The sequence below is a fragment of the Tetrao urogallus genome (genome assembly GCF_951394365.1).
Source record: "Tetrao urogallus genome assembly, chromosome: 6".
Lineage (NCBI taxonomy): Eukaryota > Metazoa > Chordata > Aves > Galliformes > Phasianidae > Tetrao > Tetrao urogallus.
Genome location: NC_136819.1, coordinates 44,710,335 through 44,776,612, shown reverse-complemented (window position 1 = coordinate 44,776,612; position 66,278 = coordinate 44,710,335). Strand labels below are relative to the sequence as shown.

General features: G+C 40.1%; 1 protein-coding gene across 1 annotated transcript; it reads left to right on the top strand.

The window, feature by feature from the left end:
- Positions 1-12,774: 12,774 nt before the first annotated feature.
- Positions 12,775-53,904, top strand: FBLN5 (fibulin 5; the record flags this gene model as incomplete). Its single annotated transcript, XM_079537917.1, has 11 exons — positions 12,775-12,847; positions 14,953-15,007; positions 16,699-16,750; positions 17,873-18,115; positions 40,529-40,651; positions 44,477-44,593; positions 45,473-45,592; positions 48,252-48,374; positions 48,913-49,039; positions 51,661-51,856; positions 53,743-53,904. The coding sequence occupies exons 1-11, from the start codon at positions 12,831-12,833 to the stop codon at positions 53,902-53,904; spliced, it is 1,335 nt and encodes a 444-aa protein (XP_079394043.1). The 5' UTR covers positions 12,775-12,830.
- Positions 53,905-66,278: the final 12,374 nt, after the last annotated feature.

Here is a 66,278-nt window from a genome sequence, read left to right as displayed (position 1 = left end):
AAAATTACGGTAGCAGTCAAAAAGAATGCAATAAGGTAGCAATATAGTCCCACAGGCTTGTTTGTGATAAACTGAAAGTAAATTAATCTGATTTGCATGTTAATCAAATGCATGTTAATCAAATTCCAGGTTAGTTACCTTGGCAAATTCAAAACCATTAATTATGCTCATAATAAGATCCAAGAACGATTCCTATTTTAAAGATACAGTATCTGTTACTAGGGATCAAAGCCTTTCGACATTAAAAAAAAAAAAAAAAGAAATTTGGCATCTGGAGCCTGAAGGAACTTGGCTGAGTACACAAATGAGGGAGCTTCATAGCTAAGATTATGCCTTGTAAACCTGGTTTCTGATCACCGGTGGCAAGAGCTGCACAAAGTTCTGTAGTGGTGTTCTGGTTTGCTTTGGGAGGGCGGGATTTTGCCCTAAATTGACACAGAAAGAAGGAGATGATTGTGGTTTCTGACTCAGTAATATGGCCTGAGCTTTGTTTCCTGATCTGTGATCATAAAGAAGGAGTCTCTTGGATCCTCATAATTTGATTTACATTAGGAAAGGCAACTTGCCATTGTCTTAAGTGACAAGCAAGCTTTGGATCGTGTCACATATAGCTTGTCGTGCACATAGGAGTCTTCAATCATCTATTTCTGGTGTAGCCCATTTTATTAAAGTCTAATTTTTCTTTGGCCAGACTGACCTATGTCAGGACTTCAGCCTCCTGCTCTGTAGAAACATAAGAGGTGTATTCTCTTAAATATTTTACGGTAGTTGGCAAGTACAGTCGAGTCGCTGATGAGGAGTTAACGTATTTCACAAAGGTGTGAAAGCAAGTTCAACTGACAAGTGAGCAGGACAACAGATTGCCTGCTTGAAGATGCTATTAATGTGCAGTAGTGAAATGCAGCTGCACTGGTCGTGTGGGGCTCCTTTATTGAAGTGTAGCTAATATGTGTCTCTTGCCACAGAAAATTCAGAGGTGAATTGTTCCTAAGAAAAATTTTGTTCGCCACCAAAAATAGAAAATATTTTTCTGGGTTTTATTCACCATCCTCACAAAACAAAAAATTATTACTATCATCCAGTATCCAGTATGTGCAGTGTGAATATTGTTTTCTTAGTAAGAAAAATGGATACCCAAAACCAGGATTTCTTGTGCGTGTATTTTGCATCAAAACCTCAGCTTCACAGACCGCAAACTGTTTTTCATTGTGGAAAGGTTAAGTCATCTGAGTCAGACCCTGAATTATCTCTAGAAGACTATTTCTAGAATAGTTAAGGTGAAATTATTGTCTGCATTATTAGGAAATCATGGAAGGGCTGTACTCTGTGTCCCATCTCTTCTTAGGTTCTTCAAAGGCATCTATGCACTGTCATTCAGCAAGCATACAGCTGTACTCCTACAGAATATCAGTGCTTTTGCTACTGCTGAAGAATGTGAGATGGGCTGGTGTGCTGCTTATCTGTGGAGAAGTACAGCTAGAGAATAAAAGACTTGCTTTTTAACTGTCTAACAACATTTCTCAGGCTCTGAGAAGACCATTTTTCTGTACCACGAAAACAGTGTTCAGTTCAGTCTTGGTGCTTCATGCGTCTGCAGAACCTGGCAGCAGCAGGGATGATTGCATGTATATCAGGTGGGGATTGCAGTGATAGAAGTTGTATGCATTTCTATACCTGCAGAAGTGTTTGAAAGAGAGTAGACCAGAGGTTAAATTTTCCCGTGGCTCAGTCTGGCTTTTAATGCTTGCAGTTAACCATTTAGATTAATGAGAGAACCACTGAAAAAGTGTTAGTCTGATTAATGTAAAAGATTGCAACACTTGAGTTAACTATCATTAGTGGTTTTTGTCAACAGCTGACAGAACAGAAATTAAAAGCCATGTTGCTTGTGGCAGTTCAACAAGCACTGAGACACAACAGATTGCTGAGCTAATCAATTGTACGTAGATCACTCTGGAAGCAATGTCTCATTTATTTCTGTGGAAGCTGCAACAGATAAAAGAGCACAAAGGCACTAGTTGATGGAGCTGATTCTGCACTACAAAACACTAGTTTTCAGCGTGATCACCACCATGAGCTATGTATGTACCAGCTGTGAACAAGAGCCTGCTGTGCTCATAACCATCTGCACCAGGGAGGTGACCCACTTCACCGTTGCTGAAATGTACCACCTGTAGCCTCACTGTGCTCACATACACTGTTTGGTCTCCAGAAATGTTCAGGAAGCATCAATGGATGTGAGTGGGTGCCATTTTTTCCATGTGGAAGAATCGAATAAAACATTTTTGCTTCATTTGCACTTCCATGTCAGACCACATTTTGTTTGACTGCCCCTCTGCTGCTATCTGTCACATAGCAACAAAATGGAACAGGATATTGGAGGAAGGTTCAACCTCTATTGCTGTACCACCAACATCCACATCAGATGTTGCGGACAAACATAATAACATAGGAGGCATTACTTTTGGAGCAGCCATTGTATCTGGGAACAAACGGCTTAGGCAAATTGTTGCACTTGTTAATGAAGTAAATCTGAAATGTACTGTACCAATGATGAAGAATGTTATTCTGTCTCCCTTAGTGCAAAGGAAAGCTAGATCTTCTGAGAGCTGTCTGGATACACTTCAAATACCAACCCATATCGTCAAGGTAAGGGAAATTCTTATGGTACTTCGACATGGTTAACTCTAAGTTTTCCATTTGTAATATAAATATTGTATTTCACTCCATGGTGTTTCATGAAGGAGACATAAAATAGATGGAATTGCAACATAGCCTGATTTGTGCATAAACCAAAGAGGTTTTACACAGATCTGAGGCAGATAGATAATGTTTCTTTAATGTCATTATTCATCACTCCTGTACAGCCGTGTCATATCTAATGTTTCTCGATGGAATATTTAGTAGTCCAAGCAGTCAGGGAAAAGCAGCATATAGCAGGCTTGAAATGGTGTGTATTTTGTTGTTGAGCAGCTTCTTGAGGAGGCTGTTGTATCGAGTGAGCAAAGTCAGGTGGTTGACCCTGACCTAACAAAAGCGAACTAGTGTTGGCTCCTGACTCCCTAGAATGGGAAAACACTATTAAATATAATCCACTGAGAACAGGAAGCTGAGAGTAATAATACTTCAAATCTAAGGTTTTGTAAACTAGCATGTACTTAGCTTCGTGCTCCCTAAGGTTCTGAGAACTCGACCTTTGTATGTTGCCCAGAGAGTCAGTTCAGGGAGCAATGCTGCAGAATCCAATGTTAAACTTGCCAGATGCAACTGGACTAATACAACTAAATAAATGTAACCTGATTTTTACAGCTAGGTACCCTGAATCCACATGGCTCTTGAACAATATTACCAAAGAAATTAATTTTAGCTTGAGCAACAAAGTGGCAACTGGGTATAATTAGTATAACAGCAAAAGAAAATAGAAGTTTTGAGTAGGTAAGTCCAGTTGGATAAGAATGTTGGTTCTTAAATGGAAATATCTAGAAAAGATTACATTTGTAGATATTATTTCTCAAGAGAGTTAGTAATGGAGTGATCCTGGACGTTTTCTGGTGCTTGTAGGAAGGGGAATGGAGGATTCAGCCTTCACTTAATCGTGAGAGGAATGAACCACGTGAAGTATTGGTTGTAAAACTGCTTTTATTAGAAATATTTGATTGTCTCCGATAGCAGTTTTTATAAATTTTATAAGATATTAAAGTGCTGTATCTTGAGTCAGTCTTCAGTTTTGTAATGAGAGAGTGTTCCCAGAATCACATGCAAATCAATGAGTTGTTTCTGATTCATCCATATATTTAAGTTTACACGCCATACCACAGAAATAATGCTAATCTGTACCAGAAGTAAATATATAGTAAAGAAAGTGGCTTGAGTGGTAGATTGCAGCACTGAAAAATACCAAAACTGAAGCTTTTTCTGGAAATACAGTTGGAAAATATTTAGACTGTGCTTCACTTTGTATGCTGCAATAATATGTGCCAACAAAAATGTAGGCAAACAGAGGATTGCCTTATTTTTGACAACAGGAGCAGGAATAGATGTGTTTAGCAGTTTTCAGTTAACTTAGGGGAGGCTTATTATGAAACTAAAAAAAATTTGAGCACAGGATTCTAAATAAAATGGATGAGTCATAGCTAGGCTTGCCAGATCTGCCTGGACCCAAACCTAGACTCTGAATAGTACACTGTCTGCACAGTACTCAGGACCAAAGACCTACGAAGTGCCACTTGCAGGCAAAGATCTTGTAGGTGGTGCCTCTGTCTTCAGTGCGTTGTGATAGAGCAGTGATTATGGTGTGCTGCCCCAGATCTGCTCCCTGAACTGGGGAATCAAGGCACCTTAGCTGTGATGTTTGTCTGAACTCAGTCAGTGGACCCGATCAAATGCTTAGCAGCATCCTGATGCCTGCACTGCCCTGGCTGAGCTGACTGAATTGAGCCTGTAACTCCTAAGAAGAGTCTTACTTATACTCTGTTGTAGTGATGTTGTCTTTGTGCTTGGCCCACAGTTATACATTTGACTACTACTAAAAGAAGAGTGCCAAAGAGAAGATGGATTTAGTGCTGAGAAGTTCCACTTCTCTAAAACTTATCTCAGACCACAGAGTTTGAATTTTGAGTGGTCTTGTGTGGAGGCAGGAATTGGGCTTGATGATCCTCGTGGATACCTTTCAACTCAGATTCTGTAATTCCAGCTGTAAGGGATAATCTCCAGGCATAGCCATCTCACCAGAAACTATGGGTGGGCTATCCAGAACGAAGTATACTCCTCTGGTGAGGAGCTTCACTGACATATACTTGTTAATGAGCAGCAGATTAGAGATCAGGCCTACTCTACTGAAATCTTTTTGTTCTAATGGAATCAGAAGCACTAACAGTTTCAAGGTTGTTATTGTAGATGTCGTGTGTTTATGTGATGCCACACTGCAGGTTAATTAGAAAGTTTCTTTAGCATCATCTGACAAGGAATTTTGGAATGTCCTTTGGAAATCTCAGTAAATTATTTTGCCTCACTCTCTCACCTGTTTACTCATCAACTGTTTCAGAAAGGTCCAGGGGATTTGTGAAATGTGGCTTCCTGTTACAATTGTCACAATGACTTTTCCTCAGCTTACATAGGCTTGTGTTCAATATTTCTCTTTTTAATTATAATTTAGTACCAGTATGCCTGATGGATGCTGGTGGATTTACCATTCTGTATTTTATTAAGCACTTAATGGAAGTCTGTTGAATACAGTATTTTACTTGGTATCTTTTGTTCTTGTAGGATAGGGGAGCTTTTATGAGTGTTACACTTATGGCAGGCAATTCACCGATTACGTACATACAGATCTGCTACAGCACTTAATTTCTAATGTCAGGTGAGCTCTGATGAATTGTTAGTCTTCATTTTGTTGATTTGTTCTACAGTCTCTTCCACTGGCACTTCAATTTATGTAAGTTCTCCAAAATATCATCTCTTTTTCTTTCTCTCTCCCTTTTTTTTATTCCACAGTGAGAACCTCCTGAGATTTCTTTAGCAAACACAGATAAAGAAAAATTATTTAATTTTCTTCTGTGATTTTATCTTTCCTGAGTGCTATTTTTATACCTGGTTCATTTGCTGGCTTTGCAAACTCTTTGGCAATTTTCCTGCTCTTGGTGTGTCTGAAAAATAATTTATTATTAGCTTTTATGTCTCTTACAGTTTGTTTCTCAATTTATTGGCCTGCTTTTCCATGCTTTTTACATTCAACCTGTCAGTGTTCTTGTTCCTTTCTATTTTCATGCGGCACAAATCCAGCTTCTTGATTTTTGCTCTAAAACAGTGAACAAAATGGGACTGATTGCTTTATCAGGATCCAGCGGTGGGGTCTGTTAGCCATGCAAGCACCTCAGTAAAGAGAAGAGTCCGGTTCCACCAGTTTTCTGCATGGCTTCTTAAGGTTCTTAGCCTCAGCCGCACCAGGATGAAGTGGAGCTACTCAGAAAAGCTACATTGCTTCTGCAGGGAGAAATGCCAGTCCTGCTGAGTAAGTTGTGCTGTGATAACCAGCACAAGTCAAAGCAAAAGACAATGGCAAAAGAGACAATCTGTACAGTAAATTGCATCCTTTTGCAAGACTTGGTGAGTATTGTAGCACATGCACAGCAGTGCTAGCAGAGTAGAAGCATCCCCTGCTCAGTGGGATTCCTTGCAGAAATGGCACCCACAGAACTCTACATTTCTTCAGTTTCAGAGTCCTCATTGCTGCATGGTGACAAATGAGTTTGAAAACAATTAGGTGTTCCCATTTTCATAGCCAATTTGTTTCCAAATGGTCTACTTAACTCATGAAACCCCAAACTAGCAGGTAAATTATGAAATGGTGTAATCCCTGCTTTGCGAATAGGTAAATTTAAAGAAAAAAAGATACAATTTGTAGTAATGGAGTAGAAAATCACTTTTAAGAAAAAAAAAAAAAACACCAAAAAAAAACACACTAAACACTCTCTTTTATTATACATCTGACCTAGAAGACTACTTACTGCAAAACAAAATCCAAAATGACAGATGATTGAATGAGAAAGTTTTAAAATGTCTTCTTAAATCATTGGGAAAGCAATTGAGCAAGTACAAAAGTGAGTCAAAACTAGACCTTTCCTGACACAGAAATGTTCTGCCAGTTCTGTGTTTGTCTAAAGCAGTGATAGTTATCTGACACGTAACACCATTGGATAAGGAAAGGATCCAAAAAGTGTAGGCAACTTGTTGATCGTTTTATTGGAATTAATTGCTTATAGGTACATCTATAAGTGTGAAATGTGTTCAAAAGGGGAATGTTTTCCACTGCCTGAAAAGAGACAAGCTCTGGAAGAGAGGTATGATCTCAAATATTTTTCTGCTCTGGGTTCATCAGCAGGGTTCTGCCAGGTGTCCTTACCAAAATAATGCACTTGAGAACACTCAAACACCCTCTCTGGGAGATGGCATTTCCACAGGCTTGTTTGGGTTTGCTCTGAACCTGAAGTGTTTTAATGGAAAATGCAGTAAGTGCTTATTGCCATAGAGGATAATGTCTTGCTGTGGATTAAAATGAATTGCTAAGCAAACTAAAAGAAATATCAAAGAAAAAGGAGAAAGGCTGCTCAGCTACATCTGGGGGAAAAAATACCAAAAATGTTAATTTCATGTGATGGAAATAATGTAGCTGGGAGAGGAGGGAGCACAGGTGAAGCTGAAGCTTTACCAGCATACATGTCCCTGCAGGCAGGGAATGCTTCCAGGACTGTGGAATGCTGAGCTGCTGTCACAAGCTGGCTGTTCTGATGTGAAGCCTGATGCTGTTGGGAACAGATGTGCACCACAGCAAACATACTGGGCATAAGTTAGGAAAGAACTTGAGAAACTGCAAAAAACAGTGCAGTCTTAAGGCATTTAAAGATAAAACAAATTGGTCCTGAATATTTCTAAGGGAGACATAGTACATATTTCCAACTGTCTGATCATAATTAGAGACTAATGGCCAATGTATCATAGGCACTTGCAAGGATTGGATGTTGGCTTGCTCATATTGCGAAACAGACTTTAGTCCCAATCCAGAGGTATTAGCAGTTTTATGCTTTTATTTATGGGAGGTCATTCTCATCTGAAATTGGTCATAAAGAATTCATGCTTCCTTCTAAAGGGGGCTGGTAAACATCACGAGATTAAAGAGCATTGTTTTCAGCCACGCTGTCCAGAGCATTTGACAGAAATGCAGTGAAGACTACAGCCTAGATAATCTACATGCCAATCTTATAAAGAACAAACTGGAATGTCTGTCTAGTTTCAGGCAAAATGTGAACTGCAGTTTCTAGAGCTGTACTCAAACATGAGATTCTAAAGAAAAAAAATGGGCATATCCCAGTGATGAAACATAGGCCTGAGCGTTGTAACCTCAGATGCCAACATGTTGTGGTGAAGCTGTCAGTTCTGAAGGAGATATTCTGTCCTTGTGTACAAGGTGATACTCTATGTGCTTTTAACAGTAATATAGTTTTAAAGGCATAAATGTAGGTCATATAAAGTTCAAAAAATGAAGAATAAAAGAATGAATGTTGTAAGCTGATAGAAATCAACAGTAACACTAAGAAACCTGCTGGGGGTTGTCACATGCACCAAAATTGCTATGAAAGAGCCTGTATTTTTCCTGGAAAAGTTATCAAAAGCTTTTTGTTTGCTTGTTTGCTTTACTTTTAGCTGGGGGAAAAAAGAAATAAAAGGTAAGCATTTTTCCAAGGAGAAAGAAAAGACTATAGCTAAGCAAGTGAACATCAAACTTGGTCTCGCTAAAGGAAATATACCTGAGGTAGTTTTGTCTTACAGCTGATGTAGTTATTAGGGCATTCCTTTAAGCTGTTTGGGTTTTGCTACATACCTGCTAGGTCCTACTATTCCTTATTTCATGGGATGAATAATATGTTTATAGAGTAATTCAGTCAGAGCCCACATTTCGTGTTGCTACACTGCAGAATGGAGCCAGTGGTGCCTGAGTTTTCCATTGATTACTTTTTTATTTAAAATAAATGTGCTGTTAGAAACAAGCATCAGAGCAACCAAAGATCAGCAGATATACAAGAAGTTAGATAAGGCAAAACTGAAACACCAGATTATGAGGTCTGATGGAGTTGTCAGAGAATATTTGCAGCAAACATTAAAATGGCACCACACTTAATGTTTCTGGGGAGAAGTGATAGCAGCAGCAGTACTGCATCATACAGTGCTGTCAGCCATAGAGAAAGCCTGCTTCAGACAAATAACACCCCCACAGAGGAGGGAAGGAAGGGATGCTGCACTGGCTCTTTTTTCTATGGGTATCTCACATAGATGGTAACTTTACTGTATAGAGACAACAGAGATGGCAGTGTATCAGGAAATGTTATGTCGTCTCCTTCCTAATGACAGCAGTGTAACCTGCAGATCAGTGCAACATGATGGGATATCTCAGAGACTCTATATGTTCTAGTTAGCACCAGCCATGTTTTTAAAGTTACGTATTAAGTTAATTTTCACTGTTAATTATAGCCTGTGTTGTATTTGGCTAGGGAAGGAAAATATGGCAGGGAAATATGTTTCTGAGCTTCTAGTCTGAGCCATCTGGATCAGGTTATTATGCTATTCGTGTTATGAGACAGCATTTATTTCAGACACTGGGTGAAGCTGACCTCAGCAGATAGCATGACATAATCTATCTTTGAAAAGGAGAGGGAAGACTCCCCAAACACCAAGAGTATTCAACTGCAATTCTGTACCGAGAGGTGGAAGAAACAAGCCTGATACTTTTCATGCAGAATTAGGGCTTGAGACCAAATTTCCCACATGCTCAGTGTTATTCAGGTGGCATTAGGGGGAGATGAGTGTATTTCAGATTGCTGCCTGTCACATGTTGTGTTGATACATGACAACATCAGAAACTTTCTTATTTAGTTATCTCTGGGAATGCTTTAATCAACCTCCAAAGTCAGATTGATCCCAGCCTGTGAATCTCATTGATGCCTGGCTGATGTCTAAATGCAATTGTTTCTGCAAATGCCCAGCAGTCATACTTTAAGTGTTTTACCAGTTTTTCTGGTAGGAAATTTGGTCCCAGAAGATTTTGTAAAGAAACAAATGAATGTTTTAACCATCTAACATTTGGACATAGGCCCTTAAAGTGTCAGTTATTGGCAAAGTCCTGAATTCAGGTCTGCGGGACGGTAAAAGATGTCTATGACTTGTTATTTTCAGTATATTTAGGCTTGCACACCTATCGCCACACGTATCTGCATAATTTGACTGCTCTCACAGTTTGACAATGTCCTTGGGAATGTTCAGAGAGGGTGAACTTCTAAAAAAAATTCACAAGAGCTAAGAAACATTTTTGGCTGATACAGTTCTAGAGAAGTAAATGTAATAGCAGAACTTGAAAAGGAGATGAAATGTAGTAAAGGTAGAATATGACTTGTATTTGTGAAGCAGACTTTTTTGTTCAGGAATGCTGAGTGTAATTAACTCTCACTGGGTACTGTGACCTAAATACAGCTTTTGTCTTTGCATTCAGAAGCTGTTTTGTCACATTCTCCAGTGTTGTGGATCACTGTTACTGCAGTGTTCTGCATTACCTACAGGAGCATGGCACAATTCATACATTCCACTTTCTCATCCAAGTAGGGTAGAGTTAAGGGGATACCACGTAACTTGTGTGCCCTTTATGTTCATATATTACACGATTTTCAAAATGTATGTCTTAAACATAATTAGAGCTATGATCTCAACTCTAGCTATGTGCAAAGCAAGTTTTCACGACCATATTCCATTACTTAACAGAACCCCATTCTGTACTGTGAATTATTCTACACCTCCTCAAGAAGACAAAGTCACGGTAATCTGAACTAGTGGATTTTGGAACATGAGGAAACAGTTGACCATTGAAATAAGTACTGCTCCACCTGAAGTCTCACCACCATCCTGCACATGGTGAGGATGTCAGCAGGTGGTGCTGAAAGGTACATTGAATAGTACCCACTTTTACAGGGTGAACAAAAGAGTTTTTGTGTACCAAAAATGCTTTTCTTTATGCAACTCTTCTTATCAAAGACAGATATGAGTATGGTTTGGCTATAACTCATTATTTTATGGCAGGTAGTAGCTACCAAAAGGTACTGCAAAAAAATTCACTTAGCCATAACAAATCCTTTTATTTAGGAAAAAAATAAAAAAATAAAAAATCACTACGTTATGAACTAACCCAAAATGTGGTTTGGTACTCTTTTTATACTCTGGATTTTATCCACTCCAGCTGCCTTATTGAGAAAAGAAAAATCAAAACATTTGTACAGTATCCCTTCTTAAGCGAGCCGCTTAGCTGATTGAATCTGGATTTACCTCCCATTTCCAGTACTGGAGCACCTCTTCCAGATGGCTGATGAATCAGAGCTCTTCAGTCTGAGCCAGGAACAGACTTGTGCTGCACCCATGCCGAGATTCTGGCATGCATTAATGATTTTGCCATGGAAAGCGAGAAAACTTCCATGGATCAACAAATGAAGTATTAAGAAGTATATGAAACAAGTTCATCCACAAGTATGGATCATCAGAGCATCTGCTTTGCTGTAGAGATGTTTCTAATAGCTTCCGTGAATCTTCATGCACTTAGAATATAACAAGCATGGTGACTTGTAGGCTTGCTAGCTCTCCAGATCATTGAGCAACTCTGGTCTATGATGGAATGACGACACTTCTGACCGTTAACTTTTGCCTACATGAAAATTCACCCAGTTTTTGCTGGTTTTCTGATCCGTGAAAAAAACATGACCAGCTTTGCCAGAATTCTTGTGTGTTTTTTTCTTAAGCCCTGGAGAAATTTATTTAAAATAAATTAATTGGTTCTTGTTGGCCTGCAAATATATTGACACCCTAGGGGAGAGTTTACATTTCCATGCAATGCGAGTGATGTAAGCGAGTCACTGAGAGACAAGCTGTCGAAAGCAGCACTGAGTTTCTGGTGCTGTAATTTTTTTGTTTGTTTGTTTGTTTGTTAGTCATTTGGACAATCGCAACCAGCTGGCAAGATATGGAGCTCTTGTTCCATTAGCACCAATGACTTCTGGGTGCTCAGCAGCCCTGAAGCAGCTGAATCTTTGTTTCTTACGCTGTGTATCCACACTTTGAAGCCAGTTTTAGAAAAATTTGTTCTAACTGTTTCTCCATAATAATGGAGAGATGCAACAGAGATTTGATCTTGTCAGACTTTTTAGTTCCTTGGGAATGACAGATTTTCCCAGATGGAAGCTCTACAGAAGTTCAAAGTATTCATTTTATGTTTACGTCTGCATTTAATTTCTGTGTTTGTCTTTGGGTCTAGGATAATCTTTGCAGCATCTGCTTGCTTACCTCTCACATCTCACAAGTGTTCTGCTTGACCTACCAAAGTTGTGCCTGGGGCAAAGTTGCATAACACCTGAAAAGGGACTGTATTTCCTTCCTCTTCACTCATAACTAGAGATCTGCAAGATATGTCTTTCCTGAGAAATTTCATTTCAAAACTGCCCCCTTAAGCATGGGGTCAGCCTAAAAAGGACCAGTGTTTGTAGACAAACCATTTGCTTTCCTTTGAACATTTAATTTGTTTATTCCTGTTTTCAAATAATCCCTAAGGAATATAGTTCCTGTAGCTGTGATTGTCATGAATTCAAGTTATTCACCTCCCAGAGGGTCAGAACTTTCATCACTATGCCATTGGCACGAAGCAGTGGGTGTTGCATATTCATCGTCCGAGACACCAGCTAGAGGGCCTCAAAAAGTCTGACTTTTTTGTTCTCAGAACAAGGAAAACAATCCCTTCCCTTCTCCAGTCCCCTGATAAGAGTTTCTGTCCAATAACGGTGCTCTCTGCTCTGAGGCACATTTAACTGAGAAGTTTGCAGCGGGAGAGGCTTTCCTTCAAGCTGTTAGTGTTTTATCCTGGCAGTCTCCTCGAGATTGTTGTGAGGAGTCTAGCCAGTTGGTGAGCTTTGTAATCTAAACCAGCTGTCCCAGGCTGAGGCCCCCATTTGCATTGTTTAACATACTTAGAAAATGAAGTGTTCATTTTTAACATTCCTCCTCCAATTGGTTTAATGCTGAATTACAGAAGAGAACTAAGCAAAACCAGGTGCTTTCTCTGTATTCTCTCCAGAGTCTGAGGAGGTACAGACTGCTCCCGATCTTCTCCGTTACTTGCTCTTTCATTCTTTGGACTATAAATGACTGAGGAACTGAAGTACTAGCAGAGGGTAATGTTTGGAAACACTTTCTAGTTATTCATCAGCATAAGCTCTGTTTTTTTCCACCTTTCCCCAACGGTTTTGGACATGCAAGGATTAAAAAGGTAAGTGCTATGCATGAAACTTCTGTACTTACTGAAGGGAAACCTACGTGTGGAAAATATCTGTGGCAAGGATTCGGTACGCCAATCCACTTGCTAAAGCCATTTGCACGGAGACGGGATCTCAATGGTCAGAGGAGGGGAAAGACAAACTGTTATTAAAGCTGTACTCTCTCTGACTATTTTCTTCTTGATGCGTGCTTATATTCTGCACTTTTAGAATCCCAGCATCTCTAGGAGTGCTGAATTGCAACAGCAAATGGGTCCCCTGGCTGCAGTGATTAATTTGAAGCTAATAAGTTACCACTGCAGAAGTTAATTACTACTTTAAAATACTCTGCCTACAAGACAAGCTACTGTGACCAGTTGAATGTAGCACTGACAGGGTGTGCTGCATGTCTGTTAATAACTCTTGAGGGGACATGAGAGCTCAGTAACGGGCAAATTGTGATGCAGACAGAACACATGTGAGGCAGTAAGGTCACTCTTCACCCCAGGAGGGAAGTATATATTATCCTGTAACAGCGTCTAGACATCTAGAAAAAATACGAATTTTGTCTGACTGACTTTACAGTGGGTTTTGTTAATTTGCACTGCTCTGCAATAACGCAAAGTGCAGCCCCAGGTATGTGAGGCAGCTAGGTGTGTTAGTGTTCAGCTACAACCTGTTGTACTTCCTTGCCACATGCAAAGTGAGGGCACAGTCTTTGTATTCTGTGCTACTTTAAAATGACTTCAAAAAGGTTAAAGGAATCAAAAATGAAGTGCAAGTGCAGATGGATAATGTTATACTTTAACTGTTTTGCGTCAAGGAAAAGTCTGTGTAGAATTTGCTTTTCCTCGTCACTCAGAAGCTGCCAACAGGCACAGCGTTATCTCCACAGCACTATGAGCAACCATTTTAGAGTTTGTGTTTACTTTTCAGAGCTTGTGTCTGTCTCCACGCTGGAAGCAAATGTGTTCAAATGTGTCAGTCTCTGTGCATGGTTTTGTCTGAGGCATTTGTAGCTCTTGTTCGGCAGCTCACTTTGCACTGGAAATTGGAGACAGCTCTAAAAGAGAAAGTTGGCAGCTCACTGAAGTAGCAGAACTAAGACTACCTAAAATATCTTGTGATTTCTGTACTGGTTTGTGGGAAACATACATAATTGCCATTCAGAACTAGAATCCAAGCTATGCAAGATTTAGGTTTAACTGTATTGATAAGAAACTTTATATAAGGAAGACTGAAACAAACAGTACATAGAGAAAAATCAATTCTTGCTGTCCTTTCCTGGTTTTCTGTCAGTGAATAAATACATAGGGGTGCAGGTTAGCTGACTGGAGAACTTCCATGCTCCAGGTGAAGAGTCCTGTGTATAGCCACAGAGCTGTTAGTGAGGGACCCTCCTCTGTCAGTTGCAGCAAAGAGACCCAGCAAGCCCCAGTAGGTGCCAAGATGATACAGTGGGAGATCTTCACTAAGGATAGCAGCTTCCAGTATCTGATGACCTGGCACAGTGTATGTACTTGCAGAGCAACGTATCACTGAGGACTGGGGAAAAGGACAGAATTGGACCCTAAGAAAATAGTTTAATCTCAAATATAGTCTCCAGGGGATGAAGTGTGGTTTAGCGGTTAGTGCAACTGGCTTGGATTCAGGACCTCCTGCATGTCATCTGCGGCCCTGCCAATGAGTTGCATGATGAGCTTAGCCATGGCCTGTGCTCTGGTTTACCCATCTGTAAAAAGCAAATAACGTGCATGAAAAAATTTTTATTGTCAAAAGAAAGGTGGCACAGAGGGGGCAACAATGCTCTATTGAATATTATGCACTTCCTCATCAAACAGCTTCTCCATGGAAATGTCATAAAAAACAGATTAGTTAGTTGACAAGTACAGTCTGATTTTAGTCACAGTTCTATAAAATTGTAGTAAAATTACTGACTGAGATCTGCATGTGGCTCACAGTTGCATTACTCCCTCTCCAGAGGCCAAATTCATATTAGCAAAAAACTCTGGAATGCACTGAAGTGTCACTAGAGATTAGTTTGTCTGTGTGTAATTAATTCTGTATAATGAGCCTGGTTATCAGAAGGTTTTCAGCCTATTTTCTGTGCACATTACAGGATACTGACTGCTTTCACACTGATCATCTGCATTTCGAATCCTGGAAAAGCACAGGTGAGAGGTGTACAGAGGGATCTGTGTACTGTTATATACTGAAGCACTATATGGCATGAGATTTAACTGGCTAGCAGGTGAATAGGAAGCTCTGTGGTCTCGGGTTTAAGTGAAAAGGAAGCTGTGTGGTCTAAGGGTTTAGAGGGGAGGACTGGGAGCCAACGGGATTCTGGAGTTGAGCATGGACTGAGCTTATTGACTCATCCTTGCCAGCTCAGCAAAATATCTCTGTAGAAACCTGGACCTCACTAAAAACCTGATTCTGCTTCTGAACCGAACACTTCTGAAAAACAAAATTAAAGCCATCCCAAGAGAGCAAGGATAGCTCAGTTCTGTGGTGGGGAACACCCATGTTTGGAAAACTTATTCGTGTAAACAGGCATGTTCTGTGCATAGCAGTCTGGCAGACTCTTGTCTTAAGACTTTATTTTTGGACTATGAGCCTGAATGACTGCATCCTAGGTCTTCACTTTAATTTCTGCCCAAAGCCATCATTGTTCAAGAGGCAGGGTTTTTGAGGGTGAGTGAAAGTAGAGCAGTCCAGTTCTTGAAATAGCAGAAACATTAGTTCTCTTTAGTTCTTTGTGTTCTTGGGCTCCAAGTGGATTTTAAATTAGGAAAAACAGTTCCCAAAGGTATGTTAAGTTTGGATTCCTAGTTGATAATCCAGATATATTCAATGTCCAGGGCTGCGTTTCTAAATAGTCTTGCCAAAAGTCTTTGAAATGTAGTTGTGAGTTTTCTTCTGTTACACAAAATATTTCCTGCACATGGCATCTTTACTGATATTGATGTGGAAAAAAAAAAAAAAAAAAAAAAAAAAAAAAAAAGAAGAATCTTGAGTAGACTCCATCCCTGTGCCTTCTGGTTACATCACTGCTTCCTGTTCTCTGGTTGCCTCCTGCTCACCTTCCTTAGCGTAGCCTATTTTACTGGAAGGATCCACTTGTGTTAAGTGTGCGGCCCACTGCTGAATTGCTGGAGGCCCAGTAAAAACAAAGGAGAGCAGGGAATGTTTTTAATGGGTTTTGACAAAAGTTGCCATTACTGTCATTGTTTTAGAAATGCTGAGGGACAGTGATTAGGTGCTACAAGTTCCAGCCCTGATGGCAACCAGTAGCATAGGATAGGAAGGAATAAGGTTTCTAGTAACCTTGCATGCATAGAATATGTATTGTGTAAAGAGTTATCCTCAGAAAATGTAAAGGTTTGGTGTAAACCAAAAGTCTTACTTTTTTTTAAGTTTGTTATGTTTCATCTATGGCTTCCATACAGATCAGGTGGCTAACTTGTTGAGAAGTAAGTACTAACTTGTCCACATGTGGCGTTCTAGAATGCGTTAGGGAAGATAGCTAGTGCCATTAAACTGAGCTGCTTTGTTCTAGCAAAAACAAGACTCCAAAAGTGAAGAACAGTATGGAATGAGTAGCACACCAGATGTTGGTTATCCCAGCAGAATAACCTAACCAGTCACCACTTGTGGGAATTACCTTCTGAGTTAAGGGGCTGTCACAGGTGTTGGAGGTCTCAGATTTACGCCTTGCTGTCTGTCCTTTCCTTATTTTGGTGTACAGAACTTTGTGGTGTAGTGCTGAACAACTGTACTAAGCATAATAATCCAAATGAGCATTTGACTCTGAAACCCTCTCATTGCACTGTCACTGAGTGTCTTCTTTTTTTTCTCATTTTAGCAACAATGCACTAATGGGTTTGACCTGGACCGTGCCTCTGGGCAATGCTTAGGTAGGACTTAAATTAAATAAATGAATTTAAATTGGGGCTCAGAAATGCTAACTTTATCAAATTAAAATTGTTCTCCTTTTGGTGTGCTTTAGCTGAAAAGTTCTCTCTGTGTGATAAGTGTGCGTGTTCGTTCATGTAGCCCAAATAAATGTCTAACTTAAGACAACTGAGATACTAATTGGCTCAGGGCTTCTCGAATACCTATAATGCACTGAGATAAGTTGGGGAGCTCAGTCCAGTCCCCAGATAGCAAGGGTTGTGCACATTCCTTTTCTTTCTTCTCTAAACTCTATACTGACTAATTTTGTTGGCAGCCTCCATCTGGAGACCACAGATGAAGTCTACCACTGCTCTGTGTTGAAACTTTAGGTCAGTCATTGAGGCAGTTGTAGGGAAACACCCACTTAGCCCTATAGAATATTTTCATCAATGAATGTGAATGGAAGCTTCCAGTCTACAGGGCAGCATTTTCTTCATGAAAACAATTAGAAGGAATAACAGCAACAGGCAGTTACTCTGTCACAGCAGCCTAATGCATCTGTGCTCCAAGAACCAAAAAAACAAAGGTTTGTTTTGGTAAACCAATTGGAAATTTCTAAATTTGATTCAACAATAATCTTAATAGGAACAGGGAAGAGGCCTAACTCACATCTCCAGATCGAACATCCTTAACTTTTTCTATGGGAGGGAGCCCAGGAGTTCCAAATCAGGATCCAAGTTTCACAGCTGGGCAAACCAAACCACCAGTGTTTGAAATTCTGATCTGCGTGTTGTGGTTTGGAGAGACCCACAAGCAGGAACAGGCAGTAGCATGCTGCAGCCATGTGTAAATCAGTGTTTAAGCCAAACATTTATAAGATAACAAAGCAGGCTTTCCTTCTCCTCCTCTGCCCTTTAATATTGAATTAAAACAATTGGAACACAGGATATGTTGATTATGTGGGATGCTTCCAGTTTTAGTATGATATAACTTCAAAGCAAGACTCCACAAAGAAAGGTTAGCTCTTCTGTTTCAGAGAATCAAATTTTTAGCAAAGTCTTGAGAGAAATGTGCTAACTATTTTTTTGATGGGTCACAGTAAGAAGCAGTCATTCATTTAACATTTACAATTTTCCTTCCAGATATTGATGAATGTCGGACTATTCCTGAAGCCTGTAGAGGAGACATGGTGTGTGTCAACCAGAATGGTGGCTATTTATGTGTACCACGGACAAATCCAGTGTATCGATCACCATATCTGAATCCTTATTCAAATATTTATCCACCACCCCCAGCGCCAGGCCCTGTTCCTAACTACCCTACTGTTACAAGACCTCTGATTTGTCGATTTGGTTACCAGTTGGATGAAAACAATCAGTGTGCTGGTGAGTAGTAGTAATGTTTATTTTGTATATTTATTTACATTATAGCTTGTCTGACAATGCAGAAACAATTGTCCTGTAATTGTCTCTTCGTTATTCTTGTAGCATTTGAGTCTGATATACTGAAATTCAGCTGCGTTATTTTAGAAGATGCAGTCTGTATCTTTCATGTAGTCATTATACAAAGCAATGTTTTAGTCTGATTATTTGATCAGATAACCCACTTTTATGAGATAATTAACCATTATGTGATGAAACATCTAATGGCAGGTGATTTGTCAGTGCATTGAAAGCACATTTTGTATGCTTATGAGTCTGTCTTTGAGAGAGAATGTAGTTTGCATTTGAGACATTAGACTGGGACTGATGAAACATTGATCATACGTGACCTTGTCCACATTTCTGGACTAGGTCTTCCACTTGTAGGTGGTATAAATAAGATTTGTTTCCTCCCATGCTTTGCATTCTTCACTTAGACTGTGAGCCCTTTGAAGCACATATTTTCTGTTGGTGACTGGTACAGAATTGCTGCCCCAGAAGAGCTTTAATATTGGGAATATCAAGATCTTAAAACAATTAATCAAAAACTGTGAAAATTTTCTTGTGTTGGTAGTTTTTCTTTTTTTGCATCTTTTATCTAGATTCTGATTCTACTTACTCCATCTTATCCCAGATTCAACATACCTAAGTTATATTTGTGTTACTCGAATTTAAGGAGGATTTAAAATATATCCCTTTGGTTTCTTTGCTTCTTATGATGATATGTTATGAAGGAATGGGCAAAAAAATTTCTGGACTAAATCAAAGGAAATTCCACTAGCCAAAATATTTGATGACAAACTTGGCTGCAAGAGATAAGGATTGAACCAATCTCTGGTGACTGCTCAGGGTTAATGCTGGAGATGTAGTTCACTGTTTATTTCTGTGTCTCAGTAGTCCTAATGATAAGGTGTGTTTTTGTATTTGTGTATGTAATTAACTTCTTGCAACTAATTTGTAACAACAGATAAAACTGGCTTGTCTTTTGGGAAGACTCTCCTCTATATTCTGGAATTTCTGTCAGGACTTGTGTTCAGATGGTGTTCCTCATTTGCTTCCCTTGTGAAGAGTGGTGCACAATGGGAGATGCTGGACTGGAGACTCAAATTCAGATTCTTTTAGGCTTATTTTTCTGTACTTGGAAGAAGTTTTGTTTTGTTTTGTTTTGCGAAGAGTTTTAAAATCCTGGGATAACTGGTGTGTTTGCAGTAAAAATAAGCATACATACTATCCAGCCATTTAAAAATTGCAACTAGTCCTTCTGATCTTGGCGAAGTGATCATCCTAAGTTATTTTGTCTATTGATTTGTAGGCTTCCAAGAGTGTTTTCATTTTGGTAACTTTGATGTAGATGAGTCAGGAAATGGGACAGTTAATAGAAAAGAAGTGCTGAAATCAAAGGGGAAATGAAACTTCTGTATTTCACTCTGGCTGGCTTGCTGCACACAAAGCCACGCAAATCAAAACAGGTGGATTTTGGAAACGTTTATAATGCAACTTCCTGCCCATAAAAGTCATATGTGTTCCTGTTCATGCTAGCAGAAATGTGAGGCTAATTCCTTCTTCAGTCAGGTCTGTTCACTTCTGTCTTTTTAACTTTCAAATATGGTAATTTAATTGTGAGGAAAAGTTTGAGGAATAGAGACATTAGTAAGTATAGACTGGAAAAGACAGACTGTCATTTGAGTATCACATTTAGCTGAAAGAAATCTTTGAAAGTCTTCATGAGGTTTGAATTTGGGCAGATGATAGATAGATCGTGTTTGTGTTCGAGGAAGGAAAATGAAACTTAAAGAAAACGAGACCTGTCAGATTGAATGTGCCACTGCTGAGCTGTGTTTTCAGTTTTCATTTAGAGAAATCTTGTGGATACATTCTCTGTCTTAATGCAGTATTTACTTTTGTACCCATGTGCCACTGAATGGAAAGCACAGGCACCAGGAGAAAGGTATGAAGTACTGCATGTCTCAGTGCAGAGGTGGTAGAAAGGTCTCATCCCCTCTTAGCAGGATTTTGGCACAGTCAGTGAAGGTGATGTGAAAGCCATGGAGATGAGGCACCAGGGCACCTTGAGGGGGTCCCCAGCCAGCACTGACGTTTTACCCGAGTCATTCGAGGAAGTTTTAATCATTGAATCAAGGCTATGTCTTATAATAAGCAAATTATGAGCACTGCCTATGCTACTGCTATTTTGGTTGCTCAATACTTCCTTGCTTGTCAGCATTCAGTATGCTGTTAGAGTGTGAAGCACTTCAGGGGTTAATTTTGTGTTGGAAAGGTTGAACAGAGTAAACTGGAAGATGTTCTACCCAGTAGCTGAACCACTATATAACTTACAGGTTTGTTATGCTGATGTTCTGGCATCTCCTTCCAGGACCTTCTTTCCAAATAAAAAATTAGTCACAGGTATTTCCATTAAAGATGATGAGGCTTTTTGCTTGTTGGCTTTAGGGGAAGCAGAACTATTCTAATGCTGTTTCTGAGAAATATCCAGTTTTTAACAGAGTACACATTTTCGTCTGGTCAGATATGGGGTTACAGGTCTGGGCCACATTTTCTATTGCTAGGCCAACAGAAATCTTTACTTTCCCTTTGAATTCCAGTCAAAACAGTTTATTAAACACAGGAAACTTCCTTGGGAGATTTGCAGCCTCAGCTTTGAAACACTGAGCTTGTTCAGGGGGCTTCCAAAGTGAAACAGGATAAAAATTTGATCTAAAAGCAGTGTAAGATTTACCAAGGTCTTTTTTTTTTCTTATTTCTTTTTTTGTGAGAAGGTCACTCTGTCCTCGCCTGGCACCTGGCCTGCCTGCCAAGGCCCCCTGTCCCTGGCTCTTTGAAGAATGTGCACCACAGGTGGTTCAAATAACATTCCCTCTCATGGGGGCTGATATATTCCAACATAGCAAAAAAGAAATACAAACATTTTTTCTCCCTTTCCATCTCTTACAGCCTCATCCTTTCTGAGCTGCACGGTCACAGACAGGGGCTGGGTGTCCTTCCACTGTTCCTTTGCCGTCCTGTTTGCTGCTATTACCTTTTCACTTACCTGGGACAAGTGCTTCTCAATGACACCTGTCAGTCCTGCTCTGCCCCCCATTCTCCTTTGCATGGTGCAGAATCAGCTGTAGCCATTTGTGGCAAATAGCAGAGAAATACTTTGATGATAATTTCATTTTAAATCTTCTATGGGCTTGTTACTTTTACTCCCAGAGTTGCGGAAGGCCTTATGCCTTGTATGTATAAGCATACTGTCCTTTTAACTGTATGAAGTACATGTAAATTTTTTCCAAAGGAGATCAGGAATTATTTACAGCCATAGGTAATGCTGAAATAAAAGACCAGATACAGGAAAAAGCAATGAACATCTAATGCAAGAGCACTGCTTGAACTATTTATCTTCCAATGCTACTTCTCTATAAATACTGAATGTTTAGTCTTTATGATGATTTTTTGTTCGTGGCACTTGATCTCCTAACTGTTGGCAAGATTACACTGGAGTGAGGGCCCATGTTTGTGCATTATGCATTCATAAGCCCAGAGTTCTTTCCAATTTCCCTTTACTCCACCTCACTGTTTTCCCGATTTACAATAATCTTTAAAACATGCCTCAAACACAGATTCCTCCGGGCATTGTGGAAAGAATTGTAATGGTTTGACTCTGAGTTTTGCTTTTACTCCTCTTGATAACATCAACAATGTGAGGAGATCTTGTAGGTGGGAAGGTGTCTTAGCGATAGTTGAATCCAGGAATTAGAGCAAACAGACTGCAAAAATATGGAAGTACATGTTTGGGAAGATATAAGTGTAAGGCAAGATGAGTATGACCTAGAGATGGAATGAAGAGAAGACAGTGGAAGAGGTAATTAAAAAAATAAAAAGAGGGGAAAAAGACATCATCTTCATTTTTGAAACAAACACTAAAAAGAAGCAGGAAAACAAAAACAAAAACAAAAAAACCAAAACAAAAAACAACAGGGACATTGAAAGATGCTATTTCCAATCATAAGTCAGAATTGTTCTTCAAGGCCTCTCTGTGCAGTAGTCGTTGCTTCACATTTCCTTATTTCTCAGAATGCCAGAATCTCCTACATTCCCCAGCTACAGATCCCTGGTCCTAAGTTCATGGTATGAAACTACTTCCTTCAAAAAATCACCTTTGCACAGATGGATTTTACATCATTATCATTTATATTATTGCAAGCATACTTAAAACCCACATCCAAGCCTGCAATCATACTGACCTGACCTGTGCACAACCTCATTAGGAACAGCCTATGCCTAGATGTGTTTTCAAGTAAAATCACGGAACCAGATGTGTGTATCTGGGGGAGAGGAGGGAAATGAAGATACAAGAAAGTGAAATGAGGTGCTCAGGTCTTGCAGCAGGACAACGGCTGTGCTGGGACTAGAGCCCAGAATTCTTTATCCAATGCCTTAGCCACGAAGCCAGGTTGTCTCCTAATAGTAACATATCTACAGTGACCTCTTTGGTGTTAGAAACAGAAGGGAAAGGAGGGAAATGCAGCAAGAAGATGGTGCCCTGGAAGGAGTTGTGTAAAGGAAATACAAATGGAATCAACTCCTGCTATTGCCTTCTTCAACCCTAATTGGTCCAGCTAATTAGTCTTGCTATTTCAGAGGCCAGTTCCTGATCACTGTGCATTATGCCTGTCAGGCAGCACTGCCATCATGTCCAAATTAACTAGAAACAGAAGGATTGCATGAGAATAGATTCTGCAAGAGGTTCATGGCAGCCTCCTGAAAAGTTACGTAATTGATTACATTTCCTGATTAAATTAAGGGCCATGATGTTTAGCCTTTATTCCTAAATGTTTTTTTCTGACAGCTATTGTATGGAGGAATACAAATAAGAACCTCATACTACCACTGCAATAGAAAAGTTGCCTCTAAAAATCACAAGAAGCTGTAGTTGATGGCTAAGACTTGGGCTAGAGGATTTGGTTCTTGACAAACATGCTGTATATGTTGGGGCTGGGTGATTCTTGTTTAAATTGAAATAATGTTTTTTCAGGGTTGTGAATAATTTCACAATGGATGATAGCTGCTGTGGCAGATTCCTGACAACTATCTTTAAAAAAAACCCAAACAAATGGAAACAGGCAAAAAAGGCCTTGTTTAATAATCCTGCAACAGTTAAGCTCAAAGTGAGGCATGTGGAACTTCCTTCTCTAGTGTGTTAGACTGGTTGGCTATCACTGGGCATTTCTGTTTGTGTTTATATTGCATAGATCAGAGTAGAGGTGAAGTGCCAGAGTTTTTCACTACCTTCCATTTACTTCAAGAATATCTGTGCTGCAAAATTTGCAGTGGCGATTTGACCCTGCTCATTTTCAGCCACCATCTACTTATACTGTGCTCATTTCATGTTCTAACAAAACTCAAGATGGCTGTCCCTTGATTATCTAACACAATGATGAGACAAGACAGGTAAAGTAAAGATGTTGAAAATACAAACTATGTGCTTTAACACAGGGGACTATATGCCAGGGGACTGATTGAAAAAGAATCATTAACACTGCACAGTACAGATATACTTCTAGTGGATAAATCCACAATGTGCAGCTCTAGACAAACACAGTTATTCTTCTGGGTCCAGACTCAGTGTTTCTGGTATGGTGGTCTGATTGATTCATAAGCCCAGCAGTCTTTCTGAAGGTAACTGTGAGTTACCCATAGAATCATGTATTCTTTTGAGCTGGAAGGATCCCTTAAAGGTTATCTAGTTCTCCCTGCAAGTGAACAGAAACGCCCACAGCTCTATCAGGTTGATCAGAGCCCCATCCAGCCTGATCTTGAGTATTTCCATGGTTGGGTTTGCCATAAGATGTTAATGGATGGAAAGGTACATCTGAAACCGCTCAGGGCTCCTTCCTCTCTTAAGAAACCAATGAACCAGTGTAGAGGATGGGCTGGGGCTGAGAAAAGGCAAGAGTCAGCTACTTCCTTCTTAGGAGGGTCACTCCTACATGAACTTGCACCGATAAGCATATCCTACCCAGCAGAATTTAAAAGGGGAATAAGTGTGCAAATGCTGCTTTTCACTGAAGTGTGACCATTTGTGGTGGAGGGGTTCACTTGATAGAGAAGGTTGTAGCATGTGTCTGTAGGTTAAACTGAGCCATCTGTGGCTTGGATTATTTCCTTCATTCCTGGCTGAGTACAGTGTGGGAAGAGTATGGTCTAGTGGTTAAAGCACAGGCAAATAATTCATTTATTTGTGAAGCTTCTAGTACTTACACAGAGTTGAGTAAAATTGAACCAAGAAACATAAGCCAAGAAAGCTGGCATATTAAGAAAATGGCATTTCTTTGTATTGGAGTGAAAAATAGGATATTTCTGGGTATGGCAAAGCCTAATAGTAGGTGTAAGGCCATCACTCTGCATTTCAGTGCCTTTCAGGCATCGCTGATAGGCTGTATTACTTGCAGTGCTGTGGAGAAGGGAAAATGAAATAAACGTGTCTACATTATAGCCACAACTGAACTTGACTGAACTGTAATCATACTGGTTTAATTGCTTGATAGTCAGCAGCCCAAGTTCAGGAAGGTTGGCATCTCTGTAGACTGTCTGCTCTATTTCATGATATGCTCCTGCTTTCTCTTTTCCTTGGAGGTGCATGATATCTTTGGTGACAAGGCAGCAAGAACACAGGAATCTCATCTCACTTGCACTGAAGACTGCAGAAGGAAAGAGAATCCAAGAGATTTAACTTATTCACAGGGTTGCAGCTGGATTAATGGCTTTGCTTAAGCTTGGTCTCTGAACTGGGGGGTTATTGGTCAACTGGGCTTTAAGCCAGATAATACACAGACTTCAGCTGTCAGCAAGAGCTCATTGGCAGGATGTTGCATGTGATTCATTTCAGAGGAGCAGTACTTGTGCCCAGCCTGCCATGTCCTCAGGCATGTGCTGGCCAGCACAGGGCTCCAATCCCATGTGGTTCCTTAGACTCAGTACTGAAAGAGGGTTGATATGTGGGGTCTTGTGGCTGCTTTGCCATTATTTTGTCTTAACTTCCAGAGATTCCAGCAGTGCCAGATCAGTTACAGCCACAATGTACCGATTAGCTCTGTCTGCTTTGGAGCAAATTGAGAGTTTTCTTTTGTGGGATAGCTGTCATGCCAAACTGGCCCACAATTACAGGACTTAAAAGAAAATGAGTCACTTAACAGTGCTGGAAGATCGACAGACTTCACAAGTACCCTTCCTCAGTCTGTTGGCTTTGTGGCTTGCACTCCTCTTGCTTAGCTGTAGTGTCTATTTTGGCTGTGGGTGATGGTCCATGCATAACATTCTGCTGGGAGCCTCAGGGTTGTGTGAGTGCTTCCTTCTTTACATCCCTGGGGAATGATGTGCAGCGTTCAGTGCCGAATGATAGAATGGAGTGACTTTCCTTAACAAGAAGGCTTATTTATTTTCAGTGCTGTTAATAGCACAAGCGCTCTGCTTGGGCCCACGTTAATCTCTGCATGTATTTGCAGCACCCACAGTACCTAGAGATGGCAGTGTTCTCAATGACTTAAAAGTCACCATTTGTCTTGGCCTCTCGCTTATATTTTTTGGGTGAGCTTTGTTTCTTTATTCTCGGTTCCAACCTGAAATTGGCCATGGCTGTATGTCACAATCAAGATGTTAAGCCAAAATATATAGAAAATATGAATTGGCTCCTTTACCAGTTTAAATCAGCCACATGGGCAGTACGTTTTGCCAGATGGTATAGGCAGAGGTAATTTGCTGGCACTGTTCCCTTGTCTTGTCCTGTGGACGCTGGACCCATGGCAGAGGTGCCATGCAGAAATATAAGTGCTTGCTGGACAGTGTGTGGAGTTTAGCATGTTCTGACCACTTCATCTGCCAATTGACTGGCTTCCCATTTAAGTACTTCAATGAAATAAGAGGATTTCTCAAAGAAAATAAAGCTACCAGGAGATGAATGGGAGTTACACATCACTGGTCCAGTTCAGGGGAGAAGTTTTAGTGCTCTGCCTCTTGCCTGGGGCGTGCTGCCCATTGGGGATGATAAAATCCACTGAAATCCATCTTCAGTTCTAACACCAACAAAACCCTCTCTGCTTTTAGTTCATCTCAGCCATGAGTTACGTTTACAGGTGCCCAGTGGCATAAGGCTGTGCTGCATTATGAGGACGAAGATGCTCCACTTGGTAGGTTGGTAGTATAGGTCATGGGAGAGCTGGAAGGAACACTTGGGTTCTCAAAGCTTTTCTAGGGCCCTTGCTCTCACTGACCCCCATTCTTAGTGGAAGTTTAACATGTAAACGTCCTTTGGTTTGTCCTGCAGCCCTTTGCCACTGGCTGCTAGTACAACCTCTCATTTTTTTACTCAATATTGCTTTCATTTTTAACCATTTGTCTGAGGAATTCAATATCTGAGTATCCAGCTGGAAACTCAGGCAGAAGCATTCAGCACTTTCTGAAAATCAGGGTGCATATTGTGTCTTCATTTGGGTGCCTAGCAGTGCAGTATGTACAAAAGCATAATGCTTTCTGAAAAATTTCCTTAGTTTTTCTGTGGCTCATCTCTACATCACTAACATGCCACTACACTGAGAATAAATCCACTAATCTTTGTGAGGTGTTCAGAAGCTGGAAGTGCAAGAGATTCTTCAGCTAAACAGAGAGAGCCTAGGAGGAGGGGGCGAGGGGAGCCTCACAAAAACGCAGAGTCAAAAGGAACCCATACTCTACTGCACAAATGAAACCTTAGCTGGTGAGCCAGCAAAGTGCTGGTTGGATCAAAGGCATTAACTGGTTTTGTGGTATAAGCTTTACATACCTGTAGGTGACAAGAGAACAGAAAGACTGAATACACAAGAGTTCAGAAAAGCTACAGTTGTGGTCATGAAACTAAGGGACTGGAAACCGAGCAGTGGATGAAAAGATAATCTAACTCATGGCTCTCTGGTGGAAGAGGAAAAGTAGAAAGCAATAATACTGAGAGCAGTTAACGTTGAGCAGTTTCTCGGTGTTACTAAGACTTCTCATCTCAGAACACAGAGGGAGTAGTTCTTTGAAACATTTCTGCCGAGAACCACCCTATCTATTGACATTAAGTGTAAATACTTTGCTACCAGATAATTGTAGATAAGTTTATGGAAATCTCAATATAGAGCAGCAGTAAGTTGAGGAGCACTAAAGAGGGTCATTTTGATTTAGATCGTTAAGTGTATTATAAAGCTGAGGGTAAGGTGGACCTGCAAATGTTAGAGAAACAGTTGTTTATGGTGGGCGGTACAAAAGTGCTTATTCCCTTGTAAGGTATAATTTGCTAAAGTGAGGGAAAATTATTTTTAGACTGAACATAGTAAAATCCCTTAGGACACTGTGATGTGTCAGGTTGCACAGACGTACAGTATGTTATGGTGGTAGAGTAGTACTAAATGTATCAGGAAAAAGATTTAAATGCTGCCTGGAAAAAAAAAAAGTCAGCGAGAAAAGAGTCTTGAACATTTGAGGGTGGGACAGATATTAATGGGTAAATTTATGTTGTATTTTTGACATATTTCCAGCTTCCAGTGTGTATGGAGGAGCAGAAGAAAACTCTTAGCTTTATCTAGCACTGTAAAATTCATTAGCATGGGTAACAGCCTCCACCCATTAAAAAACAGTTATTGTCACTGTGGTGAAGGAATGCAAAACTGAGATAGCTTAGATGAGCAGCGTAGGGCTCTCCTTCCGAAGGAGGGATCTTGGAGCAGTGCAAGGTCAGTTTGCCAGACTGCCACTCCTTACTCCTGGAGCAGGAGCCAGGCCAGGGAGAGGAGGTGCTGTTCAAAAGCTGAAGCATGCTGCTGGTTTCCTGCTATTGCAACCCCTTTGGGGAATCCCAAACCAGGCATAGACTGGAGCAGCTTTGGATCCCTCATTTATTTCAAAGGCAGAGCACAGCATCATACACTACACTTGCTGCCAGCAAATCACTAAGTATTGTATTTGGAGTTTAATCCAGAAGCAGATTGAAATTATTTTAACCAAAAGCAGAGCTGACTCTGTGATGGGACAGCCCATACTGATAGCTAACTGTTGGTTTCATGCAGTCTTGTCTAATGATTGTAGCTTTAGGAAGAGGTATTCTTCCCCGTGAAGAAGTTCTATTTGAAGCTGTAGTACAAAGCTGTTTTATATTATGCAGTCAGTAAAGATGCATTTTAGGGCAAAATTCTAAGTGAAATAAGTATGTTCTGAAGCTGATGAGAATGTCTATCATTACAAGATATAAAATACCATCACACACTACTCCACTAAAATCTCAAGCTCGCCTCTAGATGCTTGGGACATAAAACTGTTTCAGAAATGCATGATCCATTGTGAGATCATTCCTTCTGACTCAGAGAAGACCTTGAAATGCTGAATTAAGTGCAGTCTGCTGTATATGATTAGAAATGATAAGAAATACTGCAAATAGTAAAACTCTAATTGCACAAGCAACTTCTAGACGTGGTCTGTGCTGAAGGTTGGGCCTTCTAAAACATGCCTTTTAGCAATAAATGGCTAATAAAGGGAAAGTATTACGATAAAGGAAAAAATACGATTTAGCTTTTTGCTGGAGCAGGTCCACATGATGGGAAACTCAGAGTAAGAGGAGAAATTTGCTCCAGGAATAACCACAGACTTTAAATGTTCCAGCTGGTTGAGAACATTGACTTTTTTGTTTATTTATTTACTTCATTTAAAAAAAATATATGAAAAGAACATGTTTTTTCAGGCCAGGCCACTTGGAATTGAACCATTTTGGCTTGAGAAAGTCCAGTGTGAACACGCATCTTTCTGAGCTTTCATGGGGTCTGTGAGAGCTGATGGGACATCCTGTGATATCTGTGATATGATCAGCCACACGTTCGGCCCTTAGGGCTAGTTGGACATTTCTGAATTCTGGGCAAAGAGGTTGGACTAGCCTTTGAGCACTGGGGACAAAAGCATTCAGATCAGTGTGAGTACATCCAATGAAATAGTTCATTTGGTGGGAGACCACCTTAACAGTTTCCAGTAGTTTAAGCAGAGATTCACAAAATATTGCCAAAGTGAACCACACTGATAACAAGGTTTACAACTAGTCTGGGTACAAGCATTATGACATCAAAGTTAAATATATGTATATTAAGATCAAATCAGAAGTTCTCTAGAATTTGCTGGAAGCAAAAACTTGTGGAAAATTAACTTTGACTTCAGTTGATAGTAGAATTTGGGTTCTTAGAGATAAAGCTTTTGTCGTGGTAAAAATAAAAAAGAATGTAGCACTGCATCCTGGCTAAATTAAGATGCTTATGTGAAGCCGTGAGTCTTCTTGGGGTTCTGGGGTGGGTTTGCTTTGAGAAGGTAAGGCTGGCAAGGGGATATTGCTTCTTGCTATTTTCTATTGTCTAATGTGAGGTGTGGAGAAAGCCAGATTTATCTCAAAAGTGCATGTGAACATGAATGGGCAAAATTTGCAATACAGGAGATTCTTTTGATATGTAAGGGGAAGCATCATCACTGTGCAGATGGTCAGTCACTGGATGAGAGGCTCATAAAGCTTGTGGCTAAAGGCTGTATCCTTGGAGAAACTGAAAACTTAGCTGGAGAAGGCCCTGAGCAGCCTGATTGAACTGCTCCTGAACTAAGAGGAACCTTGGGCCAGATGGCTTCTTTAGGTCACCCTGATAAGTCTTATGCAATTCTGTGACTTCAGTGCCTGAAGTGCAGGAGCCTGTGCCTGGTATTGGATGTAGCCTTTAGTTTATCTGTGCCTCAAACTCTCTTTGAGTTTTAGCATTGATTTAGAAGAGACTTTGAGCTCTTGCACTGATCTTAAACTGATGTAAGGTCTTTGAATGGAAGATGGTAGAGTGAAGTACAGGGAATAATCAGAAGAGAAGGGCTTTATCTCAGCAAAGTGAATCCTTCATTTCACTGAGTGCAAATTCAATCAAAGCCATCCAGATCAACACATTGGATTTGTGGCAAAATCATTAGAGAGGAAGAGTATCTGCCCATACCTTCTTCAATTTATTGACTGATGAATCCTAATGGCTGGGCACATCTGCTTTGAGCCCTTTTCCTGAGATTGCACAGATGTTGAAAATTTCTGTACTAGTTTATGTTTTGAAAGTAATTGAATGAAATTAAAAACAAGGACAGAGGAAGGGAAAAAGCTCTTTCAGATGAAACATCCTTTTCTAGGGAGCCATGAACAGAGACTAAGGAAGGCAGGAGAATTGCCAGTAGACATCCACATCACACACTAACTAGAGGAAACCAAACCTCCCATATCCACACAATTTTCACTTATCTGGGAAGAATTGCAACCCAGTTGGACAGCAGCAAATTTGGAACATTGCAAGGAAGAATTCCAAGCAAATGTGGCTCAATCTCTATAAAACAGCCAAATCTAAGTTAAAGCCAGTTACTTGAGCAGGGATTATAGGCATTTTCCAATGATCACCACTACAGAAATAAATAAATAGATTACTTGCTATGTATACACTCAAAGGGAATGTTGCCCAACATGCATAGCTCTTTGCTGTTAACAGTAATGAGAACACAGCTGTCTGAGCTTGGAAGCCAGTATTTGCATAGGATAATTCTCAAGGATTTTTATTCTCCACTGGCTTTTGTCCACTACCCAATCTTTGCTTACAAAAGAGCCCAAAAGGCCTTAACATTTATACAAGAATTACCTCGGCTTTGCAATACTTTTGAGATTGTTATAAAGCATGCTGTCACATGGACAGATTTGAAATTCGGATGAAATATGTAAAACAAATTTCTCTCCTGATAAGCTGCTCAACTTCCTTAGTGCCAATCAGAACACTTTTTTCGTAGTCAATCATGCTTTCTCCTAGAACAACTGGCAAGGACTGCTGCTGTGGGCCAAGATGTGAAGCTTTCCCATCCTAAGTCGTTCACAGCTTCAAACTGCCTGCACAGCTCATGTCTGAGTTTGGGCAGACAGCTGTGTGACTTGAGTCAGGTAGTCAGGTATAATCAATCAGCTCTGCAGAGCTCCTATAGCCAAGACAAAACCTCTCCACTGTCCATGGGCACGTTCTGTTAGCACTCATGGTATGGCCAGGTTTTTTTCCATGGTGGTTTGGTCAGCTAGGTTCAGGGGGGCAAAGTCTTTGATTTCTCAAGAAAGACAAAATACAGTCTTTGGTGTGTGTGCTTTTAACTCAAATAGGTTAGGTGACATGAGACGATCTACAGCCATGTCACTTTCATCAAGAGTCTCCTTGTGTTGCCAAGCCAAACTGCTTTGAATCCAGTCCATTCCCAAATGAGATGATGGTGATGAATGCTGAAGTTTTGTGTGAGATCAATTAGAGATCAATTTCTTATCACTACTCGTGTTCCCCATAATGGAGATCCCTTGCATTTTCAGGTCTGCAATATTTAACTTTCACAGCTGCCTGCACAGCATGCTTGAGTGGTGGCTTTTGCCATGTTGTATGTCAGAAGAAGATGCATTTTGATGGAAAAAAACACAATCCTTTCACTAAAAGATTCTGCCTGCCCCATAGGTGGAGATTTGCATCTCTGTGTTTTCATTGTGACTTTAATTTCTGACTCCACTTGGATCCATTTCTTCTGCTATATTATAAGTAGGGCTGTTCTCTTTACTGGTTATTGTGGTATACTCACAGTCTCAGACCTCTTCAGCCTGCCAAAACATTTGGAAAAGGAGCTCTTAATGACTCAGTTAAAATGTACATTCAAGAAGTTCACTTATTAGAGGAAATGTAAACTGACCACCAATTGGCTAAACCAGCTGGCTGGACTATTTGTGCTAGTGATTTCTCAGAGCTCCCTGGGGAGTGTAAGCAGGAATAGCAGTTCTCTTCTTTTAGTTCTCTCATGCTCTGTTCTCTAACAGAAAAGTCTTTAAAAGAATTTGTTGGAAGAAGCCAATAGCATTTTACAGATATGTTTAAAAGCTTTATAAATAGTTTTAAACTCCTGTACTTCTAGTATATTCCTTCTGACATGGTCTTTTAAAACTATCTGAAAGAACTGCAGAAAAAATGTACAATTTAGCCATAGGAAAAAATTACTTCTTCAGTGTTAATGGTTTTACTTCTGTGAAATTTTGCAAGTCTTCTCTAGAGGTACTTCTGTGAGATTATTTCAAGCAATGCAGCAAAAGGATGACTGCAAGGACCTTTTGCTAGAAGTACACCTTCTTGTCTCAGTCGCCTGTGTATTTGCTGGCTCGGATTGCACTCCTCTTTCTCTTCCATTGCAATACAAAGTGTCACTTACATAACCTCCCAGCAGCTGGGATTATTCTCAGTAAATGCTCTCACCACCATATGAGCAGATCTCAGTGTAGCAGATGATCGTAAGAAATAGGTCATTCTGAGAAAGGGACAATACAACAGTAACATTCTATTTGTACAGCTGAAAAAGATGTTTGCTGCCAATGAAGATGAAACCACTGATGTGAGCAGCAGCAGCTTGGTACCTCTTAGTTCAGCAGGTGCAGTGTAGCCACTGGAATTGGAATGCTAGCAGTTCTTGACCCTGCTTCTATAGGATACTCAGGTCACTCTGGTTCTGCTGTACCACAGCTACTTGGAATAGCAATAAGTGCAACATGAAAATAACTGAGATTCCCAAATAACATGCATTGACCATGGATTTCATTAGTTGGGCAGAATGTTGATTGGGAAATCATGGTTTCGGAGAGCACAGTTATACCTCAATCCATGGGCTTCTGATGCTTAAGCAAAGCTCTCGACTGAAAGTACTAGTTTTGCTTATTTCCAATTCCAAAATTAACATGCAGACTGTACTTTCATGCAGAGGTTTTCGTGGGAAGAATCCATGCAACCAGCTGTGATCTTAGAAATTCCTGATAGTGAGGAGCTATGGTCGTGCAAGATGATGCTGAGACCGAATCATGCAATGCACTTTTCTAAGCAAAAGAGAAAGATGGTACCACCCTTCTGTCCCCATTGCTATATACTTTATATCAATTGCTGTCCTACAAACTTCAGCCACAAAGGCAGGACTGGAACTGTGCTCAGAGAGCAAAGTCCTTTCACAATTAAGCTGATGTTTATTATCTTTGAGCAGTGTTAAAAGTGTGCTAGCTACGGAAATGCTCCAATAGTTGGCAGGAGATCTAGAATCTGTGACACATGTTGAGCAATTTTCATACCAGGCAGGAGTACACATTTGTGGCTCACATTAGTATCCCCTTCCAGACTGACCATCTATGTGAAAAAAGCACTTTAATCCTTCTTTAGAAGTCAAACAATAACAGTAATGCATGTGGGATGCAAATAGAAAACTAATTCAACAATCTGCATCCAGTCCTCAGACACTGAAATATGCAATTAAACAGGTGTTTAGGGAGTTGATCTTGGATCGTGTCCAAACTCAGCAGGGTCAGTTGTCCTTGGAAAAAGCCCCTGACCCCACACAGCAGCAGTTTGAATTTGGCTCTGGTTTACACTTTAGGAATGTGGCATTGTTATTTCTTCCCTTTTCTTATCAAATATAATTATCTGGAGAAAAAAAAACTTTTGAGAAAACATGTGATTTCACCGAGTAAAAATCTACTACTGAGGAAATTATTTCTCAGTGTCCAAATAAGGAGTGGGGGAGAAGTTGGGGAAAGTTCTGTTTTCCAAGTAATTTTGGATCTGAAACCCACATTACTGAGCTCGGATGTTTAGTCCTGGCCTGTAATTACCCCTACAAAACATAGACATCCAATCTTTGTATTATTTTAAAAAGGAGCCCTGAGGGTTATAAATGACTGAATGAGCTTCAGTTTTTCAGCAGACAGAGATTCTGGAATGAGCTCACAGATTTGAGTCTCTGCAAGAAATTTGTATCTCAAGAGTAATGTGAATTCCTGGGGTTGTGTTGGTGTTGGTACATTGGCAGGACTAAAATAAAAATGGAATAAAATAAGGAAGTACGGACCCCAGAACAACAATATCTCCTGGTAGAAGGTGAAGAAAAGCTTCCATCAGAACGTTCTCTGCAAGACCTTGCTCTTACAATTGTTCAGCCTTACTGCATCGAGCCCTTCGGTGCTAATTGCTCTCAAATAATTGTGATGGTAAAAACTTGTTCACAATGGTTGGTCAAAAGGATGAAGCACAGCGATAGCTACTACTGTGACCCACAGAAATTTGTGCATTATTATCAGAATTCATTACTTAAGAAAGGAAGTCATGCATGCTAAATATGTTCCAAATAGAACAAAATGTAACAGTCCATCTGTGAAACAGTGCACATTGCCAAAAGTATATCGTCTTGGAAATCTTCTGTCCACATTGGCTTGCCTCTTGGATACAGTGTCCAAGCGAAGTTTCTATCCTAATCGCCAAAGTCTCCAATAATGTAGTTCTAGCTCAATGGTAAGTCCATGTCTTTTTGTGATAGCGCTCTGCTAGGGGCATTAGCACCTTTCCAGCCAGCACAGAAAGGGACAGTCACAAACAGAGTGCATCAGTTATGGCACCGTGAGCATGGACTTCACCTGTGGAGAGATAAGTGTACTTACTGCCCACTGCTTTCAGCACAGGTGGATGCATAAGGTGTTCCTGGCTCCTGCAGTGAGAAGTGCAAATCATTTTCTGGAACAGGCTGCTCAGGGAGGTGGTAGATTCACCATTCCTGAAAGCGTTCAAGAAAAAGGTAGATGTGGCACTGAATGGTATGGTTCAGTGGGCATGGTGGTGATGGGTTGACAGCTGGACTAGATGATCTTAGTGGTCTTTTCCAATCCTAAATGTTCTATAATTCTTGGGATGAGGCTTCTTCAGTAAGCTGTAAGCTTTCCAGTCAGGTCTGTTTTCTCTGTTGTATAGCATGTAACCACATGCTCAAAAATTCCAAAATAAAATTCATCAGTATATTTTTCCTTTATTCCTTTTGAAAGCATTGGTTTGTCAATAAAGTCTTTTCCTGCAGGACTTTGATGTTGTTGTGTCTGAACTGATCAGCTAATTTTTAGGGTGTTGTTTTGGCTGGAAACATATCTTTAGGACTTTGTTGTCTGCTGTACTCTTTAATGCTTAAAGTCCTGTTTATGCACGAAATTCTGTTTTTCTGAGTACAAGAAAGGCAAACAGCATCTTTGCCTACAATTTTTGAACCTAGTTTTCTAGAGAGCCAGTGTTCTCAGCATCTCTCTGTCTAAGCTCCTTCTCTTCTTTCCTCCTGGCTTTCTCCCCTGGCTTCCCACCTCCTAAACCTACTCAGCTTGCCAAACAATCTCCTAGTTCCTGCATATCCATTTCCACTAAGCAGCAGTTTAGTCATCTGTGGGCTCTTTGATTCAACAGATTACCTGGGGTGATAACTTGCATTCTTTCTCTTGCTCTTGTTTCATGCTTTATAATGATGTAATTGTTCTATGTGCTCTGAAAGGAAGGTGATTAATGCGCTCGGCATCTGGAGGTTGATGACTTAGCATCTTTTGACATAAGAAAGTTATCAACAGTTTCTGAGTTTTCAGTATTTTTTTCTACAGTTTCTACAAACACTAGACATGCAGTGCCTCTCACTAAAAATTAAATTTACTAATAAAATTGCAAATGAAAATTTTGATGAAAAATTGAATATGGATAATTTTAAAATGAGCAATAATGAAGTTATTTTTCTCTTCTGCAAAGGAAAAGTAACTTGGAAGAACTTTACAAATTTCTAGCCTCTTTTTCAGTAATTGTGACCATACAACCTTAGACATAAATTGATGTTGCAAGTGCATGATTTTTTTCTATTTCACATTTTGGAGAAGAAATACTGTTCATGTATAATGCCCTTAAGTAATGGAACATCTACATATGTTCTGCTAAGTTGTTCAAATGGTTATTGAGTAGTAATGCTAAAGTTTGTGCCTTACATCTATTTTGAATTTGTCTTCTAAATGTGTAAGCATTTCATCTCATTATCTTTTGCTAGCTTTAGTGACCATCTAAAATCTTTGCTTCCATGCAGAATTTTATAAATCAGTGTCAAATATACCGTGAATCTTTTTAAAATAGATGAATAAATGGAGTCTTGCTGTGAGACAGGCTTTTGTGACTTGGAAGTGCTCTTTGGAGATTTCCTGATCTCTTTGCAATATCGCTATTTGAGCTGCTGACACCAGAAATGTATTTCAGTAATTATTTTACTAATGCAATATACAGTGGTAAGAACAATTTCCTGTGTCTACTCAACATTCTTATGTTTATGTTTGTATTTGCAGTGCCGTGTCAGGAAAAGTTCATGTTCAAATTATTATCTTTAATGACTCTGGAGTTATTTTCATTACTAACATTTTTTATTCTTGATATGACCTTGCATTTGTCTGCCTTGAAATGAACTTTCGAATGTACCCATTTGACCATATCTAGCAAATTATCTTTACTGCTCCCTTTTTTAGTTCTTAACTCCACCAACTTGTGATCCTCTGCGTTTTATCCTAAATGTGGAAAAAATTCGACCAAAACTAAATCCTGAATATCTCGTAGACACTCACATTATGATTCTACCCGTAAGATTCTCTCTTGAGTTTTCTAGTCTTCTAGTTTTAGCCTATTCCATATGGCCAGCATTGAATATGTCTGGTTTTAATTCAGTAAGCTGATGTATTGTTTTACTTTTTATGCTGTGATTTCTTGTATTGTTATTGAGTCAGTATAAAAGGTCACTGTGCGCTAGCCTCCCTGGTGAAATGTGGTAGTATCTTGCAGTTTGATAGCTAGGTTTTCTTTCCAAAGTGCCCTGTTTTCCATATGCATGGCTTTAAACTTATTTTTGTAGTTATTTATTTCCAGACAATGAGATTAAAGATTTCTTTCATTGTTCTATTATATGGCTAAATTCAAAAGAATCTGAAGATTACCACTAGCTTTTACAGATTATAAAACATGAAGCTAGTAATTTGCATGCTGAACACAATTAGTTCATTTATTTATTTTGACGCTGTAAATGATATCTATCCAGTCATTAGGCATCTTGCAATCCATTAAAAATACAATCTGTACCAATAAAAACAAAGCATCAACATATCACATTCCACAAAAAAAACCAGCCAGTCAACCAGAAATGTAAAAAACACTCTCTCCACCCTTCCCTAAAGGAAACCCCAATGCCCCAGCCATCTCACCTCTGTCCAAATGTCAAGTAAACAAAACATCACGTGCCAGGGTTTCTAGACCAAATCACCACCAACATAAATTCTTCAGGAGGACATTCTGAGCTAAGAGACAGGGATGGATATTGGTGATGATGGAATATTTGGGCTCAGGCTCTTGCAGCAAGAGCCTTTTGACAAGTGTGTGTAGAAATTCCTCCAACCTATTCTCTCATTCAGTCAGTAAACCAAAGATTTTTAAAACTCATGGGTTTGAGTCATGGTGCTCAGTGTTTATTCTACATGGTATGTTGTAGAGAAAGAGATCTGTGGTCTGGACAGGTTGTGTGGTTGCTCTCAGTATTCATTTGGGAAGTAACAATACAAACTGTTTCCACTTCAGGTCAAATTTTAATTTCAGACTGGACTTCTGCCCTATAACTAGCTGTGGAGCAGTAATACCAATGCAACAACTAGAAGGTCAGATGAGAGAATATTGTTGACTGCTAATTTGATAATATACGACAGCATAACCAAGAACCAAGACAGGGCCAGAGTTGGCCAAGCATGGCTAGTTTTCTCTCCAGTTGATATAACTTCTTTTTCCCTTCCTGTTAATGTCTAATTTTGATTTTATTAACCACACCAATTCTCATTGTTTTTCACACTGTAAATGGCCTGAGCAAGACACAGAGTCCCAGCTTGAGTATTCTCCAAGAGGATACCTAATGGGTAACGAATTGTTGCACTGATATTTTTCTCACAGTGCAAATATCAGCTTTAACTTTGTGAGCCGATGTAATGTAAATAGCTCCCCAAACTATTGACCTGGTTGCATTAGCTGGGCCTGTCAGAGTTTAATGGGACATCACTGTAAGGAGCAATCTTAGAGAAAGACAGAGATGCGTAATGTAGAACCATTGTATGCATTCAGGAAGAGGCAAAAAGATTTCAGTAAGATACTAGTGATGCTGTTTATACCTATTGCATACAATTTCATTAATGAAGTCAGTGAAGTATTTCCTCATAATGAGAGGAAACAAGGTATTTTTAAGGGAAAACTTCAGGCTGATCAGGTTTTCCTGAGGCAGCAGGAACTCCACAGGTATCCTCTGTTGTAAAAATTTTGCATTCAAATGGAAATGCATCTCCAAGACCACTGTGGAAGGTGAAGACTGAGACTAAGCAAGGAGTCAAATCACAGAGACAAAAGCTAGTTGAAGGTCGAAAGGGATCTATGGAGGTCATCTGATCTGGCATGCTCAAGCATGGCCACCTAGAGCCTCTTGCACAGAAACATGTCCAGAAGGCTCTGATTATTTCTGAGGAGGGAGAAATCTGTCTGATAGCAATGAAAAGAGGAGTGATGCCCTACTTCTCTTGAGTGACTATTGCTCATGAAACCACTACAAAGATGGCTTTAGGAACAAAACTGATTGCACAGCCACCCATTGCTTTTTCTGCAAGCAAAACACACCACAGCCAAGTAGAGGAACTGCAGTCTTCAATACATGGCAGTAAGACCATGAGCCTCATTTTGTCTCCACTGGGTTTCACCTATTAGTAACACTAGAAACAGTGAACATGAAAAAATAAAATTTCTTCTTAAGTTCAGGAGAGGCTAAAAGCAGCAGGGTTGGCTAGATCCCAAGGGCCCCCTCTTTAAACAATAAGTAAGCATAACAAATAGAAAGTTTTTTCATTTAGAAAACATTAATGTGATTCTTACGAAATTTATGGTTAGATAATATCTGTGTTCAAATAGTACCAATTATGTGTGATATGCTGTATGAAGGGAAGATCCAGAACTTAAGCCCAATCTTAGAAGCAATAGATGAACTGCATAACATATTTACGTATCCTTATAGTCTAGACTTCTTATCTTACTGCTTTCCTACTTCCCCCACCATTTTGCCAGCCTTTCCTCTAGCCAATAAAGACGTGGGAACAGATTTCTGACATAGTTAATTATCTCTAACTGTGCCCCTCTTGTTATCTTAATAGCTTTAACTCACCGTAAATTGCTGATACAGATTTTTTGAAGATAAGAACTCCAGACTCTTTGCATTTGTGTAGTGTGTAGGTATTTATTTATACATCAGAACATGTTAGATATGTTGCTGTGGTAGACTGGATCAGTTATTTCATGTTTGCTAGGATTTTACACCTCATTGAGTTATAGTTCCTGCCCTCTTCTGCCTGATCCAGCCCACTGCATTGTGAGATATTCTCAATCATGACGCAACGAAAGTCTGGGTTAATGAGAGTCAGGGAGTGATAAAGGGAGTAACATTGCTCAGATGACATTGGACTTCAGTGAAGGCCAGAGCATGGTATGCCGGAATAAAAATTAGTTTAGGTATCAGTAAATAAAACATAGAAATCTGAGTTGGCTGAAAAAATGACACAATTTATCTTGTGATATTTCTACTTCTGACATCTAGAGACAAGCACAATGCCAGAAACATCAGGGAAAAGACTGAGCAAGGAAGAATTCAAATTGAACTTATGACTCTGAAAGGCATTTTTAATCTGTTAGGTTCCAGTGTCCTGGCTTATATAAATGTAGGAATGTTATTCACCTCCTCTGAAAAAGAAAAAAAAAAAAAGAAAAAAGAGAAAGGCCCACAACAAAGCACCCTAAGGGGTTGTAATAAAAAGCCAAATACATTAAAAACAATGGGGATGGTAAAAAAAAAAAAAAAAAAAAGAAGTTCTACTTTCAGGAAATTGATTCTAGAGAAGTATACGTTTTTTTTCTCAGGTAAAGGTTGATATTGCTTGAACCTTCTGACTGAAAATTTGCAGTGAGATATTATGTGTTGGTAAAGGTAGGAAGCAACATTCTGTATGCATTTGATCCTCACAATGGTTGTGTTTGTGTGTCTCTCGAGCCTCTGCTCAGCTCTTGCTGTGCATTTGAGTTACATATCCCTTGCAGCAGCCACTGCCCAGGGCTGAACAGTGTCCCAAAGCATGGAAATCCCAGTGCAGTGACAAAAAAAGAGTGGAAGTAATGAAATGCATGCCCTTCCCAAGGCTCTCTGTGACACAGTGGGTCATCTGCAGAAGGGAAAGGTTTGATGAGCACACTTAGTTCTCGTTGCTATCTGACATTTACTTTCATGAATTTACTTCAGGTTACAGTCATTCTCTCTGGTTTACTGCACATTCTCTCCTCGCACAGACCTGTGTACACACTACAACTCCCTGCACAGTTTGACAAACCTTTTGTTCCCATTTCAACTATTAATTGCTGTATTTCTGTGTTGCAGATATTGATGAATGTGCTTCCGATTCTCACCAGTGTAATCCCACCCAGATCTGCATCAATACTGAGGGGGGATATACCTGTTCCTGCACTGAAGGCTACTGGCTGCTAGAAGGCCAGTGTTTAGGTAAGGACCTCTTGCCTTATGAGATTTGCATATCTGTTTTATATCTGTACCTGTGAATGGTTGAACTCATTTCACTGAGTGTCAAATATGGAGTTAAGGCTATGGCTGTGCAGAAACTAATATCTTTCATCTTTGTAAGTGCCAACAGTATGCTTGGCAGAGGGATTCCCTGGTGGAACAAAATGTAGATGTAAGTGCCATACGACAGCTGCTATGTTACACATGGGATTTTTACATTCCCTTTTGTAATAGTCATGTAAGAGGATGTGTACAAAAAGGCTTCTTCCCAAACAGACATGTCCTTTTCACACAGTTATAGTCCAGACCAGAAGGGATAACTATTCAGTACCAAGAGACAAGCTCATAAATCCATTCAGCCAACTTGCACCAACGGGTGCAGTTTCTGCAGCTTTCAGGCAGTTTTTTTTTTTTAATTTTATTATTTTTCTTGCAGCAATGTCCTTTCATCCTTTTTAGCTCAGCCTTGCTGAAAAAAACATCCTTTAACAAACAGCACAGGAAAGATTTCCAGTCTCCCCAGACCTGCATGTTGTCTGACATGCCTGTGGGATGACAAAGGAGATGCTCATGTTAGGTACAGCTCTCTAAGGGAGATAGGACAAAAAAACCTTTTTTAACATTTGTTCTATAACTTTTTCCCCTGGGCGTGGGCTGTTTGCCTGCCAGCTATCCAGAGCTGGACCATTCTGTCACAACACTTCAGCTGGAAGAAGAATGGGATTTCCCTGCCCATTCAGTGCTGGAGCTTCTCCAGATGTTTTCTGAATTTCTTCTCCCAAGTACCAGTTCTAGTGCAGGACTGTCATCTAACTACTAACTACTGCAAGCTGCTGCTGCCTAACGCTGCAGGCATGGGGAGGCTGATGGGACAGAGCTTATCTCAGCTAAATGGGGGTCTGCATGGCTGTGGCAGGGAATCAGTGTCATGTAATGAAGGGAAATGAAGTCTCCAAGCCTCCTGCTCCTTAATCTCTGGTAATTCCTGTTGGGGGGAAAAAAAAAAAAAAAAAAAAAAAAAAAGTGGAAAATAATAGAATCATAGAATGCATGCTAAGTGCATTATTATTAAATAAATAAAATAGGCTGACTATAATGTCAGAAAGGAGCCATTCTATTCTGCCAGGTTAGAGGAAACTATAACCAGCCCATACAGGGAGCATCTGTATTCTCTTGCATACACAAAGGAACTGGAGGTGAGGAACAGCCTGAATATGTGGATGCATGGAGCTAACCTTGAGTTGGGGCTTGCACAGGTATTTGTGGTGGGGACGAGGTGAGAGAGGGCAGGGAGGGGGATTTTGCTCTATGTCATCTGTTGTGTTACCAATTTACTTCTCTGAGTTACAGCCCAAACTTAAGGATTGTGTGCATCATTCAGGACCTGGACATGGATCTAAAGCACTTTGCTGCTTGATAGGTATACCAGAGAGCTGAAGTGACTGCTTTGCTGAACTGATTTGAGAATCTGCTTATGCCATTTAAAATAAGCAATAATGTTCTACTGTTGCCCACTTTATGCATGCATGGGTGGATTATTTCAGGGTAGTGCAAAGAGCTAGAAGCAAGTTTTGTTTAGAATCTTTTTTTTTTTTTTTTACTTCCAAAAAGCCTGTTTTCCATACTTTCCATTGGGCTTGAAGAGGTAATTTTTTTCTGTCATTAGGCAGTTAAAGACCGTTCATTTAATACAATCAGAGGACTGGTTTGAGTTTTTAGAGACAGCTTCTTAGGGAATACTCTTAGTATACCACACTTACAAAAAGCTACACTGCTGTCTATTGTAATAATCCCAGTAATGTTTACACAGCAAGAGACAGTACAGTAAAGTCCACAAGAACCACCTACAAGAAGAAACTCTGTAAAAGTTCTTCCTTCAAAAATTGCAATGCTCTCGAGATAACAGTTCCACAAAATCCAGTGCTTATATTTAAAGTAATGCAATGTGTCAGTGAAATGAGATATTAATTTACTTAAAACCAATGTTACTTTTGCAGAGTTTGGGCCAAGCCTAGTGCTGTTGTACATACCAGAGCTGACCCTGGCCTTTGAGTTATCCTGCTATTTGAAATGTGGTGGGAAATTAAAGGTAGTAAGGGTAAAACCAAGTGTCAATGTCCTTGTTATTTTACACAGTGAGAGTATTTCCAAAGCTTTGATATTTTCAGCATGCCTTCACAAGACTTGGCAAAACTGTGCTATTGAAGCCAACAATGTAAAGCTGAATTACAGGATGTAGCTACTTATCCATCAGATTCAAAATGTTGTTGTTTTTATAGTATTACCAAATCATGTAAAAGTTCAAGTCATTCAAGAATTCATTTTCCCAAAACAGTCTTAATATATTGCACCAAAACAGGAAGCATTTAGCTAACAAATAATGAGCTGCTGGAATTCATCTAGATGTAACTGTATGCATGAGAACCATAGGGAAAATACTGTCATTTTGATTTTCTTGTGCATTGGAATGCACGATGAGGGTCACTCTACCAAAACCTGTGCCTTTCCTCACAGAACTTTACTCACCAAACTTTATTTACAGCAGACTGGCTGCAGATTTTACACTTGTTTGGTCTTCCTAGCTTAGCATTTCATTGATGAAATGCTCTCATTTCCTACTCTCTTTAGAGCCTTAGGAATGGACATTCAAAACTGTCTTCTTGTGTGAGTCTTTCAGATGGCAGGATCGTCACTTTTCCAAATTATCCACAGCCTTTTACACAGTTACAGTTTTTCCATACACGGTTCTATTTTCAAACTGGGAAAAAATTAATGTGCTCTTTCAATAAAACAATCTCCCATGGTCATACTTACAGAAAGCATTTATAAAGAGAGGGTCTTCCAGCACCTGCTTTGTCCTCTGCTGTCATTACAATGGCCCTAGAGATTAGCAATGATGGGTGTTGAATGAGAGGTAAGACTTGCTCTAATCTTATTTTAATCACCCATAAGAAGAATCTGAACAGGAATTCGATGTTTAGACCATCACTGGAAGGCTGCAAAGCTGCAAAGCTTTGAGAGCAGCCACTAAAAAAATCTCCATAAATCAAAAGCCAAAAACTAAAGGGAATGTAAAGCCTTGAAAGTGACAGCTACTACGGTTCCTAGGCCAGGAACAAAATTCTTCTAGCACTTCCAGCATACATAATTTACAGCATTTTCTTTGACTTTTAACAGTCGACTGCATGTATTTTTAATGTTTTATTTAAGCCCAAGTTACTATTTCATTTTGGTAGCAAATTTATTGTTTGCATTTTTGATCTTGTAATTTATCTTTTAAAGATTTACATAAAATGCAAATGTGACTATTGAAAAACAATTCTTCTGAGAACATCCAGTCTGGAATAAAAAAAGGAGGACTTAGTAAGATATACTTGGGTTTTTTTTGTGAGTAGCTTTGGTATGCATGGAAATAAAACATTCTTCTCCCTTGATTCTGGTAAAGCTTTGCTGCAGGGCTGTGTTTGTGTTGATGGGCGGTACCAGGTGTCAGGTGGACTTCCAGGTAATGCCTAAAGGGGCCTTCTGATAACGTAGCATTGAGCTCAACATTACAGCAATGGCAGTCATTTCATAGCATCTGCTGTCAGATGTAAGACGTGGAGAAAAATGCAGTGCTGCATTCTTTTGAGCAAAAATACATTTTAACTGTAATTCGGTCTGATCACCTGAAAGTTTGGCTGTTAGGTCTGTAACCGCCGCACTGTTATTTCTCTGTTGTTGGTGCCATTGATTCAGGATGTTTGATGCTTTGTATTTGCATGTAGAAACACCAACCACTCTGCTTTTTCTCTTTCCCATTCATAGATATAGATGAGTGCCGTTACGGCTACTGCCAGCAGCTGTGTGCCAACGTGCCTGGTTCCTACTCCTGTACGTGCAACCCAGGCTTTACCCTTAACGATGATGGAAGATCGTGCCAAGGTACCGTGCATTCTTAACCATGATTGAAATCTTTGCTCCCAACCAGCAACGCTGTTAAAATATGCTTAGTTCTTAGCATGCAAGTAGCTGTCACAGCATTGCTTTGAAAATGTTGATAGATTTCTCTGAGATATTTCTGTAGCTCCCTTGTGAACATTTGTTTGCCATCACAGCACATAGGAGGGGTACAGATGCAACCTGAGCAGTATATCAGTAGGAATATGCAAACAGGCCCAACCCCCCTAGATTTTTTACTGAAATTACCAAGAACTGAACCTACTTTTACCAGGAAACCTGCCAGATAAGCAAATTACATCCGAGTCACCCAAGCTTCAGATGAGGGTCCTGAGCATGAGAACAGCTTTTGCTGTGATGTGCTACCTGAATCACAGTCAACACAACCTCTCCATAAGATGATACATGACAATGATAAAAGAACTTTCCAGAAATTGTTAATGTCCTAAATGAATAAAAAATGGTTTTCTCACAGCCAGAGTTCCCATAAGGATCAGTCCTCATTGTGTTATTCCCCTAAGGTTATCCTACTGCATTTTGTATTGGGTCGGTTATAACAGAATCTTTTCCATGATTTTAATGTTGCAAGATAAACAGACATGCATTTATAATAAATATTTCACCCTATCTTTCATGTTATTTTTTGAAGACACTGCCAAAATGTTTGAATTTCACGTGTGTTGCTTCCAACACGTTCTTTCTGACATCATCTGGTATCTCAATAACTAACACTGACGTTGTTATGTTTTTCATACAACAAATTATTTTTACTATACATGTAATCCATTTGAAATGCCTTACAGTAATGAATTGAAAATAGAGTTTGGAGAGAAGTTACTGATTCAGGGTATTATCTTCCTGCAGATGTGAATGAATGTACGGGAGAAAACCCTTGCTCTCAGACTTGTGTCAATACCTATGGCTCTTTTCTCTGCCGCTGTGAACCTGGCTACGAACTAGAAGCTGACGGAGTTAACTGCAGTGGTAACTGTCTTCAGTTATTTATTGTTTTGGTTTCTTTAGTTCTATTATGCTTTCTTTTTCCAGTGTACTGTTCTGTGTATGCTTTTGTAGAAGTCTTCTGCTTTGCTGTACGATTAGCAGCAGGATAACTGCAATTAATGTGATCTTCCTTCCAGTTACAGTATGCAGCAAATACCAAGAAAAGCACAGTGGAGGAGGGCTGCAAAAGGTTTTAAAGAACTAAGCTGAAAATTAAAAAGCTCTAAGATAACAGCGGAACATAAGGAAATGGTTTCCAATGCTGAATGGGAATCTTACTAAAGCAAGTAAACTAGGGACAGTCCTAGAACGTTTTTCCACAATAAAGAAATACTCATTCATAAAGCACTTTTCCATTTGTCTGTTGAATGCACGTACCCTTTTTGTTCTTATGATCTCACACTTCTGCCTAAACCTTCCCTATTTTCCCCTGCATGGCTCTGTCTGCACTTGAAAAATAATGTGCCATTTCTTAGCAGTTATTGCTGATCTTTCAGCTCATAGCAGATGAAACTGCTTATGTCATTCTACCTTTTCCTTGCTTGTTTTTGTTTTTATTTTATTGCTTTATTTTAATTGAAGATGAAATGTATTTCTGTGCTTAATGTTCCCACAGCTTGATAAAATTAGAGAATCCAGCCAATATTTTTTGGAAGAAAAAACACTGGAAAATACTTGTTTTTTAATTTACAGTAAACAGATGTAACATGCTGTTTCTGAGAGAGAAACAGAGAGTGATATGCAGTATGTGTGTCAGTTAGAGTTTCCAAAGCTATTCTTTCATGCACATCTCCTTGTTCTGAGGGAAGGTACAAAGACCTAGATCTCTAAAGGGTCATGCTATATATATTTATATATTTTATATTTATATATACACATATACTATATATAATATTATATTATATTATATATATTTAGAGCTGAAGCACCTAACTTTTCTGCTTTCTAGTGAAATTTTTTCTTCTAAGTTAGACTCCCGTGCCCTTCTCCATGCTCCTGAGCTATCTGGGAGTCTAAACCTAACCCTAACCTAGTGCCACATAAACATTGCCAGAACAGAATAGCAGCAGTAAAGGCTGTGCTTGAACTTCATTCATGGCTGAGAATTAAGCCAGCAAAAAGGATTTTCCACCACACAGATTTAGAGCAGAAAACCTTCCTTTGACCCTTCTATACCAGAAAACACTTGTCACAAGCATGTCACATTCCTCTGGATGAGCTTCCTTCACCTCACAAGGAATTGCTAGATATCACTGGGGCTCACTAAGGAAACAGTCCCAGTGAGAATAGTTGGCAGCACCGCAGAAGGATTGAGAAATAGCAAAGGTGTCTGCCCTGGGTCACTCATAAGCAAAAACATATGGCCTTTGTGCCTTTATCTCCAGCATTTGACAGCAGCTGAGCACAGGTTCTATGAATCTGATGGTGCTGGAAGGCTTGGCTAGGAGGCCTAGTGGGCTGGGCAATATCTCAATCTCTTTATGGAGGTAGCCCCTGGTCCATGTTTTGTCAGGAAGGTGATTTTTTCGGAGAACTTGCTGAAGCAGGTGACACAACAACAGAAGTGTGCAGGTGTAGAGTTCCCTTAATCTCTTTTGATTATGTGGTTGTAGACATAAAGCTATTTCAGCATATTCGGACTTCAAACACTCTCCAATACATCTGTACAAAACACCAGAAGTGGATAAATGGACCGAATCCAATTGAAAAGAAAGGGAAATTCAGTCTGAAGAGTGAAAGTGATTTGCTTGGGAGAGTCAATGTTAGAGCTGGGAATTCGAACTTGGGAGTTCCTGGCTGGGACTCTGGTCTTTGTTTCTCTCTTCCCCTGCACAGAAAAAGAAGGAAATGATTAACAGCAGCCTCCCTCATTCTAGCGCCTTTGTATGTGTTTTCCTCTCAGTCAGCCATGCCTCCGTTGCAGCTCTGATCTTCATCTTTCTCATTTGAACACGGTTCCACGGCGTATGATTTCTGGTCAGTTCATGAGTAAAGGGGGAAAAGAGATCATATACTGCTTTTAATCAGAGATTGGACAGACTGCTTAGCTTCCTTGGTATCTGGGAGATCACTGGGCCTTCCAGTAAGTCTGACCCAAGCTGGGATGAGCTGTGAAGTCTTGCTAGAACGCGTTACAAGTAACTGGCTAGAGGCTAGGTTACATAAAACAGCCAGGGCTGGGGCTGGCTACAGGATTTCTACTGGGACCCATATGGCTCTGAGAAAGGGAAGTATGCTCTCCAGAAAAAAAAAAAAAAAAAAAGGAAAAAAAAGAAAAAAAAAAAGAAAAAAGGAAAAGAAAAATACCATCAAGTCTCTCCTTACAAATTACAGTTGCAGCTTTGTAGTTGGAGCACCTCTATCTCTGACGTAAAACAGAACTAAAAATATGGCCAACTGGTGGCAGGTATTCAAAAAGAAAAATAAATCAGAGTCGTGCATCTTGTTGAGCAGCAGCTTTGGTTTAGTTTAGCCAAGATCTTGTTTACCAGCATTTTGCCAGGCTGCCTCAGAGCTCTAGGTAGTTGGAGGATGCCAACCTCCAGCTGGGATGATAGGCACGCCTGGATGGCCACCTGCTTGTGGGACTATGCTTTTAACTATGAAGCCAAAGGTTCTAAACTTTGTTTTACCACTGCAGACATGGATGAATGCAGCTTCTCAGAGTTCCTCTGCCAGCACGAATGTGTGAATGGGCCTGGTTCTTACTACTGTGTCTGTCCTTCGGGCTATAATCTGCTTGATGATAGCAGAAGCTGCCAAGGTAAGAGCATTCCAGCACTGATTAAAACCCAGAGGGACTAGAAAACAAGGCCAGTGTCTGGAAAGAGGTTTTCAAGGACTCCATTTCTTAGTCTTGGCATTACATAGTGACATACTCATAGGGGCCAATTATGTGGTTCTGGTGAGAATGTCATCACATGAACAGCCCCACTGAGGTCAATTGGTGCAATGGTCTGAGGAAGGCTTTACTGATTAAGAAACAGCTACACAGTGAAGCCCTCAAATGCTCTCCCCTCTGCTGCGTGTCTCTCTTTAGTTTTCACTTTCTCTAAGGTCAGAGAGCTTGAGCAGCAGTTTCTTTTTCACTTCTGCAGCATTTTGCATAGGGGAGCACTCCAACAGGGAGAAATGAGTGGGATAAAAACTAATCTTAGAAGGGGACCAGTTATCAAAAGCTACTTCTTATGGTGCAAGAGTGAATTTTTGGTCAATGCCATACAGTGGACATTGGACAGTAACAGCTGTGTCTTAAGCATACGCCTCTATTTTAGCTTTTCTCTTGTTTTGTTGTGTTTTAGATATCAATGAATGTGAAATTAGGAACTTCACCTGCACTCTACAGCAAACGTGTTTCAATATCCCAGGAGAATATAAATGTTTAGACCCAGTAAGATGCGAGGAACCTTATATCCAGATTAATGAGAAGTGAGTAATACCCACAGCCACAAAAGCAAATTCTAACTGTGTGAAGCATATCTAGTGAACCAAATAAGCTGCTTTTTGCAACACAGCCATGAAATATGTCTGGAGAGTTTACTGTTAGAAAGCTTTATACAAATAATAAATTGCAATTCCTTACCAGGTCACCAGGTGGGATATGATATGATACTCAGATGTGTGGGAAGTTAGACTGGAAAAACACTTATCAGTGAGTAGAGGAAACAGCAAGGTTTGTAATGTAATAAAGACACTTCAATTATGTTACTGACTTCATATATGCTTAAATGCTGTTTGTTAATGTGAGTATTTCCTGTAAACACTAACTAGCTCATGTCCAGGAAGTGCTTTAAAAACATTAGATGCTCATTATAGCAGAACACAAGTAGTTTCCTACTGCTCAAAGGTTAGATGTGCGGAAAAACAGCAGTCCACAGATTAATTTGCACATTAAATTAATTAGATTAATTTGCACAGTCTGAAATTAGCACTGTTAGTGTCTAAACTCAGAATCCTCTGAGCAAATGTATTTTGCAGGAGAGGGTGGTGGAGCCCACATTTCTAAATAGTGCTCGGTTCTTTTACATTTTTGTATATATCTTGCCTGGAGCTTAGAATGTTTCAGCCACAGCTAGATCTCTATATGGTGCAAGTCACAGAATTTCATCCATGTTTGTGCTAAATCCAGTTTCTTAAGATTACTTGGTAGCATATGTATTTTGTAGAAAAGCAAGAGATGAAGAATTCACTGCTTCCCATGACACTGCATTTGTGTTTTTACATTGCTTTCTGAACTAGGGCAGCTGAAAAGTGGACAAGTTCTGTTCTGTCAATTCTGGGGCTATGTACCTTCAGAAGTGGTGAAATCTTAAACTAGATCTTGAAATGTCTAAAGCCTTTGTATCTAAATGTCTAAATTCTTCAGAGCCCAACTGTGGGGTACTTACAAATCAGCTTGCACCAAAGTTCTTGATTCTCCAAGCTTTGTATTTGGTGGCTTTGGCTCTATCTAGATGTGACTGCATTTAATTTGTGGCATATGTCTGGAAGTGGTCAGTATAGAAGCCAAGCAAATTCATTGCGTCTGTGTTCTCTGTGGAAGGAATGGGCTGTTCATAATGCCAGGAACCTTTTTATGGAGAATTTGCCAGAGGAACTGTCTGAAGCTGGTGTCAATGATGGAGGTTATAGAAAAAAAAATAGACAAAAAAGCCTTATTTTCCATCCAGTAAATTCCCCAACATGGCTTTTATAAAGGGATATCCTGCATTTTATCGAAGCTCTCTGAAGAAATTAGCAGCTTGTGGCTAAGGGACATGGGTTGATGTGGTCTGCTTAGGTTTCCAAACGTTTCTGAAAAGAACCCTACACTTCATGCTTCTATGGAAATTAAGCAGCCATAAGTAAGAAATACCTGGCACAGATAAATAAGAGGTTGAAAGATAAGAGGAGAATTTCAGAAGGAGCCTCTAATTGTGCTAAATTCAAATTCAGTGTAGATGAATGTAAAGTATAAAAACAACCCCAATTTTCAGGTGAAATAAAATAAATAGCGATGACCTGATCATAATCCCTCCCAAGATAGGTTTGAGGATTGTTCCACATGGTTCCATGACCTGTAGTACTGAGTAGCGGTCAGAAGAACAATCTGAAATTGAAGTGCAGAATATCCTTAAAGCATGTGCAGCTGTGTTCCTAAATCTTCAAGATGATCACCAGTGTCATCACCTCCTCACAGGAGCAGTGTGATATGACTGGACAAAGATTTATGAAGGGTGACAAGGAGCATCAAAAGCAGGGAACATCTTCCTTATGAGAAGCATCAAGGTTAGGATTCTCCAGCCTTGGAGAAAGTCAAATATGAAGCCACGAGCTGCACATGGAGGATGAGCAGGAATTGAGCTGAGAGGATCAAAGTCAATAAGGAGCAGTGCGGAGAGGAAAGTGGGCATGCAGGCGGGGGCTGTGGAGCTATTGGCCACAAGGTGTCATGGATGTGTAAGGGGAAATTGAACACGACAATGGGTAAGAAATACATTGCAGGAAGGCAAATACACGGAAGACATCTTTGTTTCAAGAGTTTCCTGACGTTACAGATGATTGGAGGCTGTTGGTAGAAATGTCATATGCTTGACTTGCTATTCTGCTCTTCTTCAGAGCTTTGTGATTGATCTGTGACCTTTGGTTTCAATCCAGGAAATCTCACTATTTGTTTTTATTAAATAGTGATACAGTATTTACGTCACGCTGTTATTGAAATTATCCAATAATTACTAGTATAAATTACTATCAGAACAAACAAACACAAGGAATTCTACACCAAAGAAAGTATTGATATCTAAGTGACCTAACGACATAGGTACTGCCAAGATATTTTGGCAAAAGTTGGAGTACAAGAAAAAGAAAGCAGGGATGAAGGCAAACTGGAGTAGCAGTGCAGAGAACACTATCAGAGAAAAAAATCATTACAAGTGAAATTGATTATTTTAGCTGGTTGGCAACTTGATTCATTGGTTGATTGACTGATTATTTGCAGCTGTATTAGCATGTTAAGAATGAAGTGTAGCAGGGATTTGTAACCATTGATGACAATCCTATCTCTCTGTTAGCCGCTGTATGTGTCCAGCTGAAAACCCCGGCTGCAGAGATCAACCATTCACCATCCTGTACAGAGTCATGGATGTTCTGTCTGGGCGTTCAGTGCCTTCTGACATCTTTCAGATGCAAGCAACAACTCGATACCCTGGAGCCTATTACATCTTCCAAATCAAATCGGGGAATGAGGGCAGGGAATTCTACATGCGGGTAAGTCTGGCACTGGCTGGGAAAAAACGTGGAGTATCTTCTTAGTAGCTGCATTTCTTCCTGACATCAGAACTATTTTTACACTCAGACTTGCAGAGCAACAAACTGGTTTGTGGGAGCTGCAGTTGCTTTTTAGTAACTTACTCAAAGCAAATGCTCTCATTTTATGAGCCATCAGATTCACAAAAGTCCATGGTTGTAGCCCTGTCAAAGAGCAGCTGTTTCCTGTGTCCAGGATAAAGTGTTGTGCCAAAACTTCTTAAAATTTTATAGACCACCGGTATTTGTCAATTAGAGAGTCAACACTGTTCACTTGTTTTTTCATACTCTCCCTTGGTAACTGAAAAAAAATAATATCTGAAAACTAGAAAGAAATTCTTTATCCTAAGAACTGACTTTAAGTTCTTTCTTTTCATTTATGTGTTTGTTTGCTGCTGGTGGTTTTTTGTTGTGTAGTGTTTATGTTTATTTTCACTGAAAACACACATTGTCAGTAGGCATTGTTGGGGAAAACAGAGATGCTTATTTTAATTCAAATTTTCCTCAGAACTCATCCTTGTTCTCCTGTCATCTTCACCACCTCTAACACAGAGGCAATGGGAATCACCTGCACAGGGTGAGGCACAACCACCAAAGACGATGATGTTCAGAGTGTTTATTTTTAACCCCAGTCAAAACCTGGCTTTGATATTCACAATAAATGGTGTTCAGCAGCTCCTGCGCCTCACAGAAAATGGTAGCGTGACAGATTTCAATAGATCCTCAAAAACAAGTTCTTCTTGACAGCCTTTTAATGTTAAATAGCATCCAAAAAAAGAGAAAACTTTCCAAAATTCTGATGTGATAACTGGTCCAGGAGTGATTATGGACATCCCATGAGCTCTTTCCTGTTGTAAAGTCATTTCTGATCCCACTGACCATTTCCTCTAGCCTGGGTCAAACTGGCAGTTGCTAAGGCTGCATTGATGAGCACCATTGCTCAAGTCTGCCTTCTCCTTGAATTCATTTATCGCATAACTATCCATTTGTCACCTAAAGTACTCTGCTGGCACAAGCTGCCCTTTTCCTTCCCTGGCAGCACATTCCCATGCGGGTGTATAGCCAGCAGGTGGTGCCTGTCCCTTGCTCTGCACCCAGCAGGAGTGGGCAGAGCTGAGGGCACAGTGCTCAGGATGCTGCTGGCTCACCAGGCAGCTATTCCTCACCACTTATTGGGCCTGACTTATCAGAGGTAGTGTAAACACTCCTTTCCATAGCAAAACAGGTCACACTTTATGTACATCAGCAATTGCTGGGAAACAAACTGCATTTAGTTTTAACCTCAGAAACGTTTTTAAATATTCATAATCCACTGTTCCAGACAGACATTTCAAAGCTCTGCTTCCACTTACTACAAGACAAATGTTCTAATGTGCCTTCACATATTTAAAGCTCTCTTCAGAGGGTGAGGTTTTGCAATGTTAACATATGCAATTATACAGCAAGCCCTGGTTCCATTCACGTAGGAACATCTGTTCTCGAAGCTCCAGTAACATAACCCCTTCCTGGAGTTTGCTGCTTCAAAGTAATAGTGGTTTTTACATCAAACTAAATAATATATGACCCCCTCAAGAAACAAGTGACATCTTTTGTGCATGCTCTAAATCTTTTTCATCTTTTTCTATTCAGATGATAGCAAATTTCTTTGCTCAATAGCTTCCTTTATGTGCAGGGCTCTCAAAGGCTTTAAAAAAGTGTAGAAGTCAATGGATCACACAAAAGAGTGAGATGGAGCCAAACACTGACTTGAGCTGAAAGCCCATGCACATCATGTGGTCTCGCCTGAGATGGCAGTTTTCAAAACTGTTTCTGAAAATCTCACCTGCTTCCTCTTGTTCTGTGCACAGCAAACAGGACCGATCAGTGCTACGCTGGTGATGACCCGTCCTGTGAAAGGGCCCCGCACTGTTCAGTTGGACTTGGAAATGATCACTGTCAACACCGTCATCAACTTCAGAGGAAGCTCCGTCATCCGGCTGAGGATATTTGTATCACAGTACTCATTCTAAACCTTGTGTTGGTGCCCTGTAAACATTAAAACAAAAGACACGGTTCCTCTTCTGCAGAACTTTCTCCTCAGAAGCCAGTACGTATAGCAGCTCAAAACCAAGTCAGTATTTCCACAGACCCAGTGACAGATGCCTGTCTGAGGAGGGAGGCCTCTTCATGCACACCCCCACCAGGATGCAGACCTCTGAAGGTGTATCGGCAGCAGATCCCGTATGATTCTCTATGTGGTCATATATTTTAAGGACTCTTTTTTCCACTGTAAACCTTTCTAGGGTATGAGTCTATGTTTCAAAGACTGTGAACCTTTGTAGCTCCAAGGCTGCTTAGCAAAAAGCACCAAAGAAACTGCAGAAAAAGCTGGCTTTTGCAATCTTGCATATTTTTTTCATTATAAATGGAAAGCTGACAAACAAGTGAAAATCAAGCAAACAAACAAAAAAAGACACCTATTGAAACAAGGGATCTCAGAAGTGCTACTTTACATTTACAATTAACTTTGAAATTATCAGTCAAGCACTTTGTTTCAATTCACTCTGCATTTGTCTTACTTTCACCTGCTTTTCTTTGATTCTGTTTTGTACTTAAAATTCATTGTAAATTCATTCCAAAATACTTGTACTATGTAATCTTCTACTTTCTAACAACATGTCACATCTTTGGGTTCCTTCCTGTATTAAATCATTCTGTATAACAGAGCTCATAGAAAACCATCACTGGATGGCATGTTTTACACTGATTAGAGCATTATGCTTAGTTACAGCCAGGCTCTTTGACACAGGTCTCCACTGCCAGAATTGTGTCCAGGGACTTAAGAGCAGGTGAGAATCAGAACTTTTCACTGTTTTTCAGTGTAATAGTTGCAAACAGTTTGTAATGGTTGTAAGGTAGCAATACTAACTTTGCAGCTAAGGCTGCAAGTAACCTCTTGTTCAACAACCACTCAGTTCAGATATGTCTAAATTCCTCCAGGAAAAGAAATAACAACTATTCTGTTTGCACAGAATCTCTCTCCTACATTCCTAAAATTAGGGAAAACAATCTGAAAAGGAGTTGGAATAGTGATGTCATTCATGCCTTTGACACAAAGCAGACCCACCTATGCCAGTACCCAGACCCCAAATAACCGTATCCCACAGTTTCCATAGGTAATGTCTTCTCAGGTATAACTGCTGTCTGTAATCAATAGAAAGTTTTTCCTAAAGTCTAATCTGAGTCTCCCCTGTTGTAATGTAAGTCTATTGCTTTTTAGCACACTTCCAGTAGAAATAGAGAACAGTTTATCTTCCCCTTTGCAACAGTCTTTAACATGTCTGAAGACTGTTGTCACGTCTCCCCTCAGACTGTTCCTCTGTAGTCTAAACAAACCCAATTCTTTTGGTCTTTCCTCATACATCACATTTTCTGGACCTTTGATCATTCCTATTGCTCTCATCTGGATTCTCTCCAGTTGGTTCACATCTTTCTCAAAGTGCATTGCCCAAAACTGTGAAAAGTATTCCAGCTGAAGCCTCACAGTGCTAGACTAAATATATATATATATTTAGGTGTTTGAAAATAAAATTAATTGTATAGTTTGGAGGTATTATCCTCATGTTGTTAAAGTCACTGGCAGTTCAGTGTTTTATTTACTTAGGATGAGGCTTCATATGCTTTGTTCTACATTTCTCTGAAGTAAGTACTTGCTATTTCCCCCTGACTTTTTCCTTATTGTCTTATTTGCTCTTGAGCATTGCTAGCACAAAACATAAACTTTGCTGAGTCCTTTTGAGGATTGGGATTGTTTAATGCTACTTGGGAAAGGAGTTTATGAAGATTATAGCATGAATAGACTGGAGCAGAGTAGGTCTTCATTCTTATATGGAGGGCTTCATTAAAGCCAAGTATTAGATGGGAGAACACAGACTCAGAAAAGTTATCACAACTCAGCCTGTGTGACACTTTTGCGTCAGCTGACTCTTGCTCTCGATAAGCTCTATAAGTTAGTCTGGGGTTGTTTTTTCTCTAGTTGTAGAAGTGACTGCTCTTTTTACTGGTACTTAGCTTGAGAAAGTCCTGATGCAATGGTTTACAACAGCTAAAAGCTGAGTTGAGTGTGCTTCAGCAGCTTCCACTTCTTAATAAAGTTTTCTCATTGATGCAGCACCACACTAGATTCCCATGGCTCAGAGCTCTGCATGCAGGCTGTCTTTTACTATAAGAACAGACCAGCTCGAGATTGACTCCAGGCTTTAGGGGGCTAAGCAGAGGGCAGGAAGCCAATGAGTTTTGTGAATAGCCAACTGAAGGGTACAAATGTAGAGGAACCCCGCAGGGACAGAGAAGTATCAGGAATGTGCTTTCTGAGTGTATTGAGGCTCACGGGATGCCAGCCTTGAAGGGGAAAATAGAAATGATCAAGGAGGAATGCTAGTTTATAACCACTGCTTAGTTTATAACTCATGGGTCCCAGGTTATGGAATGCAGACATAGGAAAGAAGGCTCTGGTAGCCCAACACACAGATATGGAGCAGGCAGTATCGTAAATGAAACTCACTGTTTTAAGTTCTTCCAGAACATAAAAGCCCTTCCTCACCCTCTTTGTGCCTCCATGTTATCACTTCTTCATGCCCAGTGGAGTCATCTCTCCTCCTGCTGTCACATCACCTCCTGGAGAGGAAGTGCACTCTGTAAGATATCAGACAGTTCCTCACTTCTGGGCTGTTCTCCCATGGTTCCCACATACCAACCTGATTTAACCCTAATTAAGAAATATTAAAAAAATAACAGAGGAATTCCATTACTGAACAGTTTGTTAAAAGGGTAAGGCTCGAACGCCTGGTTTTAGCAACAAATATTCATAAAACAATATTACACTTTCTATGTAAACATTTTGTGCCTTAAAAAAATGCGTAAAGTCTGGAAACAAAGGAATTCAGCCACTTCTCAATCGCCATAATATCTTTCATCACTCACTATCACTCCAGCCAACTTTAACTTTGCCAAAATATATGCCAATCTCAAAATAATAACTTACTCGCAGTTTGTAACATCTAAACTCTCCATTTCCTATTCAAAGGTCTGTTTCCAATAGATTGTTACAGGCTCGTGTATTACAGCAATTCATGCCAAATAAAAAAAAAAAAAAAGGAATATGCACGTCGGGGTTTTACAGGATCTAGTGTTGTAGAGCTGGATGGGTCCTACCTGATATATTCATCTTGGAAATATTTTTAGGGAAGTGGATTTTTTTTTTAACACAGACAACAAAATGTTATTTCACTTAAGAGTTTGCTGGATCCCACAGAATCACTTTTCAACTTGTGCTTTTCTGATTGCAATAGCTTTGGTGGGAATAGCTGAGCTATGAGGCGGCTGCACATCTATCATCACCAAGGTACTGTGCTGCTCATGCAGAACCAACAACTTTCTCCTTTTCAAGTGGGGAGCCTGTGCCCATATTTTCTTTATCTTGTCTCATCTCCTATAAGAGTCAGCTTTCATTATCTCAGAAACATGGCTTTAAGTTATCACAACGCAGGCATTCGCTTCTCTCTACCTAGAACAAGCAGAATCGATACATTTTGTGGTCACTCAAGTGATCCAGTCTGGCTCATTCTCAGAGTTTGCTACTGGATCTTTTCTGTAGCTGTTTTAGAACCTAATGAAAATTTCATAGTGCAAAGGTGTTTCAAAAATAAAAAAGAAATAAAAGTATGCCCTAACATTATTTAAGCCTGAAAGGTACCATTGTTGAAATAAATCTGGATGGAAAAACCCTCAGCTGGTGTTAATTTGCATGACTGCTGCTATTCAATGGAAAGATAATAAGTATACCAAGGATCTTCCCTGTGTGTATATAAAGCACTGTGATGTATTTGTATACAAAGGACAATTTATGGAAACTAAAACTATAGTAATGTGGCTTTGCATTTGGAAGCTAAAGAGTTATAAAATTACACAATACAAGCAAATTGTGTATCCTCCTCTGAAACGAGCGTTTACAAGTGACTTAAACTTATCACATTCTGTTGCTTTATGTCTTCGAAACATTTCTGACTAGCTCAACCCAAAAGCATGTGCCAAGCATGAAAACTGAAGCTGATAGTTACAATGAGATTTCTTTAGAAAGTCTGCCCAGACAGGCAACCTGTGCTCAAAAGTTTGTGTAATAGAGAGTGCAATGGCGCAGAGGTATTTGTGTGGGGCTGTCTCAGATCCTGCAGACATCCTTTTCCTCACCGCTCTCACTGTAGGGTGCATCTGATGTGTCTAAGTCTGCAATTAGAAGTGGAAACCTCACGAACTGCAGATTTGTTCAGACCTCTGAGATCCCTGTAGTAGTTTCCATTGGCCAAACTGATCCCCGTGTAACTCAAGTAATATCCGTGAAATCACACACAAAGGCAGATACGCTTTTACACTGGTAAGCAAATAATGAGTAGCAAAGGAATCCTTAGAAAACACTTCAGCAACCAAAATCTCCACAAATATTCAATATCTTTCAACTCCCTACTGGTTCTCCAGTCTCCTTTGTGTATTTGTCCTGGACAAGTGATCTCATTATGGTCATGCACTGCAAATGCATGCTGAGGGAGCTCCACGTTTTCTGTAGCATTACCCAACATTTTTCATTCTGCTTTTTTGGATATGAGTTGTAGGCTTTGTGTCTCTTTTATGTTCTAACTGACCTCTGTTACTTGTCTCACAGCCAAGACAGACTGTTTATTTCCCTGCCCATTTGCTCTTCTCCCAGCAAGTTCTTCATGCTTTGCTGGAAATGCAGCTGGCCCATTTGCTGCTTTTGCACCCTTCTCTCCACAGTATCATTAGGCAACCTTTCAGCAAAGTGGATAGTTGAAAGAATTGCCCAGCCTGCTGTCAGAACCTCGTTTCACAAAAAGGATTTGAGAAAAAAATAGCCACTCCACAATTTTGAAGGTATCGGAAGCTCTCTTAAGTCCTGATGAGTCATATTTCCTGAAATTGGGTCTGTGTCATACGGTCTTGAGAATCACAAAGGTTTTTAAGAATATATATAAGGACATGCTTGTGGGATACATCTTTAGACTCTTCACACTTCAGATGAGGTTCTCTCAGTTTCCAAACATTAATTGTCCCAATTATAGGACAATGCGATCGTGACTGTGCTGAAGTCAGCGATTGCTACCCCAACATCAGGTCTGGATTTAGCTCAGTTTTATTTTAAGTCTTGAATCTCAGTGTCAGTGGTATATATGTAAACAGATATGTATTATTTTGACAGTAGACTTGAAAGATTGTTTCCAGTAAATAAACAGTAGTATGACTGCACTCTCTTTCTCTGTGGGAAATATCTTTGGGTATTTCAGTATTTTCTGAGACAGCCCTTGCTACTTCAGGATTTTCTCTGGTATTTCAGGACATTCACTGATGTCTTTCCATAAATGATTTCTTGCCCCTGGTGTTCAAAGGCCAACTCAGGCACTTGACACATTTTTGAACTATCAAACTCCATTAAAGCCTTTACAGAGTCGCAGCTCACACCTTCTTCGTGGAACTTGCTCCTACAGTTATCTCTGTAATCCGTGAGGGATCATGCTGACTTCCTCAAGACTCTGTATGCACATGTGTTTTTCAAGACTGAAACATTGGTCTGGAGATTGTTCATCATAAAATTGCCACAAATGTTCTGCATTTGACATGTGAAACCATGGCTACAAAGGTTAGTTTTGACAAAATCCTCAAAACACATGGTGGTGGGTGTTTCTCCTGTCTGCCTATGTATAATACAAACACAGTTCAAAAGTCCAGTACTAGAGTTCTCCCGTATGCTGCAGGAACCATTGTTCCTAATAATTGTTTCAGCCAATGAACTCATTTTGTAGATAATGCACAAACAGGGAGGTAGAAGGCCTGCCAAGATTACACTGATTTGTTATGAATCAATATCCCCAAGAAAACATGAATCTAGTTCATCATTTAAAAACATTTCTTTGTACTTTGATATCTAATGTCACCCAGATAGGGAAACAGGGACAGAAATACTGCCTCCTTCCTAAAGAAATGCAGTTGCTCTGCAGAGATCCAGGGACCCCTGCAGCAACCAGAAAGACTTGCTAGCTCTAGTCTGCACCGAGGTCAGTGAATGAGGCACAAAATTCATAGAGACTAGTTCTCAGAATCACAGTGTTCTGTCACGCTCTGCTGGAGGAGAGAGATCTTCATTGACTTTTTAATGATGCCAAACAGAGATTTACTAATTATGTCGTAGGAGAAATGCTGAGTCATGGCCTGAACTAGTGATTGAGCACCTGGTGGGAAGGCAGAGCCAACCCAGGGGAGCTCAGGTGCATGCAGTGCAGCTGAGTGACCAGAAGGGGTGGATCCTGGCTCCACCCTTTCCCAGACCTCATTTAAGGGTTGGTGGTGGAAGCAAGGCTATTTCATTTAGAGATCCCTGCCTACCTGAGGCCTTCTGAAGGTAGGCAGCTTCTTTTCTTACATTTCTCTGCTCCCGTGTTTGAGCAAATCCTCACTTGCTGCAGCCTGAGGTCTTGCTGTTCTACTGTCATTGCTGTACTTTCCATTTCATTGCAAATGTATATATGATTTTTCATTGTGTTTATACATGTATGAAAATTTTAAAATTATATTCCTAAGCTCTTGCCTATAACATGCACTCTACTTGCAACAGGCTCTAGTGTATCCTCCTGCTATTCCTTGGGGTTGGGCTTTCTTGGAATTGCCCACTCTTATTCTGTGTGTTATAGCACTCATTCCCATAGGTTTTTGTTTTTGTTTTTTTTTTTTTTTTTTAAATAAGAGAATTATTGAGCGGTAAAATTTCAACTCAACTAGGGAAGTCAATAAAAAAGAGCTTCGATTTTAATTGTTCTTCACTGTTTTGATTATCATGTCATTGCTGTGGACAAAAATAATAAGTCAGAAACTCAAAATACTGAAAAGGAGATTCTAGTTAGACAGGTAAGGGCTGAAATAGTCTATAAACAGTTCTAGAATGAAGACATTCTATGTGAAGTTTAAAAAAGAAAGGGTTAACTACTTGAAATCCGGAATCCTTGTCTTCTACCATTCTAGCAGTATTAAGTATAGATCAGCCTACTACTGTGCAGACTAAATGACAACCTGATGGATGGACTAAGGAAGCAGTAGTCATGACCAGAGGCAAGGGAAGGATGAACTTAGACTATGTAGAAGTACTAAGGAATGGTCTCAGTGTTCAGGGTCTCTGAGACAAGTCTCTCTTCTGGTGTATGTGAAGCATTTTAGCTTCACTCAGGCCTTTGAAAGACAGAAAGTGTAGCGTAGCATAACATAAAGAACATAAAGCATCACCTTATACTACCAGTTTCTTCCACAACAGGTACGTGTGCAGGGAGAAGGATTCACCACCCATCTTGATGAATGTTTCACAGAACTCCTGCTTAAACAATCATTTCCCTCACCCCTATTTGCAGTCTGTTGAGATTAATAAACATGTTACACTTCGTAATCATAGTTATTTTCAAAAGAGGAATGCTATAATTTAAAACGAATGATTTCTTTGTCCCCCATCTTGCCACTTTAACCAACAGTCATTGCTTCACTTGCAGCAGAAAATGAACTTAAATCTTGTATTGTTTTACAACTTGTGAACAATTTGTACTGAATATACCAGTAAAGATTATGATGAAAGCTTTTAAAATAATTTTTTAAAAATTGCTAACAAAAAAATTATAATTGAATTCTAGTTTATTTTGTTCCTTTTCTGGTTTGAAGTTAATTGTTTATTATCATTGAAAGCATTCTTGCCTGGATCACATATGCCTCTGCAAAGCAAGTTGAATAAGGATCAATTATATTATTAAATCTATTGGTTATAAATGCTATAATATTACAAAGCATAGTTTTATGTTTTATTTAGCATAGCATAATTACATACTTGCAGAGAAAACTTTAATGCAGAACACAATTAATTTGTAAAACATTAAATTTCTTTCAAATATTTAATGTTGTAATCTTGCCCATACCTGGAGGTACATGCATGTCTTTAGTCTTCATTTCCCATTGGGCTTATTCATGATAAGGCTCAACATCAGATAGATTTTGCTTTAAGTCTATTCTATTTGTACATGGAGCTTGAGGTATCCTAGGCACTGTATTCTTCCCTTGGAACTGCACACTGGAGCAGGGGGGCTCCCTTGGCAGGCTCCCCAGGCACTAGCCAGCCGTGCCTTATCTAGCACATGTTTGGAGGCCACGTCTAGGCTGTGCACTGCAGCCCTGGAGGTGTTCCTGGAGAATTCCAGGAGATGAGCTCTCCACCCAGCCCAACAAAATGCCAACCTCACTTCCTGGTTGCCCTGGGTTCTGGAGGCACAATCCAGTTGACTGGAAGGCAGGGATCTGCCTTTGGGCAGAATTTCACTGAGCTCTGCAGAATAAGCTGGTCTCCTTAACAAGCAGCATTAATATAAGGCAATTTGGACTGAGCTAGTTTCCTTATTCATAAATTATTAACAAGTAGCTAATTCTCATTCCCACCTGCAGTACATAGCTTGTGATTTTAGTACAAGAAATTTTTTTCCACCCACACAATACTCAATGATCCATGCATAATGGACATTTGGTGTTTGTTGGTTGGTATTTCAATCAAATGTTCTTTTTCATCAAATTGCAAGGGCAGCCTGAACCAGGTTTGCTATGTGGGAAGTGCAAGAATTTACGTCACACAGTTGATCTCTCTCATTCCCATCACACAGCTGACTGCAGAGATCAGGTAGGTAACATGATATTCACAGAACCTGGGATGATTTACAAGCCACACAGAAAGCTGATAAAGATCTTTTTAGCTATTTTGAACTCAAATGAACAGCTGTGGCTCATTTACAGTTACACAAGGACACTTCAGTTAACCTCAATTGTACTGCAAACATATTAATAAAAAATATGTTGAGAAGAACGCTTACATGCAAAGTGAAAGAGGAGCGGCTGAGTGCAGGAACTCTGGGTTGAAGAATTTCTGCTAAAGAGCATCCAAGGCTCTAGAATAGTTCAAGTAAAATGAGAAAGCAGGTCTGTGATCCATGACCAAGGATTTCTGGATCTTCAGTCCTCATTGGTGTGCCTTGGTAGAAGTGGGTTGACCAGTCATGCTGTGAAACTGGCAGATCTTCCACTCACTTTGATAGAAAAGGAACGCTGCATAACCAAGTTACCCAGTTTCAGCTGTTGGTATTCAGCTCTAGTGATCTCATTTGAGTTCTCCAGATTTGAGCTTCTGCATCCTTCTCTCTCTAGCTATTTAAAGTCTTTTTTTCAGGTTACTCTTACTATATATACTGTCATGTTTGACTAAGGTGGAGTTTCCTGCGGAATAGAGTGGTGTCAATCCTTCTACTTTATTAGACCTTTTCACAATACAAAAATAATCTGCTCCTAGACTATCCACAAAACCAAGGATGTTTCCATTCAGCAAAAGTTTCTACTGTGGTGCAAATGAGAGGTGGGTGGGTAAGCCAATGTTATCTTTAGAGATGACTTGAAAGTGTGCACATGAGAAGGGGTTGTGCTTTCTCTGTCAGTGCTGTTCAGCCAGGTCACCAGAGAGGAGTTTGGCTGGACTGTACAACTGATATCCTGCAGGAATTTAAACTCCTGCTGCATTTCCAGTAGGGTTAGATATGAACCTATTTGCTGGAGCAGTGCCGCAGTCTTTTGTGTGTACATCAGAACCCCTACTTTCTTCTTCCTATTTTTGGTGGTACTTGTTACTCCTTAGGCCTGAAGTTGCTGCTGAACACTATTAAATAGCTCTCCATATCAACCAGAACACAACCACATTGGTGACAGAAAAAACAAATCCTTTGTGGCTATGAAAATGAACCAGAATTAGTAGCTCTGCATCTCATAGAGGTGGTTTTCTTGCACCAGCAACAAATTAGGACAGCATTTGTAAACCACAGCTCATTCACAGCACTACACAACACCACCATAGTCTGGACCACTATTCCTAAGCACTGTCCCAAATGTCCCCAATATACCGATCTTTAACAGTACTTTTGTGCCATTACATGTCCTGTTTTTTTTCCCTTTAGTATATTTATTTTTACTTTCCTGGGCTCTCGATCTTGAGAAATGTTTGGTTAGGTTTTCTAAGTTCTTGAGGAACTAGTTCAATAAATCCCTGCTAGCTTGAATGAGTGCACCTTACACATCCCACCATATTTTTCATTATGTCACTTGGATACAAATGCACGTGTTTTTAATGGGAAGTTAATCCCTGAACTACAGTGAAATGATTAACCTTTCACCCTTGAATTCCTCGCTACCATATGATCTAGTTCTTATGGAGCTAAAAGTTAAAGCAATAGCAACAGCTGAAAATACTTCAGGCAAGTGGATATTTGCTCACCATGGAAGATCTTAGTTGTACATGCATGTGCTTTTTTGGCTTAGGGAGCAAAGATAAGTAACATGGCACAGCTACTTTGTCCTGCAAAGAAATAACTGTGCCTACTGTTATTACTGCTGACTCGGGATTCTCAAAAATAATGTGCCAGGGAAATACTGTGGAGAATTGATGTCCTGCAGTTTGCAGCTATTTCACTTTCAGTTAAAACAAAGGGTCATGACACTTGTGGCATTTAGCTCATATGTAAGAACAGGTTGTACCAAGAAGGTACAGCCCATCTCAGTTTGCTCAATGCAGCAGTCACTGCATGTTCTTATCTCACTGGACATCTACGCCTAGAACCAAACAAATTAAATACACAGAATCCTCTTCGTCAGATTGAGAGTGTATTTTTATTCTTGCCCTAAAATCTGTGGTGATGTGGGTGAGAGTTTTGACTACAGCATGTCTTCTTCTCCATGACTTGGAGTTGCTGAGTGAGGACTAGCCAGTGCTGCACAAGGACCTGCAAGGTGAAAGCGAGAAAAGCAGGCAGTAGGCTGGCTTTGCATTATTTCATGTATCTTAAAGATGCTGCATACCGGTGTGCCTACCTGGGAACATAGCCAAATTCCCTGCAGCTGGGTTAAAGTGTTAAAAGTAGACTAAAATGTGCTGGTAACCTCTGTTTCTGCTTGTGTTAGTGCCTAAGTGGTTTTGAGCCAGGCTGTCCTGTTTTTATGTCCTTGCCTCTCCCTGATAGATGAGGCCAAAGCTCTAGCTAGAAGGTCAGTGTGTGCTTCCACACGCTGGAGGAGTAGCCTTCCAGTTTCTGCTGATGACCTGTTTCTAGCCTATATCGACATCCCCTCAGGCTCTCTCATTCCTATGGTGCTGGCAGGCTTTAAAGTGGTGTGATTTCCTGGATGGCTTTTTGCATCCAGCCCCTTTAAAAGAGGGAAATGAAATTTGTTTTCACCTGGGGAAAAAAAAAACAACAGCAAATTTCTCAAGTTGTTTAATGGTGTCTTTCAGGAAGGACCTTCTGCGTGCTGCCTCTGCTCCAGCATGCAGGTGACATGGATGGCCCCAACATCCCAGGGAGAGGAACATCTGCTTGGCCTCCAGCAGGCCTATGCCCATTTTTGGGAGAGAAGTCAGCTCTGAGCAGAACCCAGAGAGATGATGGTGGAAAAACACAGGATAGGACAGTGGCACCTGGTCTTGAGGTCCCAGAAGAGAGTGAGGAGGAAACTGGCTGGTGGTACTTAGCCATCTCCTGCCCCTGTTCTGCTGTTTGCTTGGGCTGGCCAGAAGCCAGGCCTGGAGGAGACTAGGAGTACCTAGTGAGCAGCCTTTGGTCCCCTTTTCCATTTTTAAACAGTAGGTTTTGAGCAGTGTGATAAGCAAGAAGGACTGGAATGGAGTGTGGGGCGGCACCTCAAATGCCAGGAAGTAGCATCCTCCCAGCCTCATGGGAGAGCACCTCCTGGGGTGAAGGGGACTCGCAAACAGCCTTCCATCAATATTTGTATTGGAAACCCAAATTGGCTGCCCTTCTGAGGTTTCACTGACTTAGGCCAGAGAAGATTGAGGGGGATAGACTTAGGAGTGACTGCCTCCAGCTGCCCGTAGTATTGTGCTGTCTTGTCCCCACAGAGGAGCTGGGGTGGCTCGGGGCAGCCTGGCTTCCCTCAGGCCCTGGCTGCCCACATGCAGTGCTCCCTGCCAGCTCCCTCTGCCTTCCCTCAGAGCAGGCACATAGCAAAAATACGTACGTGCAGTTAGGCTCTTTTGCCTGTGCCTGGACCTTTTCTTCCAACTCATTTCCAAGTGCAGTGCTGAAAAACCACAGGTTTTCTCTTCTAGCTGGTCACAGCTATCGCTCCTTGACGTGTCTTTGAATCCAAGGAGCGAAAATAGTTCTGTGAGATCTATTAAGTCTCTGGCTTGTAAAATACAATAATTTCTTACTAGGTTACACTAATATTTCGTAATTCATTCTTAATATTATTCTTCAAT